This window comes from Melozone crissalis, unplaced genomic scaffold (assembly GCF_028551555.1).
Source record: "Melozone crissalis strain CALT ecotype California unplaced genomic scaffold, PUWL_Pcris_2 ptg000081l_1, whole genome shotgun sequence".
NCBI lineage: Eukaryota > Metazoa > Chordata > Aves > Passeriformes > Passerellidae > Melozone > Melozone crissalis.
In genome coordinates this window covers 10,557,028-10,628,552 of record NW_026535858.1, presented here as the reverse complement: position 1 = coordinate 10,628,552, position 71,525 = coordinate 10,557,028, and the positions used below count along the sequence as shown (strand labels likewise).

At 45.0% G+C, this 71,525-nt stretch overlaps 1 protein-coding gene across 1 annotated transcript; it reads left to right on the top strand.

Annotated features, from left to right (window-relative positions):
* Positions 1–14,467: 14,467 nt before the first annotated feature.
* On the top strand, positions 14,468–67,586 carry SYNDIG1 (synapse differentiation inducing 1). The gene is made up of 4 exons (XM_054290304.1): positions 14,468–14,558; positions 24,287–24,840; positions 32,516–32,653; positions 65,809–67,586. The coding sequence occupies exons 2-4, from the start codon at positions 24,361–24,363 to the stop codon at positions 65,965–65,967; spliced, it is 777 nt and encodes a 258-aa protein (XP_054146279.1). The 5' UTR covers positions 14,468–14,558; positions 24,287–24,360; the 3' UTR covers positions 65,968–67,586.
* Positions 67,587–71,525: the final 3,939 nt, after the last annotated feature.

Genomic DNA, 71,525 nt, shown 5'->3' with positions numbered 1-71,525 from the left:
ATCATTGTTCTATTTGCCCTTGGTTTCCTATGGTTTAAATAATTTTTCTGCTGACCTATCTCATGGCTGCTGCTTTAGCTCTACTCACAGTTCTGCTGTATCTGAAGCCTGCCTTTTGCAGCTTTCCCCAAAACCCTCTGATTTTCCCTCTAATTTGTGGATTCCCACGTGTCTGGCCAGGGCACTTCTCCTGGCAGAATTCTGGGAAGAGCAAGCAGCTGTACCCCAAGGAGTGATTGACAAACTCTCTCATCCACTGCAGCTGAGATGCTGGCCCATGCTGCTGGCTGTAATGGTTGGTCCTTCACCTTTTGAATGGACTGTGAAAAAGGGCAATAAAAAATACAAAAAAAAAAAAAAAAAAAAAAAAAAAAACCCACACAAAAAACCCCAAAAAACCACAAAAAACCAAACAAACAACAAAGAAACAAAAAAAAAACACACCCAAAAAACCCCAACAATTTTTTAAAAATGCAACAAAAATAAGAAAAAGTGCAAGAAGAAGTGCAACAAAAAAATTGGTTTTTTGAATAAGATAAGGTCCTTCACCTTTTGAATGGACTGTGAAAAAGGGCAATAAAAAATACAAAAAAAAAAAAAAAACCACACAAAAAACCCCAAAAAACCCCAAAAAACCAAACAAACAACAAAGAAACAAAAAAAAACACCCAAAAAACCCCAACAATTTTTTAAAAATGCAACAAAAATAAGAAAAAGTGCAAGAAGAAGTGCAACAAAAAAATTGGTTTTTTGAATAAGATAAGGTCCTTCACCTTTTGAATGGACTGTGAAAAAGGGCAATAAAAATACAACAAAGAAAAAAACAACAAAAATTTTTAAAAGTGCAGCAAAAATAAGAAAAAGAGAAATAAAAAGTGCAACAAAAAATTGTTTTCCCCCACGAAAAAGAAGCTTTTCCCCATCTCACACCTCAAAGCTGCTGTTTTGCAACTTTGCCGTGTTTGCTGTGCCATCCTTTCTCTTTTCTGAGACTCCTCAGAGGCTCGTTCTGAAAATCTGTCAAGACAACAACTGATCTCACCAGGGCTGCACAGTTTGTCTCTCTCCTTCTGTGTTATTGTAGATAATTAGGCAAAACTAAAAACAATGAAGTTGCGTGGTATTGACAAGGGATCTTTGAAGGTTTTTTCCTCCACCTGGCCTTTCTTTTCTCCAACTGAACATCATTTTGAGTACAAACAGGCTTGAAACACTCCTCGGCACATGTGAAGGATTATTTTAAATATTCCTGCAACAGCAGGTCTCTGCAATCCCAAGAGGAATCCTGCAATGCTTTTCCTCACCCAGTCCTGGTGGAGTGGAGTGCAAGCAAGTGAGCAGAAGCTCCCTGGGGTGCGGAAACACCCAAGAAGAAATTGAGAGGCCACAAGCACAAGTATGGACACATGTATGGACACACAGATGTCCCTTGCTCCAGCCAGCCTTGGGGGAAGGAGGGCAGCTGAGCAGTTGAGACTTGGCCACTGTGTCACAATCCGTCCTAGTGAACGGATGTCGTGATGGTTCATAGGGGGGATTTCAGGGTGCAAAAAACCACCACGGTACAAGGGGGTTTGCAGTGATAATCAAAACAAATGCACCTTTATTGAATGTCCACAGTAAAATGCGATAGAGGGATTAAGGGAGAGAAAAAGATACAGAAAGAGAGAGAAAAGAGAGAGAGAGAGGGGGATATAGCTACCAAATGTAGAGATGAAGTCCTTTGGTCCAGTCCAGTTGAGGAGCCACCTGTTACGCTGGGGAGATCTCAAAATCTCTAGCTAACTCAGAGGTTTTTATTATGATAACTCTATTGAAAATTATGAGGGAGAGGGAACAGATACAATAGGGAATAGATGTAACAGGTAGTCCATGCTCTCAGCAGTAAACCAGAGCCATTGTTTTCTTGGTTCAGTGGTCACAACCTGCAGGCAAACATCTCACTTTGGCCAGCTTGTCTCCCCCACACACCTCCATGGGTTGGGGGTTTCAGTCCCAGTCCTTGGAAGGAGCAGAGGGGCCTTTTCACATGGGGGTTTCATGTCTCAGTCCTTGATGGAGAGGCTTCTTACATCTCAGTCTGTCTGTCTGTCACAGTGGTTGTAAAACAGGTGAGGGTCTGCTGTGGGAGACCACCCGAAACTCAGGAGAAGTCCAGCCAGGCCGAGAGGTGGGACAGCTTCCAGAGCTGCTATTGTTGCAAAAAGGGCACGGTGCCCCCTTAGCACACAGCAAACACACCTGTGAAAACAATAACTTAGCACTGTGCTTTCAGGTCTCAGGGCCTTTGGTGTGTGACTTTCTCCTTCAGAGCCAGAGATTCTAGATGGGGGGGTCTTCTCTTCAATGACAATCGTGAGGCAGATGAGGGAAAATTCGGACAGAGTCTCACACGCTGCTCACCACGGTGTCTCTGCTGGGGCAGTGACACTGCTGTCCCTCCATGGGCCCTGGGGGTGCAGGGCAGAGCTGGCAGTGTGAGCCAAGCAGGGCTGCAGCTCCAGTTCTGGATGCAGGCTCTTGAGGTGTTACCAGCACACGAGGGGTTTGCAGGCAGCAAACAAACATGTCCAGTCTTACATAACCAGTCCTGGGGGTGCTGCCAAGCAAGCACAGCTTAAAATCAATCAGGCAGCAGCATGAAATACTCCTTGGCTGAGTGCTTCCACTTTTCCCTGCTCAGCATCCATGCTGGGACAGACACGGGCCTGTGGGGTGGGTGAGGGAGACAGAGGAGCTGCTCTGGCACAGCCTCCCATGCTTGGCCAGGGCTGTCCCAACTCCAGGGACCCTCAGCTCATCTTTCAGCTCAACTTCACCCTGCACTGGGGACAAGTCTGCAGCTCTGACAAACTGCTGTGACTGTGGTAACAGTGCTGCTGCTTCTCTGAGGCCCTGCACCGCTTGCTGGGAGCTACAGCTCTCAGTGTCCCAGTGGAAACCATCTCCCTGTCTGGAGGGGTTGGTGCCAGCAATCTGCACTCTGCTCAGGGGCCAGATTAATTCCTGGAGTAATGCCTTTACCTCTGGTGTCCATGGGCAGCATCTCAGCTGAACCTGAGGCTCCTCTGAAGCCTTTCCATATCAAGCCTGTGCTGTCACTGAGGTGATTTTTATTCTCCCTTTGTAGGAAATACAAAGCTCTGAAGAAATCTGCCCTAAAAGAAAAGAGATTCTGATTAGGTATAAGGAAGAAATTTTTGATGGTGAAAGTGTTGAGCCACTGGAACAGGTTGCTCAGAGAGATGATAAATGCCCTATCCATGAAAACTTTTGAGGTCAGGTTGGATGGGGCTGTGAGCAACCTGGTGTGGTGGAAGATGTCTCTGCTTACTGCAGGAGGTTGGACTGGATGGCCTTTATGGGTCCCTTCAGAGACCAGCTATTCTGTGATTCTATGGTTCCTGGAAATTCCAACTTCAACCAAGAGCTGGAAATGCTGAAACATGCAGTTAAAAATTAACTCACTTCCCTTGGTGAAGTTTGCTTTGAGACTGAAATGCCAGAGAACCAGCTGGGATAGGCTGGAGATGAAACAAATGGTCTTCCCCAACAACTACATTTAGAGCAAAACTATGCTCGAGGTGGAGCAAAGTGCAGACCCCCAAGTCCAAGGGAATTAGAGAATTTCATGGTCCTTCAATGGGAGAATTATTGTGTCCTACCCGGGACAGGAGTATTAGGAGCGATTTTAGCAGAATACTCCAGGTTATGCTTGAGAAACTTGGGAAAATCTGTGTTTGAAAAAGCCAAGGCACAACATTGTCTAGCAGCAAAGCAGGGATGGGAGGAGAAAGGCCAAGGCACACACTCCATCAAAGCACCTCAGCAGTTTTAAATTTGCTTTGCAGTGAGCATTTTCCTTGAAGGTTCAGATTTCAGGGATGAAAGACAACAATCTCCTTGGGGTTTTTCCAAGATGCTCGAATACTTTCTCATCCCTGTTAAACACCTGTTTAACTGGCCCTAAAAATGAGACATTAGGGTTTCAGTGCATCCCAAAGAATTATTCCAGTGAAACTCCTTAACTTCATCCACAGATATACGAAGCAATGATATGAGAGAAGATGTGTTCAGTCAGAGAAGAAAGATAGACCAAACATAAACCCTTACTAAACCACCTGAAATCACAGCTTCTGCAGCCTGCACCCAAGTCTTCTGGCATATGAAAAACTGAGATTATAGGCACACTTCTGTTTCTGTTAAGTGTAGATCCAACTGTTCATGTTTTATACTTTTGAAAAAGTACAGTTAGGACAGTAAAACCCATAGGATCCTTAGGGTTTTACCTAACGAATTTCAGTCTAATCACATCAGCCATGCCAATTCACCCCAGCTGAAGCTGGTTTACACAAAATGCAAACATCTCCTTCCTTGCCTTCTCTGTAGGCATGTTGTAGCTGGAAATTCCAATGGTTGGAGGTGGCAAAGCTTTGACTGACTACCTCTGAGGCCGGTCCAGAACTGTGCTGGACATGGCAATTCAGGTCCAGTAGCTCTTCCTTGTCCACTATCTTGAGCAGCCTGGACTGATTTCTGCATTTTATATGCTCAGCATCATTTGCTGTAAGTTTTCGTCTTGGTGATCAGTAGACAATTCCCCAATGGGACCCTGCTCTCTATCTCCCTGGAGAAAATGAAATTTTTGGACTGAAAAAAGGAGGGAAAAGCCACTTTTTCAATATTATTATCCTTCATTAATTATGAAGCACGGTGGCTGTTGTAAATCCCAAGTCTTAGGATTCTCTCTGCCTCCCTTGTGAGTGTTACACAGAAATTTAAGAAAGAGGAGGGTTCCTGCCCCAGTGATTCCAGTAATTTGTAGAACAGGTAGATTGCAAGAGGTGGGTAAAGCTGGCAGACTAATTGCTTGCAGGTAAGAGGCATTTAAAATGGAGACAAGTTATTGTGAAAGAGAGAATCTGTACTAATCAAGCAAAGAAAAATTTCCAAAACACCCATAAAAACTGGTGTCACATAGTGATATTTTGTCAGTAGAAGAAGAAAAATATTGGCAATGATCTAGCACCAAAAATACAGATATTTGGACTTCAGAATTATTGGGTTATTCATTCAAAGTATCTTTAATTGGATAGCCTGCTGTGGAATGTGGAAAGAGCTGTGAAATATGGAGAGGTTCTTATTCAGAAGTTGTGATATTTCTTCCAAAAATATGCCCCCAAACAAAACACATCCTTAAACACTGCAATTCTCTATAAATGAAAAAATGAGGAGTTGCAACACCTAAACCCTGTGGAGAAAAGTTAAATTTTCATTTTGGAAGCCACCAAAGCTCCCAATGAGAATGAACACCTGCTGAAAAGAAAGAAAGGGAGAACAAAACCACAAAACCCCCCCCAAACCTCAAAAAATTTCTGCTGAAAAGCAATTTTAATGGAAAAATTCAGGGCCATATGGTGGTGCCTGTAAAACTCAGCCTTGACTAAAGAAGAGCGTAAAAAGGAAAGGGAAGGGAAGGGAAGGGAAGGGAAGGGAAGGGAAGGGAAGGGAAGGGAAGGGAAGGGAAGGGAAGGGAAGGGAAGGGAAGGGAAAAAGAAGCCCCCCAAAATGCCAAAGAAGTTCATCTGGAAGAGGTGGCTGTTGAACATGTACACATTTTGGATAACCCTACAATAAGATGATGAATGTCTGCTACCTCTGGCATTTTGGGATGCCACAGGAGCTTAAGAATTTGGGTCACACTGAAGGATTGTCTCCAAATGTGGCCAGGAAGGCAGGCAGAAAGCTAGAGGGCTTGAAAGGGGAGGACAGGGGGAACGCTAAATCGGTTTTTTCCTGCCCACATAATACAGCATTTCTGCCATAACAGATCTGTCAGTATTTCTGGTAGGTTTGGGTATAAAAGGAATGGGATACAGGGTGTGCCAATTTGGAAGAAACCACCAGCATGTTATTAAATATTTAACCTTCCAAATTTAATTCATTAAATCCGCTGGGAGCTGTTTCCAGATTGTGCTCTGGGAGAGGTTCCAGGTGAGCAGTGACTTCAGCCCTGCTTGCTTACCCTCCCTCTGGGGTAGAAGGGACAACATAGAGTGATGAAGGGTTTGAGCTCTTTTCCAGCTCTCCCTTTTTAGGATGAATGGCTCTGTTTCCCAACTGGTTGTAAAACCAAGTCCCTGCAGTGTGGCTGCTCTGATTTACACTAGCTGAAGGCCTGGCCTCCAGTTCAGAGGAAATGGGCTGCCAGTTTAATTATTTCATCCCTGCTATGGTATTCATAATCTGGGAGTAAATTTTATGATGCTAAGTAGCAGCAGCACTGAAGATTTTGTCACATGCATGACAATTAATGTATGGTGCATGGTATTCCTGCTCCCCCTGCACTCCCTTTTAAATGATGCCCCCTGTGATTTGAATTTCAAAGAGTATTTCTCCCAGTATTTCTCGTTATTGATGGTGACTGCTCTCAGGAGCGGCTCAGTGCTGCTTTGTTGGCTCATCAGTTTTGATTCCATGCCCAGATGCTAAGGACAGAAGCATGCAATTAATTTGGAAGCACAACCCTTGACTGATTTCAACTGGGAGATTTTTCTTGAACACCAGAGCTTTGACATGTCCCTAAGCACCTTTAGTATTGTCTCTACATGGAAAATGTCTTCTTTTTCCACTACAGATCTCTTTCCTGAGAAGGCACCTCTAAATTCTGCTATATATGCAAATATATATTGTAATATACAAAGAGACTAGCAGAGAATCACAGGCTGTAGGTGATCCCTTCATTGTAGGAAAAAAAAAATCTGAATTTTTGGGACTGATGAGTAAGGTGAAAAGGAAAAGGAGTTTGGGATCCAGATCTCTTCTCATGAAGGACAAGAAACAAAAAGCTGCCCTTTTTTCAAGATCGTGCTTAAAAAAAAATAATAAATTATTTCCCTGGAATGATAAGGGTCTTTGAAACTCCAGACTTGCTGAGGAACTTCCCTGTACTCATCCCAACCCATGCCCTGGTGCTCTGAGCCTGGAAGTTCTGGCTAGGTTAGGACAAGAGGAGCATGCCTGCCTCAAGACATCTCCATAGTCAGAGCAGGATTCCACCTTGGCAGCTAAGGCACTAGGAAGACAAGCTCCTAGGCTTTCTGCATCACACAGGACATGCAGAGAACCTCCAGAGTACCTCCAGGGTATTTGCTAGGACATTTGCTTTGGGAAAATCCTGTCCTCTCTCTTAAGAAGTTGCTCCATGTGAACAAAACCCCACTCATCATATATAAAAGACAGGTAAGCACAGGGAAATTAATAAGAGAAATAAATTTATGTTCCTCTCTGCAATTCAATCAGTTAATTCAATGAGCATTCCTGGCAGCCAGGTATTTTTCAGCCAGATGGATTCATTCTTTTAGTGGATCTAGTGAAATGTTTTGGGGCCACTGAAGAGTGTTCAAGCCTTTTCTCCTTGGCTACACTCCTTACAAGCCATGATGTCCTATTCTTCTGGCCTGTCTCCTCTCCTTTGCCCTTCCACATGTTTTCGTATCAGGATCTTTCCCCTCCCCACCTGGGAAATCTGACTGGTTCTCATGGAGCTGTCTGGAACTTTCCTCAGCTTCTCACTCTTGTTCTCTCTCAGGTTCAGGACCCTCCCTTGCTGTGCCCAGTGGTTTTCCATGGTCTGTCCAGGTAGACAATGCTGAGGCCAGGCCCTAAAACTGCCTCCATGCCCTAACAAGTCTGCAGGCTCTTGTCAGGCATCCTGAGGAGCAGTGGGAATGTGTCCTTACCCGGGGAGATGCAGCAGGAGACTGGAAGTGGAAATCTGATTTCCCCAAAATTTCTGTCCTCCCAACCCTTCCCTCCTGGGATCCCTGGTCCCATCCCCAAACACAAATCCCAAATCCCAATCCCGCTCCTGGATCCCAATTCCTGATCCCAATTTCAGTACCGGATTCGATCTTGTGGAGGATGGTGTGGGGGCACTTCAGGAATGCCAACATTCCCCAAATTCCTCATTCCCAGGGATCCAACCCCTCCCTCCTTGGATCCCTGATCCCAATTCCCAATTCCCAAATCCCAGATCCCAAATCCCAACCCCATTGGTACCAAACTCGATCTCATTGAGGATAGTGTGGGGGCACTTCAGGAATGCCAAAATTCCCCAAATTCCTTATTCCCAGGGATCAAACCCCTCCCTCCCTGGATCCCTGATCCTATTCCCGACCCCTGATCCCAAATCCCAAATCCCTTTGCCCAGCCCTATGGCTACCAGATTCGATCCCATTGAGGATGGTGTGGGGGCACTTCAGGAATGGCAAAATTCCTGATTTCCCCAAAATCCCTGTTCTCCCAACCCCTCCCTCCATGGATCCCTGATCCCAAATCCCAAATCCCTTGCGTACCAGACTCCTCTTTATTTTCACAGCCTGTTAGTGCAGAAAGAAAAAAGGAATTTTCTTTTGGTTTTGCCAACACCAAAGCATTTTTCTAATGTTACAGGACAGGCGCTGTCTAGTTTGAATCTGAAGGGTGATGGAGAATTTGGAGCCCATCATGTCCTTTGTACACAGCTGCTGTTGAGGCTTCTGAGCTGTGGGGCTTCACCCACACTGTGTAGGCTGCAGGCAGCCAGAAAATAGCTGGCATTCTCCTGAAATCATAGTTGCCAAGGCGGGAATCACACGCAGAAGACTCAGCTCAGCATCCTCCTGCTTCCAGCTGCTGCCCCAGGGTGTTGCATCTCCCACAGACGCCTTGTGCTGAGTCCCTTGGCACTGCCTGGATCATCCAGGCCTTCTCCACATGCCAAGTAATCTTTCTTTAAGGGGGTGAACCAACTCACTGTGATGATCTGAAGTCCATTTAATTTAACTTTACCCATCAGCAATGAATTTAACCCATCAGCATGCCCAGATATAAATCCCGGTCTGAGATCCCCTACAGGACAGGATGCCTCCAACTCCTGCTTTTACTGTCCTGGCTACAGAAAGCATCAGATTTTTGGGGAAAGTACTGTCTCTTCCCGTGTTTATACACAGGTTCCTACACACTGGGCACCTGAACAATCCATAATGGGTCAAATTTCATGGCACTCAGCTCCAAAGAAGTGTCTGATTTCAACAAAGCAGTTTCACCATGGATGAAAAGGCACTAAAGGTGAGATGCTAAATAACTAAGGAGATCCTTAATTGTGGCACTCACATTCTCTGAACATGATTCCTTCACCCAGGATTCTTCTCCTGGGAAGCTGAAAGGCAGCGAGAGGCCTCAGAAAAAAGAAAAACAATTCTTGTCTCATTTGCTTCTCCTGTGTTTTGCTGCTTTGGAATGTGTTTGGAGATTGTTTACCCACAGGTGATTGTTTCATTGATTCTGGTGTGAATTGTGTTCACTCATTGGCCAACTGGGGCCAAGCTGTGTCAGGATTCTGGAAAGAGTCACGAGTTTTCATTATTATCTTTTTAGCATTCTGTAAGTATCTTGTCTGTATTCTTTAGTATAGTATTCTATAGTATAGTATAGTATAGTATAGTATAATATAACATAATATAATATAATATAACATAACATTATAATATAATATAATATAATATAATATAATATAATAATAAATTAGCCTTCTGATAAGATGGAGTCCTCCTCTTCATTCTCTCCCCTTGTCGGGGTTGCCTGAATTTACAACACTTAATCACATCCAAGAGGAACTTTATCATCTCAGATATTTGGTTGATATTTGACTCAGTTCGATGTCTGCAGCACCTAAATATCTCACCAGTGGCTGGTTCCTTCCTTTATAAAAAAGTCACAAGGTGGCCTTGGCATGTTTTCTGTCTGACAGATGGCCACATCTCAATTAGCACTAAGCTGTGCCTTTCCTCTCTACCTCCAAAGGCCAGTGCAAGGCAGCACAGAAATGACACAGCTCCCTCTCCCTTGGAGGTGCCCATTCTGGTCAAAGAGCCACCTTTTGGACAGGAAAGCATTGCTGCCAGAACTTGCTGTAAGTCTTCCTGGAAGAGTCCCAAAAAGTTCAAACACGAGGGCTGTATGCAGAGAGGCAAGGCACAGATGGCAAAAGAAAGGCAGTGCAGGATTTTTTTCTGAGCCTCTGAGTCCCCCAGCTCCTGGACAAACGAGAAACTGGGCTGCTTTGGCTGAATTCAAGCAACTTGTCTAAGGCAGAAGACATTCAGACAACCCTTCCTAGAGACTGGAATACATAAAAGGTTAGTGCTGTCCCACTTTTCCTAACAGGTCCCTCCAAATTAATTTAGCACCAGATGCAAAGTCCTCCTTCATCCCCCTGGCAGATGATATCTAGCAGCCACTTCTGGTTTAATTAGTCAGACAGTGATTGTGTTGAGATTTTTTCCTCTGTTGCAAGTAAGTATGCATATCCAGTTTATAAAGAAGAGTTCAAAGCAATGAAATATTTGATCTTGAGCTAAGCTACATCATTCACTCAGCCAAAAAATTGTATCTTTTGCTTGTCGATTTGCTGTGAATACAGAATAAGAAAAAAACGTGCTCAGCTTGGCTTAATCCAAACTCTCATTTTTATTCTGGTTTCAGAACTACCAGCAAACAAATCAACATGAACCTCAGCACCCACACAGCCCAGCCACTCCAGCTAACCAATTTTTCTTTCTCAGAAAGTTAAAAGCACTCCTGGCTACGCCTTTGGGATTGGTTCCAATTACATGGATTGGATTCTTTTTGCCTTTGGCAAGAAGAAATTACAGATTTTGGGCTACTTCCTGATTGCTCTGTTCCTTCACTCTGAATTATAATCAAGCTACATATGGTTGAGACCATACCAATAATTCTGGTGCCAGGATTTTTGACTGACAGAATGAGACAAAAGCCCTGCACATCTTGGAGCACAGGGTCCACAGTGGTGCCCTCTGAGTGATGAGCAATTCTTTGGGTATTGTGGACCTAAAGGTCATTATTTTTATTCTGTAAATTCCAGCTCTCAGCCCTTCTCCAAAACCTTCACCTTTCCATCCCCTCCATCTCCTTCTGCTAGCTGTGTCCCACAGGAAGATTCAGCAGGAGTGCAGTGAAAGATTTAAGCCGGGTTCTTCTGCTAGAGAAAGGAAGTTTCTCTGTGGTGATCCTGAAAATCTGGGCTCCAGTCTCGTACTGAGGACAGGCAGGAGGAGCAGCACCTGGTGTGTCCTCTCTCCTTCCCTCTGCGGTGATAGGTGGTGCTGCTGCTCTTCCTACCGACCACCAACACACTTGCAAGGCTCTCCCTTTCCTCTTTCTCACTCCTGGTGTCCCGGGCATGCATCCTATCATCCCAGATTCTGCCTTTGGGCAGCTGAGGATCACAGTGAAACATGACTCTCCCATTTTGGCACATCAGTGGGTGCAGCAGTTAATGGTTCTCTGAAATCCTGGAATGCTGGCCTCCACAGAGCTGTTCCTGCAGCACTGGGTGTGTGGCTCCCAGACCAGGGCTCTCTGCTGCTCTCACTCTGGACTGGTTCCACAGGGTTTGGCCCTGGGGCTTTCAGAGCAGCTCTGTCTCCAAGGACTCTCCCAGAATGTGGTGCAGGGCACCCAGGGCACCAAAGATCAGGACTGTGTGCTGTTCCTTAGGGTGCTGCCACTGCAGGCAGTGGCCAATTGTTGGGTCAGCACTCATCCTGTCACAGCCCTGCTCAGAGTGACTCGTGGTGACATGATTTCCCTGAAGCTATAGTGATATATGCCTGCAAAGTCTCATCCCTTCTTTGCCTCCTACAAACCTCCATTTCGTAAGAAAAGCTGTTTTTACATCTCTGGTCATTTCTGCTTCCAGGTGGCATTTCCTTATTGCCATCCTGCCTTGGTGGCTCTTAAATCCCTAGCTCCTCACAGGCAGAAACTGAAGGACCATGGAGGCTCACAAGCCATCATGGGCTGTCCTGCTCCAACACCCATCAGACCCAGGGAGGTGAATTTTCTTCCTCCCCACCTTTGCCTCTTTCAAATATCTCTTTGTGTTCCTCTTTGTGCTTCTGTCTGCACAGCAGCTTTCCTGCATCTCCATCAGCTGTGGAGGAAAGCACCTTTAGAAACAAAAAGAAAGGGTTAGTTACCACTGCTAGACACATGAACCCCCCAAGTTCTTGCCATGAGAAGCTGTGAAATGTGCTGGCACAATGCATTGAGGATGCATTGCTCAACCTGGTATTGAGGAGCACTCTCAGTGATGCTGCTACACCTGAAGAGAAACCACCAAAACCACAAACCAGCCTGCTGCAGCTCACCTGCCCCACCACAAGTCACTTTCTGTTGCTATTCGAAGAACTTTTTCCAAAAATCAGCAGGGCACCAGTAAGCTGCAAATATCAAAATCAAATCAGGCACAGTCATCAGCTTTCCAGCAAAAGGAGCAGGAATATTTATGGCAAATGTAGTGCCATAGGAAAGGGGCATCATTAACACTAGTTAATTATGAGTTAATTAGTGTATTGGTAAATTCTTTGATGGTTTTGGGCAAGAGAAGAGACTGACTAAAAAAAAGGGGAGAATTATGCTCTGGTCTGTAGCAATGGTTGCAACTCCTGTCATTGTTGGATTGTTATTTTGCTCCTCTACATAGATTTTCTTGGTTCTGCTGAAAAATTCAAGTAAACCAAATGACACCAGGTTTCCTCATGGACACAAAGTCCCATGGTCTTCCCAGACTGAAGGAAAAATATGCTTAGTTTGGTTTAGGGAGAATTGCAAACATAGAGGAGCAGTGTTAGAGGAAATTATTACTTCCCTGATGTCACTGAATCTCACTTTGATAACATTATGGGAAAAACCCCCCATATTTTGGAGTTTTGGTCAGAAGGAAACAAACTGCCTGGAAGCAAGAAAATTTGATTTGATGATCCAGAAATCCCTTCTCCAGTCCATTCTGCATAAATGAAATTTTTTTATTTAAAAAAAAATACCAACAAATCTTTTTGGATTTCCCCCTATTTCACAAATACATTTGGTCACTGAAAAATGAATTTCAGCAGGAATTCACCATCCATCCAAAGCAGCTGGTACCTCCAATCAGTAGCAGTGATGACTGATGAATTTGCACTGTAGGAGCTGAAATACCTTTGGCTGCAAGCCAACCCCCCTTAAAGTTGTGTCCCTGCACAAATAGGATGGAAAGGCCTAAAAGTGTTACTTGGTAAAGGCATAATGGTAGTGATTTAGAGACTTCTATTCACAAGAAATTAAAGGTGAAAAACACTCTGGAGAATCAGGGTGATCATAATTTGAGGCTATTTCTTTCTGCTGATTATGTATGAATTGTCTCCCAGTGCCTATTACATTAAGGAAGAAACTGTTTTCTCTAAGATACAAAACCCCCCTGAACTCCAGATCAACTCAGGAATGAACAAGGGATCAGATATTTAGAAGGTGAGAAAAATCTTCTGTGAATACCACTAAGATATGCTAAACACAAAGTGAGTTTGGAACACCAATAAAATTTTGTTGAAGAGCAGAAAGCAGGGCTGGAGAAAAACCCTAAGATGGGACCAAGTGAGTTAACTTGTGTTTTGAATCTTGAACATTCTCCTTCAGCAAAGATTTGGCATGCCTGCTTTGGGGGACTATGAATAACACATGATAAATAAGCAGTGAGAAGCAGAAGCCGTATCCCTGAGAGGTGGAGGCACCAAAAATGCGCCAGGGCTTTTCCATCTCTCCCTGTGGAGGCAAAGGGAAGCAGTGATCTAAACGGAGCATGTGATTTCCCAGCAGCGTTTTGAGCCGCGGATGTTGAAGTATCTAGAAAGAAGCGGTGACAGAGAAGCTTTTAGGCAAATGACTCGGCTAGCAGGCCTGCTGGGGATGGAAAGAGGAGTGGATGAGGGATGAGCATGGCTTACCCCTGTAGCGCAGGATTATTAGGAGAGCGGGGAACACCCCTCGATGCCGTGGGATGCAGCCCAGTGCGCTCGGCATTACGCTGTAAAAATAAACCACAAACATTTAAAGTTCTCCAGAGCTGCTGGAGCTTCCCCACGGTCCTGGGAAGCTGTGCCGGGGTGCTGGCAGTGCCGTGGTGGCTGGGGGAGCAGTGCCGGAGTCCCTGGGCTGCCGGGCAAGGCGTGGGGCAGCCGGGCTGGAGCTGGGGCGAGGGGAGCGCTGCCCGCCAGGGCTCGCTGAGCCCGGGTGTGCGGGGAACAGAGGAGAATGGAAGGGAAAAAGGCCTGGAGAGGAGGAGGAGAGGGAGCACAGGGGGGTCGGAGAGGGGAGGGCTTTGCCGTACTCACCCGGGGCGGGGGTTACACACCGAGGGACGGGAGGCTGTTCCTGCTGCGCTGCAGAAGGAAAGTTGGCCGCGCTGCCGCGCAGGGCTCCTTCTCCTCCTGCCTCTCTCCCTCCGCCTGCCTCTCTCTCCCTCTCCCTCCCTCCCTCCTCCTTTTCCTCCTCCTCCTGCCGAGCGCACAGTGCCGCCGAGGCGGTGCAGGCGGCGCAGCCCCTTCTCGGCGGGCGCTGTGCATCCCCCGGGCCCGGTGCCCGCCGCCGCCCCCGCCGCGGGGATGCTGCCGGGCGGAGCGCCGGGGCGCTGAGCCGCCCCTCCGGGAGCACCGCGCCGCGGGTCACCTTGCAGCGAGGTGAGTGACCCCCAGCCCAGCCCACCCTGTCCCATCCCATCCCATCCCCTCCGGGCAGCGATGCGCCAAACGCCCGCTCCGCCGCATCCCCCGGAGCATCCATCCCCGGAGCATCCATCCTCCGGAGCGCGGAGCGGAGGCGGGGGCACCGCGGCTCCCGCAGCCTCCGGGGCAGCGCAGGGAAGCGCGGGGGCTGAGCGGGGCCGCCCGCAGAGTGCTTCCCCAGTGCCCTGCGGAAAGCCCAAAATACCGTACCCGGTATTGCCCGGAGGGGTCTAGGGGGAGAAGACGCTTTTCCACTGCGCGGCGAGATTGGGAACATTGGAAGGGAAAGTGCGCGCGGGTTTCTCCTTTTCCCTTCCCTCCTCTTCCCCGAGAGGAATCCCATCTAGCGCACTGTGGCAGCTTTTCCTGCCAGCTGCCGTCCGCCCTGGCAGCCCAGGGAAGGGGGAGAGGGGTTGTGCAGGGGTCTGCGGGGGCAGGCAGAGCTCCGGGGATGCTGAGCTCCTGGCAGCCGCAGCTGCCCTCTCCCCTCGCTATCCTGCTCCGGAGAGGCGCCGGACTGAATTTGTTTCCCTTCCCATGGTCTAGTTAGAGAGCAGTGAGAGCTAAGTTGGGGAAAGGGATGGTTGAGGCATGGAGGCAGCAGTGGTCCCTGCTATCTGTGGCAGTGGGGTGACATTGAGAGAGTCCCCTGTACCTGCCCTGTCCTTCTGGATGGGGTACCCGGGTACCACTGAAGCATCCCACAGCGGGGTCAGTTCTGTAGGAAGAGGCTGGCAGTGCACTGAGACCTTTCTGGAACTGACATTCCAGGAGTACAATCCTTCCTGGAGCAGGATGGGCAGCTCTCCCCAGCCAGGAGTGTGCTGCAGGGGGAGAGGTGCAAGGGTCTGTATGGGACTGGCCGTGGTGGTGGGGTATAACCAACCCCCCCCCGACAGAACAGGGAGCAGGAGTGGCAGGAGTTGCTCCAGAGAGCAATCTGTTGAACTGTGCCTTTAAAATCACTGGAGGGAAGCTGTAGCCTCTGATAGAATAATAAAAAAAAAATCTAAACTTTCCAGATAGATTAAATATTCAAATTGCAGTTAATTAGATATTAATCTGGTGTAAACAGAGCATTAGCAACAATTAAAAGATGCTTTGATGGTCTTAAACTCAAGATGATGCATTAACTGGCAGATGGAGGGGGATATTTGTGTATTCTAAAAAGCAGTCAGGACAGAGAGTACACTTTCCTACATTCATGTATTTAAATGACTTAGTTTTAATTATAGTTAATTAACTGTCATCTTTAAAGTAGCTGCAAGTTGATGGTCTGTATTAATTTTAAATTACCTCGCTCCTAAGACAATGACTGATTTTACTGGACAAGGTGACATTTTATTGGCAGTTTTGGTAACTACAGATCATGCCAGGGTGTGTGTAGGATAAACTCATTTGTAGGAATTAAATGAAGTCTCCTCTCATTAGCTGGGCAGGCAGATGTCTCACACCACTGGTGCCACACACTATGAAATAAATCTCACACACAGAGGAGGGCTCTTCCTTATACAAATGCAGATGTAATGCAGCACTGGTGTACACAGGCACCACCACAACACATTTCACTTGAGGAAAGGATGCTCTCAGGCTTTAAAACGCTTTTTCTTCTGAGAACAGTATTAGAGAAAATGTGCAATGTGTTTGGATAAGGCTTTTTTTTTGTCTTTTTTTCTCTCTACAGCAAATTCATATCTGCAGACAGCTGTAAAATGCTTCCAGTAGAGTTATTTAATACTGTCCATGTGGCTGTTAAGATTGCAGATTACATATGTGGTTATTAAGAGCCCAAATTTTGTTGTCTTCGCTTTAGAGACTCGAATTTTTACAGGTTATGGTTTGTACTGTGAAATTGGAAAAAAAAAAAGGAAAATAACTGCAGAGGTGCGCACAGGAGAAAAATACTCCGCGTGTTTGTTGGCTTTGCTTTGACAAACATGAAGAGTGGCTGTGTGTGTCTGAATACACATCCTCCAGATATCATGTCAGTTGTTTCTGAGTGCCCTTTCTCTGGTAAAAAAAGCTGGAAACTACTTTGAGTAATAGGGTCACAGCAAAATGTTTCTCTTCAGATGTAGATGCCTGTGACCCTGAGGATTCATATGGAGCTGCTCTAACCTGTAGCACCTGAGAATCAAAATATTGGGTGATTTCAATTTTGGTGCTGTAAAATCAAATAATGATAAACTGGTTGTTTTCACTGCACAAACAAAGACTGCATTTTGAAGCAGTGGTGCAGTGCATGAGTGCTGTGAGTCCATGCATGCCTTTAGCAGTGCCAGTTTTATACCTGGCATCCCTATGGATGTGTACTTGTATGTGTGTCCCTATAAAACCTGATTGTGCAAAGCTCCCTCATTTATCAATAACTGCATTTCTGTCCTTACACTTTGAGGCTGCACAGAGGCACGAGAAGAATGAACTGGCTGTTCACACCAAGCTGGCATAATTCTGGCTGAATTTTTATGGGGTTTGTGTGCTTTGATTGACTGCTCAGATACCTTAAAAATCCCCAGGCAAAACAAAGAACTCTAAAATGGTATTTGCTAAAGGACAGAATCATTGAATGGTTTGGGTTGCAAGGAATATTAAGGTTATGTAGTTCCAAAACACCTGCCATGGACAGGGATGCAATTCCACTAGCTCAGGCTGCTCAGGGCCCATCCAACCAGAAAACTTCCAGGGATGGGGCAAAATCAAACAGTTCAGCTTCTAGAGAAGGGACCTGGGAAAGACACCCAGCCTGGTGTCAGATGCTGCAGGACAGCTGTGCTCAGTGTGCTGTTCAGGACATCTCCCACAGCAGCTGCCCCCTACATGCAGTGATTTATCCAGTCCTCTCCCAGTGGGTGATGTCCCCATGTCACCCACCCACCTTCCAGCTCCTGTCCTTGTCCTCTGTGCAACAGAACAATCTCCCCTCTTCCAGCTGCACGTGGCTCACAGGATCGTGGAGGCAAGGTTGTGGTGTGGATATGCTGCCAGCCCAAACCTGTGCCTCCCAAACACAAGTCCCTGAGGTCCTATATCCCTTCTCCTCCCAGAGAACAAAGAGGACAGGACTTTGTGTTCAGACAATGCCCTGACTCTAATAGGCACCAGCATTACTCATTTCCATTTTTGTTTCTGCAGGGAGGGGTGAGTGTAGGGTTAATAAAGGTCTGTAAAGGTCAAACTATGCCCCACTAATGCTGCTGCTTCATTTTCCCCTGCCTGCCCTCTCTGCCTGCAGCTACCACTCTCACCATGGCTAAATCACTTACTCTGTAAGGCTTTTGTCCCGTGGTACAGTCCTGGCTCTGCAATTTTTCTGTCTTATGGAGCACAGCTGATTTTATGGCCCCAGAAGCATCTGTTTACTCTAATCATCCTTGCCCAGATGAACTGACTCCAGTAATTTTGCAGTGTTTTTCTAGCAAAGTGACTTACAGCCCTGGGGTGCTTTGCTTGGGGCAGAAGGGACAGAAACTTCCATTTTGCACCAAGTCTGCACCAGCACACTGTCTTCCTGTTGTGTCAGCTCTTTATTTCCCATCTGTGCTTCAGGAATTCCTCATGCCCAGCCTGGAGCACAGCACTGGGGATTTACATGCAGAGAGAGTGTGGGGCAGTGCCTTGCCCTGCTTTGCTCCCTGCCTGCAGGGTGGGAAAGCAAGCAGAGGCAGATGAGCAGAGTGTGTGCAAGAACTGGGCTCTGGGGGCTTGGGTGCCCATCAGGAATGAGGCTGGAAAGAGTTGGCAGGGCCAGTCCTGCATCCACATTTGGGCGCTCCTGTCTGTGTCACAAGTTAAACAGGGATTTTAGGTCCAAGGGGAGGCACAGGATTCAGCCAGCAGGCAGACCAAGAGGGCCAGGGGATGCTGTGATGTTGGTATTCATGGGAGAGACTCCCAACTTCTCTTTTGGAAGCTCTTAAGAATTGCTCCTCATGGCTCAATCTCTCCAGTTTGAAATAGGGAGTTGGAACAGGATGCTCCTGCTCTGCAGTACTGGGGAACCACTTGAAAACACAGCAGGAAAAACACAGCCAGACTTTCTGACTACTTTCACTCTGCAGAGTAGTTGCCAGAATGGTGCAGGTGTCAAGGTGTTTTTACACCAGTGCCCTCCACAACAGCCAGGGTTATTTACACCAGAGCAAGATGCTCTTAGTCGGGCCAGTTATTTATTACCTGGAAAGTGCAGTGAATGACAAAAGTTGGGATTTCAAACTGAACCCCACTAAGAATGAAGACTGAAAAATTGGAGTCGTGAAGAATTGCTAGAAAAGTCTGAATGTATCTTCTTTTTAAATTTTTTTTTAATTGGAGGCAACTTGAGGCATAATGAATTAAAAGCCAGCTTGTTCAATTAAAAATAAATAAATGAAACACTGCATTTCATTTTAGCTAGGGCAAAATACTTCCATCTGCTCAAAAGGAAACACTTTGTTGCAGGAATAACATTATTATATATTAGGTCAACGCAAAGTAATTCCTCCTTTCTTCCCCACTCCATTCTTTAGTTCAGATACTGAATTAAGCAATCAATTATTCAGGCAGATATGCAGATGGTAATTGTTTTAACATATATCTCTGCACAGGCAATCAAGAGACCTGGATTTTATTTCCAGCTCTGTCTTGACATGACCTTGGGCATTTCACCATTCTCCAGGTTCCTGGTTTTTAGGAGGACAGATCACATCTCACAGCAGATTTGCTGCATATTGGTAATACTAAAATAGCATGGAGGTCTTTTTAATTCCACTGTTAGCAATGAAACATTTAGCTATCACTAATGCATGCATTCCTAATTTTCCCAGTGTGAGTAAGTTGCACTGCCTTACAAAACTCCCTGTAGTTTACTTAATAGAGTAAAAGGAATTCCAGCTGCTGAAATACAGCATTCCCTTGAAACAAAACCTACTTTAATAAGCCCAGCTAAATCAAAGAAGGAAAATACAAGTGGGAAAGGGATTTTTTCCCTTCATTTTGTTAAATATTTCACTTTGTAATCAGCAGTCCAGATCCATACATTGCCTGTGATTTCTCTCATGCATAAGGTCTGTATTTGTTGTTGCAGTTTCTAAATGTCTGGGATGCCTCAAACCATGCTGACGCTTATTTCACTGTGCTTTAGAAACTCCCTCTTACCTGAGAGCTCATGCCAGGGAATCTGCAACTTATGTGGGGCTTGACAGCTCTTCAAGAGAACTTTCTCCCCTCTCCTTCCTCTGCACTGGCAGAGGGGAAGCCAGCTTCAAACCCAGGGGCATTTTGTTGAATCTGATCATCCTGGGGCTGAATCACCTTCTGCTGGTGGCACAGAGGGTCACTGTTGCCTCTTCTTGCCATTCTGGTGATTGAGCATCACCGAGGGATTTGGGACCAGTACTTCTGGGGAGCATGGGAGACAGGTGGGAATCTGTAAGGATCAGAGGGATTCAAATCATGGGATGATGAAGTTGAAGGGATCTCAGGAGGCCTGCAGCTCTATTTCCTGCTCAGAGAGGTCAGCTCTGGGATCACACCACATTCCTCAGAGCTTCATTCAGTTGGGTCTTCAAAACCTTCAAGGATGGAGACTGAAAATCCTCATTGGGCAGCTTTTTCCCAATGTGCTTGGCTGTCTTCATGGGAAAAAGGTCTCTGCTGATATCCAGCAGCCCCATGCAGGAGCACACGAGTTTTTGATGCTTTTTTTCCAGCTGATGACCTGCCAGATCTGCAGGGAATGGCAGAGGGTACAGCCTCAGGCTTTGACAGCAGATGGGGACTCTGCCTTCAGCCTCACTTGCCTTCATCTTCCAGTTTTCTTGCCAACAAACCAGTCTGCAGGGCTGGTGGTGCTTGGTCTGTGAGGATGAATGTCCTTCTGGTCTGCCCTGAGGAGGTGCCTGGGGCTGCTCAGCCACAGCCCAATGTTCCAACTCTATGGCTTGCTCAGAATTCAGGGGTTTGCACTGAGAGTTTCCCAACTGCTTGTTCACACAGGACTTTAGGTGCCTGGCAAGGGTCTCCAGGAGGCTGAAGAGCCCTTAAGCTGTGCAAAGTCCCATGGAGAGAGGAGGAAAACAGCATCCTGCCAGGTGCCAAGAGAGCAAAGGAGATTTGGGATGGTGGGCAGTAACAGAGCTGGCTTCTGCTCAAACCTGGGGCACAGCATTTAGCTGTTCTCTCCCTGCCCTCCTTACAGCTGGCATTTCTCAGTCTCACACCCTGTGCTTAATTAGTTTGTCAGGCACTGTCATCATAGCAGGAGGCTGCAGAACACCCAGCAGAGCGTGGCTCTCAGTGCAGCTCCTCATTGTAGCTGGGCTCTGCTGTAACACCACTGATAGCTTAATAAACCACAGCATTGCAGGCTAGAGATCTTGGCACTGCTCGCAGCTTCTTATTAAAATAAGAAAGGACGAGGGGGGGAATCCAAGAAATTGGAAAGAGTGAAGGTTAAAGTAATTAATGGACTCACTTTTTATAGTAGACTGGGGTAAAAATGTCTAACCCCAAGGTAAACATTAGATTGAAGGCTGATGTATTGATTATGTATCTATCTGTTAATAACTTGAACTTGGCTTTCCCTTCTGGTTCCAGTCTCAAGTATGAAAATGCAGAATTATTTCTGGTTGGCCTCAGTGCCAGTGAGGGATTTGTGGGACAATTAAAACCATGCAAAGACAGAAGAAACCTGAATCCAACCAATTAAAATTAACTCTGCATCTTGGAGCAGACCAAAAAACTTTCTTATTTCAAGAGCTCTGATGAATTTCATTTTCCTGTCAACATCATTCTGAAACCTCACCGTGGTTGTAGGTGATGAGAGCTTTTTCCTGCTTTGAATGTTGGCTTCCTGCAGAGAAGGCACCCTCCAGTTTCCTCAGGTGGTCTGTCAGAGGTTACCTGCTCTGGCACTGCCATCCAAGGATTCTGAGTTGCAGGGGGCCTGGAAACTGGGGCAATCTTAATTTTGGACAGGCATGTGAGCCTGGCCCAGGCCATGTCCATGAGAGCCCCTGGTGAATGTGGAGTGGCTCGATCCATGCCCAAGGGGTCCCTGTAGGCAGGACAAAGATTCTGAGCCACTGCAGAGGCACAGGTGCCTTTTTCCCCTAAGCATCACCCTAAGTGACCATGTGCCACTCTCTGTCACACCTCCATCTCAACCTGGGGGATCCCACTACAGGAGAAATACTAATATAATTATTTATTTCTCCTTTTTCCCCGCCTTTAATGTATTGTCCTGAAAAGGCCCCAGTCTCATCTGCCTCTTCCCATTAAGCAATACTCTTGCAGGGCCAAGAACGTTGGGTCAGGCTCTGGTAGGGCAGGCAGCCAGCTACAGATTAAAAAGCACCTGGGGTTAAAGCATTTACCCTGATTGCATGCTGCCATCCACATCTCCCTGCAGACCTTCCCTGAGGCACGCTGCCTGTCCTGCTATGTGGGACTCCAGGGAGCATGTCCTGAGCAATGGACTATCCCTGTTATCAGAGGAGCTCTGTGAAGGAAAGATGCTCCCTGTCTTGTCCTTGCCTCATTTTGGTTTTTTTTCCCCACTTTTTGCCCATTACCAAAGGAAAGTGTCACTCAGAATCTGCAATATTGGTTTACAAGACTGGTTGAAATGCACAGAAGGTAAGGACCTGCCATATTGATGTTTAGATCCATGGTAGGGCTGAGAAACAAAGCAGCTCCAAGGCATGCAATAAAACTGCCCTGAAATGGCATTTTCCTGAGTGCTATTTAAGCCAGACTTTGCTTTAATTATGTGACCACAGGCAGTTCCAAGGCCTGACCCAAGTTTTCCAGCCATTGATGCAGTGACAAAGTGTTGATCTCTTCATACATCTGTCTAGGAGATGATTTGTCTGATTTGTGAGTCTTCCTCCAATTTCTGCTACATCTGTGGTGTATTCCTCCTGACCACTTCACTTTGCTTCTCAGGTGGCAGGGATAAAAATGTTTGCAAGAGGGTTTGCAGGTTTTGGGTGAAGTCCCTCTGCTTCAGTGGGATTGATGGTACGTCATGGGGGCCTCTTACATTTTCCAAGCCAACCTGGGAGAAACTGAGCAAAGTCTGAGAATTTATTCTTTAGTTGATGAGTGTTTCTTACCTTCTGCCCATGGGGATGTACTTTCATACAGTTTCTTTGGGAGGAGGAAGTGGAAGGTTTGTGGTCAAGCAGCTGGAGGCCCAGCAGGATGATCCTGCTACCTGCATTGCACATGGAACTTCCATGGGATCCCACCATGGTGGATTTTCTCTTCTGTAGCTTTCCTGCTGGTTCAATTAAAAGAAGCATTGAACTACTTGACAACACAATAAAAATGGGGCTTCTGCATGTTAAACCAAGTGCTGTGAATATAAACATGTCAGCACTCTGGGTCAGGCTCTTGTGCGTGTTAAACAAGTTTCTTGCTTAATTGGTGGTGTTAGAACAGCTCTTAGCAGCGGTTTAAATACCTCTTGCATCCAAAAGAGAGACTGAAAGTGTTTGGAGTCTGGAGTTAAGAGGAAATAATACTGGGCTTTTGCTGGACATTGCTCTGTTAGAGGTTGTCTGACATTAAAGGGAAATAGAGAGAAAGCATTGAGTAAAAAAATTAGATATGTTTGTGTGTTTGTGTATTTCATTCTTGGTTTCCTCCAGGCAGCACAAAGGGGACAGGTAATCCTGCATTAATAACTTGGTCTTAGAGGATCTAATATGAAGAACTTTGAAGCCAGTAGGATGTCTGTAATTTTTCTGCTCATGCCCAGAAACAACCCCCTGAATTTACATTTCCTGTGGCCAATACATAAGTATTTCAAAAGGCATTTGCCTTTGGCAACACCTGAGAAAAATGAGCAGCCTGGTGAGAAAGTGTTTGGGCTGGAAAAAATGAGTTTTCAAAGGATGGTAAAGCACTTGCCAAGGGCAAAGGGTGGCTGCAGATACTGACAGCTGAACAGAGCACCTGCCCATCTTTTGCAGTTGCAGATTTCTGAGAACTGAAAATGGTTCTTTTAGGAGATTTTTGTTGTTGTTGTTTTGATCTTTTTTGGTTTTTTTCCCATCTCTTATATAAATTGTTTAGAGGAAAGGGATGTTGATCCCAGGACAACAGCTGTGTATCTGAGGGAGGCTGGACCAGGCATGAAAATCATTCTTTGATGGGGTCTATCACTACCAAGACATTTCACCTCATCTGCTTCCCTGCATCCTGTGGATGTGGGGCAGGTGTTCTTTGCTTCCCAGAGTGGGGCTATATTTGGAGAACTAAATCAGAGTGTTCACGTATATGAGGCTCTGTTTCCTCTTGAGACTGTATGGAAGACAAGCTGACTTGAATCCTTCAATTCATTACCTTTGAACCTCTCTTGTCATCTTATTGCAGGGGTTCCATACTGCTGTCTCCTTATCACAAAAGTTTCGTATCTTCTTGGTGTTTCTTGTGAGCAGCTCCTCAGAGCTCTGACTCTTTCTTACAAAGTATCCAACTGACTCCAGTTCCCTTCTCAACCAGCCACCCCACTTTTTTTATAGCCCTTTTTTCCTCATTGGTTACACTGTGGCCTGTTAAAGTCAGGCCTGCTCCTAATCTTTGATAATTGGCCCAGCTGCAACTCCCTTAGGGGTAAGATTACTTTCTACACTATTTTTATTTTCTTATATTCTATCCCCCTACACCTCACCTTTGTTTTTGTTCCCTTTCTTCATCAGGAAAATGGGAGCCACTCACCCGGCGTGAGCTCTAAGTCACGGCAAAAGAAAGGCCTCAGGCGACACCTCCCAGTATGGATGGCTTGGTTGAGCAGAACAGCGTGCTGATGCACAGTAAGATCACTGAGGCTGGGAAAAGGAATGGTTTAATCAACACAAGGAACTTGGTGGCCGAGAGCCGGGATGGCCTGGTCTCTGTGTACCCCACCCCCCAGTACCAGAGCCACCGGGCGGGCGGCCTGTCCTCTCCCAGGCGCCCCGAGAACGGCAGGAGCGACCCCGTGCAGCAGCTGCTGGACCCCAGCATGCTGCAGCAGACAGTGGAGTCCCACTACAGGCCCAACATCATCCTCTACTCCGAGAATGTGCTGCGCTCGTGGGGCGAGGGCCTGGGCTCGGAGTGCTGCGAGACCACCTTCATCGAGGAGCGCTCGCCCGCCAAGGACAGCCTGGAGTACCCCGACAGCAAATTCATCGACCTCTCCGCCGACGACATCAAGATCCACACCCTCTCCTATGAGGTGGAGGAAGAAGAGGATTTCCAGGAATTAGAGGTCAGATGTCACTTGGGATACGTGGGGAAGGCTGGGAGGAGGAGGAGGGAATGCTTGAAATTAGGTGTACAACCCCCTAGAGCTGGACAGCAGGGGATCAGCTGCTTTTTGGGTCAGCTGTATCAGTTTCTCCTCCAACTAGGACAATGAATTTGCTCATCTTTATTTGTTGGGTAAGGTCCCAGATCTGTGGATACAGATGGCAAAATTCCCACTGGCCCTAATGGAGATCAGCATTTCCCTGTTGCCTCTGAAGGGGCTGGTCAGAAACAGAGGAAGACCCATGTGCTTAAATGCTGTGTAAGGCTGGGGCTGGGAGCATCTGTCTATCTGCATGAGCCCATCTTACTCAGCAGGCCAACATCATCTCTTGCCTTCACCTGACTTGAGTAGAATGTTTTAAATTATTGGCTCAGACACAACACATTTCTGTCTCGGAATGAATGCAGAAAGAGAAGTCTTTGGGTTTCAAGCTGCAGTGGATTCATATCTCTGAAATAAATGATATTTTTCTGATGGAGCAAAACACTTTTAGACCCAAATACAATGTTTTCTTCAGGAGTCCCATGCCTCATTGATTTCTCACTGTAAAGTAACAGGGAAGACTGTGGAAATAACTTTGTTCTTTCTTAAATGATGCATTTTTTTTTTATTTTAACCAGAGGCCCAAGTGTGACAGGGATTTGTGTTTGCCAGTGTTTGTGGGAATGGAGAGTGAACATAATGCTGGTGATCTGAAAACTTCCTCCACCACTGGTCAGAGACTCCTAGCCTAGCAAAGACCCTCTGACTGTCTAGAGCAAAGCTATGCCTTCAAACATGAATGTCACAGCTGAGACAGGGACACTGGTCATGTTTCTCTGTTGCTGTGATTTTTGGTTAGGACTGAGATCTAACAAGCCCTAAAATTTCTATTTTTGCCTCCTGTAATACCAGTGTCTCACCCTGTGATCAGCACAGGGGAAATCCAGCAAGAGCCTGACTTCCCTTTTATTCTCTTTTCTCCCTGTATTGATAAGGTGGGAAGAGGGAAGTGTTTTTCGCAGTGCGTGCCATTAATGCAGTATTCAATGCCTCCACAGGGAGACAGAAAGCTTCTCTCTGAAGCCTGTGAGAATATTAGCTCAAATCACACCCTTCCACAGAATTTCAGAATTGACTGTGGGAAGTATAATTTCCTTAATCAAAACAAAATTCCTGGTTACTGTCTTTTTGCCCCAATTTCTCTCATGCAGTAGTGACACAAGTGACTGCAGCACACATGGTGTTATTGACACATCTGGTCTGATATTCAGGGAGCAAAAAAAAAATCTCACTCTCATCAATTCAAGTCAAGAAGACATTCTTGAGTCAACTTTTGGAGAATGAGATAAAAAAAGGCTGGGAAAATGAGCAGCATAAGGAAGAAAACCTCTTCAAAGTGGTACTAGAGGAACTTGATCAGCTTTTCACAGAGAGCTTTGTGTCTTAGAAACCAGCTGTAGCTGTAGAACTTCATCCTCCCCTGATCTTAAGGGGAGAAATGAGACAGTAAATTTTGGTAACATGCTCTGACAGTGTGTGCATCCTTTTCCCTGGCTCCTTCTTCTTTCTGACCTGTTTCTCTGGAAACAGACCTCCTGAGATGAAATGTGGCAGTTCTTGAATGAGAATAGAGCATCTGGAATCACAGATTCCCTGTCTCATTTGACCCTTTGGGGTGACACTGTGATAACAAACACAGGTGTGTTCACAACCATCTTGACCTATGTGTACAAAATGCTCAGAGTAAGATGTTCACAAAGCACACACCACCCCATGGGTTGTCCTCTCCATCAAAAATTCTCCTTCACTAGAAATAGGAGAGGAGAAATCCAGGCATGGTTTGGGTAAGGACCTGGTTAGCTGGAAACACTTGCTTTGCTAGAAGCCTCTGCTTTGATGCCAGGGTCTGTCTCCATTGCTGTGCTCCCCGACCAACCCTGTGCTGCACTGAGATTTTCACACTCTTACATGAACTTTTCCCTGATCCCAAAGGACCAACCTGTTGAGCAGCTATTTGCAGCAGAAGTTGCTCAGCATGGCAAGTAGCTTCCATTCTAGGAAGGTCCAAATTCTGCAGATGCAGCTGGTCATGCAGGAGAGGAGAGAGGAATTTGACAGCACCAGACCAGAAAAAAAGGTGTCTTCTGTGTTGTGCTCTTCTGGTTCACAGGGGCTGTGTCTGTGTGGCCATATGCATGAGATCCTCCTGGGCTTGGCCAGAGCACAGCTTCGTTAGAGACCTAAATTCATGCGTGGAGACACTGGGAATGGAAGAGCACTACTTAAGGACAAACAGTCACTGAGTAAGGTGGTGAACCATGCCAGATGGTTAGCTACACAAAACCAGCACCCGAATCACACAGCACAAGTGTGTCAGTATAGAAAGAATTTTTTTCCTGCCAGTCACTGACAAGAAGCAAACGCTTTTTTAGGGTACTAATAGATGCAACGGGAGAGAGTGAGCCGCAGGACTGGGAGCAGAAGTTAGGAGGAAGAGTGTGACATAACAGAGATGCAAATTTTGCTTCTCCACTGTGAGTCCTAAAGGGTTTGAGTCTGCACTGAAAGTGGCACAGGATATTGTTGTGTATCTTGTCATGTTGATTGTCAAGCCACAGCTCATCAAGGCATGGAAGCTGAAGAGCGTCACAGCAGACCAGGGTTCATGTCTGCTTTGGCACTTCTTTCTGGGAGAAAACTCTATAAACTAGCCCCTTTTTGGAAACATTGGCAAAGAGGGCAGCTTTGTGCAGAAGAGCTCTTTTCTCTTGAAAACTGAGGGCTACCTCCTGTTCTCCACCTGTCAGGGGAGTCCCAGCTTGAGCATCTCTGTAAAATGCCTTCTGGAAGACACACCAGCCATAGGATTGTGAGTCCTTGCTCTTCCTCCATGTCTCTCTGGCACTGCCTGCCTTATACCAGAAGGCCTGCCTAGAGTTTTTGAGGATGGATATTTAAATTCATAGAAATCCCAAAAAATCAATCTCCTCCCTTTCTAGTGTCCCTCCCCCACCTCAATGCAAGACTCTCAAGAGAGACACATGCAGAAAATAATTTTGTTGTAGGTCAGACTGCTTCTAACATGATTGCCTATTTGAAAAGAGTTGGGGTCTTGATAACCAGAAAGGTTGCTCTTCTCTGGCAGAAAACTTTGCAGTAGAGAAAGGTTCTGGACAAAAAGCACAGCCATTTTGGTAAATTTGGTTTTGGTTTGAAGAATTGACCAAGCCAAGATGCAGAGTTTGCTTCTCTGTTAGCTGTCAGCCTTCTCAGGATGGGTCCATCCAGCTCAACATGTCTTGCTGGGAAGGAGACCCCTTCTTGCCTTCCCAAGCCCAGGGACTCTGAAGAACATGGGACGTGAGACAGAGGAGCAGGAGACATCCTGATCATGAGTTATACCTTGCAGCAACATTTCACAATTTATTTGTAGGGATTCTTTACTAGCAGTGCTTCTCAGGTCCTGATGGAGTGTTGTTCAGTCTGCCTAAGAAAATCGTAATTGTCTGTAGGGAAAAACATCTCAGAAACAGCTCTCATTAGCATATAGAGCCCCGCTCTGCTCCAGCAATTTCCAGGCATGAAAACAGAAGGCTGCACATTCTGTCAGGGATTTAAACTTCTCTCTTCCATGCCCATCCCTGAAATCAAATGATTCCCTATTTAGGTATCTCTGTAAAATTTATAAATATCTTATGAGTTCTTTATGCCGCAACTAATAGACAGACAACTTGTCAAATGTGGCGGCAGTGAAATATGAAATGAGTTACAAGATGAAATACCCTCCTGTTAGAGTTCATGTGTCATCTTTTATCCCAAAATAGCATTTGTCATATTATACTCCTGCTAGTTTCCCTCCTAGCCACTAGGTAGATTGCTTATTTAGAGAAACCCAAGCTATTCATGGCAGCAAATTAAATTATTCATCTACGTCGCATCAAAGAATACCTTGGAGCTGTCTCTTAAAAACCTCTTACTTTTTCCCAGCAATGTCTGAAACAATCTCTAAAAGCAAATTAAATAGAATGTTCTGGGAGTGAAAGAAGAAAAGAAATGCAGTGCTTTCAAGGTATAGATTTCTTCTTTTTTTCCCACTAGAAGTTGCTGGATTCTGTGGTGAAAACTCATCCTGAGCATGAAATTGTAGAGATAGAATTTGGATCCTGTTCCATCCAACCACTCTTCTTACCATTCCCAAGCACTTCCTGAGACATTTTTTTGCAACATGAAGAGATGATCCTGAGGAAATTGATGCCCATCAAGCCCCATGAAATCACACATGCTTTCTGTCAATGCTTCCGGCCTGTGTTCCTGCACTGGACTGTGTCCTCAGCCTCCCCTGGCTGTAGATATCCAGAAAGCATGTTTGAACACTTCTTGGGGGCTGTGCATGGCAGAGTTCCCTTTCCAGAGAGCTCTGCAACCCAAAGACAGGCTCTTGCAGCCTGGTTTTACTGATGAGTTCACTGGCTGTCACAGCTCTCCTCTGAACTGGGTGTACAGCATTTTTCCTGTTCTGCACCTGGGCAATGGAGGAAAACAGTGCCATAAAAACCTTGCCCAAGCTCATCTAGGGCTGTGTTGAGAATATGGGAATGTAATTTTCGGTGGTTTTGTCCCATGGCATATGCTCAGAAGAGCACAGGTGTGCTGTCAGAGGTGTGGTGCCCAGGCATGAGCTCCTAAGAGTAGTGGCACTCAGGCATGCAGTCACAGCATTGACTCATCCTACCCACAGGACACCCTTTATATCTCTGAGCTCCTTCAAAGGCCCATTGTTAACAGGTTACAAGAGTGATTACACTTTGCATTTGACTTATTTTTCTCCTTTGAAGGAGAAGCCACTCAAGTCTGGAGATACTGAGCCCTGCCAAGGGATATTAACCTCTATTAACCAGCTCCAGATGAGGGGAGCACGGCTGGGAAGTCACCTTCAGCAGTGTCCAAGTGCCCTCCTATGAATCTTGTTAATGGTGGCAATTCCCTTTCCCATCATCACTTCCCTGAGTTTCCAGGCTGAAGCTCTGCAGAGATGTCTCTGGGAGGCAGCCTGTGAGTGGCAGGAGCCCTGGATGAGCTGCTTGCTGACATTTGTAGAGGGTGGATATTTGGCACACGTCTTTGAGGACTGCTGTGTCAGCTGAGAAGCAAAACGGGGACAATCATGAAGGGTTACAGCACTTGCCCCAGCTTGTTTTAGTGCAGGTTGTTCATTGCTGTCTGCAGTGATCCCCTTCCAGTGGCAATGTGCTGGATGCCAGGTCCTGAGGAGCAGCCTGGCTGTGGGGGTGCAGAAAACACCACAAGGGAGGTGATCAAAGTGATCAAGGAGGAAGAATAGGCCTGGGCAACTACAGCCAGGGGGTATTGCCCGTTGAGTTTTGGTGTTGCCAAGTTACATGGGAAAATTTTCCAAGCAAGGAGAGACCTCTGTGAGCCCATTCTGCAAGGCTGGCTGCCTGACTGACAGGGCAATTTTTACACTGGGAGATGGGGAAACAAGAGGAGCTGCAGCAGGTCAGGGTTAGGGGATTGTGGCTCCTTTAAATGCCTTTAAAACTGAAAGGCAATCAACTGCAAAACTCAAAGTTGTATAGAGAAATAAATAGGCATAATTAAATAAATAGCAGACTTTAGAGACATCACCTCTTAAGAAGTTATCAGCAAGATAATTGCTATAGTAAATAATAAATAAAGATAATAAATAATCATCCCCCTGCTGCTCAGGGATGAGTGAGTGTGTGGAGGCAGAGCATGATAAACTACAGCCTTTGACAGAAGAGCCTCCATCCAGCTGCTGCCTTCAGCATCTGCTGCATGGAGGAGAGCTCAGAACGCTTGCAGGAGAGCAGAAGGATGCAGAGTGCTGGTCAGAACAGGCCATCCTGCTTAACTACATTACTGGAGCAGGCATTGTGTGGAGGGAAACAGAGCACATATTAACTTGGAGCAGTGTTGTGTTGGTCTTTGTCAAACCAGACCTCTGGACCATCTGGATTTGAAGGCAGATCCCACAGGGCCACACAGGGAATCAGTTTTGTATGCAGTGTGTGCATGTTGCTGAATTGGTTGCTTTGAAGGAAAAGAGTAAAAGGGCTGCTTCCTGAATATCCATCAGAGGTTGCTGGCAGCTCTAGTTCAGAGCAGATCCTGTTGTCTGACATCTCCAGTGTGCTTGGCAGGCTGTCTGCAGAGCAATTGTAATGTCTCAGTTGAGGTAAAGCTCATAGCTTTTAGGGGTAACCAGCCTTGATTTAAGAAAAGGTTTTTTTTTTTTTTTTAATAGAAAATCCATTACAACTGCAGAAAAGGGTTCATCATCATCTCTGTTAAAAAAATCTGCACCTTGTGTCTGCTTTCCTCTGTTCTTCTTTCAGTCACTTCAGCTTTTCTACAGAATGAAAGAGCTGCCTCTGATCAGAAATTATCTGCTCAGGCACTTACAGGCTGTGATGAAACTGCATCTTAAATGCACCTTACAAATGGAGTTGGCTTCCCTTCTTTCTTCCTTCCTGTGTAGATGCTTTTTGTGGCATTCTGCCTCCCAATGCCTGATTTCTCCAACAAACTTGGGAAATGGTGCCAGGGAAGGGAAGGGAAGGGAAGGGAAGGGAAGGGAAGGGAAGGGAAGGGAAGGGAAGGGAAGGGAAGGGAAGGGAAGGGAAGGGAAGGGAAGTCTAACTGACGAATATAATATCTAACTGACGAATATAATTCTGACTTCTCAACAAGACTAATATCCAGCTTCTTCAGTGTCGGATGCAGCTCTTGCAGATTAGGGAATAAGTGAAGACAGAGAGCTAGGTAGCCAAATTATCAATAATCCTAATGTCAGGGGGGGTCCTGAATGGAGAAGATTTCTTGGTAAGCTCAGGATGAGGTGTCCTGTTGTAAGAGAGAATGTTGGGAAGGAAGGTTTGCTTGGGAAAACCTTCCTGGGTGTTTAACTGGAAGGGTTGAGGTACCTTTTGCTGTTGGATTTCTTTCTGGGATTTTTAAACTTTTTTTTCACCCTTCTGGTTCACAGTTGGTCTGCATGGTCAGGACTTTATGATTAGAATTATTACCTCACCCTTGGTAACTCATTGTTGGGTCAATTTGGCCTTTGGGAAGCAGCATAGCTGGTTTCATGATTCAGAACAGGGACAAAGTTGCCTGAGAAATCTTTTCCCCATTTCATCTTTATGTGAAAGAAAAGGCAATTTGAAATTTCAGAAAGGTAGTCTCCACAGATACTATGCCAGCACACAAAAAACGTGAAAATCAAAAACCTGAAAAATCAAAAGCATTTTTTGATTTTGTATCTCACCTGTTCAGGTGAGTGCACAATTTCAAGGGATGGTTTCAGCAATACTGTGGATTTTCTCCCTCTCCCTCTCCTCCTTCATTTTTGAAAGGAAATATTCACCCTGGTTCATCTGACTAGAGAGCCACTTCCTTTAATGGGCTTCCTTTTCAGCTGCCTGCAGTGATATCTTTACATTTGTCTGTTTTTGCTTTCAAGCTCATGCAACAGTGATGGGATCTGTGACACAGTGGGTGAGGAAGAGGAGGAGAAATGGTCAAATGATGAGGGAATTGGCTGATGGCAGAGGAAGAGCAATAATGTCATTAACCAGCCCATCTGTGTTTCTCTCTTTTGCCGCTGCAGAGCGATTACTCGAGTGACACTGAGAGCGAAGACAACTTCCTGATGATGCCACCAAGGGATCATCTTGGCCTCACTGTGTTCTCCATGCTCTGCTGCTTCTGGCCACTGGGAATTGCTGCCTTTTACCTGTCCCATGAGGTAAAGTTAAAACATCTCCTGCCAGACATTCTCCAGGGCAGTGGAAGGCAGTTCAAGCAGTGGCATCTTCCTCACCTGGACGTGTCTCTGTGGTAGTGGTGGCTGCCTTTTGAGAAACTTTGCTGAGGGAGGTGTCTACAAATTATTTTAGTTTTTAGTTGGTCAGGTCCATGCCAGGTTACATGCCCAGCCAAGCATTCTCTGTGGACTTGGCTTTTGAACAGAAAACACCTTTGATAGCTCAAACACTTGGCTTTCCTGTTGGGAAAACAGATCTACTTGTCCTAGGCTGATAAGCTAGAATATCCTTCCAGGGGTATAAAAATAATTTCTGTTTTGCAGATGTGAATTTGCTTTCCAGAAACCATTTCCTTTCCCATGGAAAAAAAATTGCTCAGTCAGTTCTTCCTTTCAAATTTTAGTATGCAAATATCTTTTTTTTTACCAAAGAAGTGACTGTGTTTTGGTTTATTTTCTTCACGAGGCAGTCTTAACATTTCTTAACTGGCAATCACCTCGTGCCCATCATTTGTTTCGACAAGTATGTCTCCATGAGTGTCTGCAGTGTAATTACTGAGTTTCCCAGCAGGGCAGATAATGTGAGGTGACAGGGAAGGAGTCACACTGGCAGCCTCATCAGCGACTGCGAGGAAACATTTGATTATATTTCTCTCTAGTGCCTGTTGCAAACTACAGTCTCTGCTCCACAGCACCCTTCACATTCACCCTCTCAGCTGTCTTTCTAATCTGCCTGCACTAAACATCTACCAGCCCTGCTGATTTGTCAAACCAGAGAAGGCTCTTCAGATCTGAAGAATCCTACTCTTCAAAATCAAAACAAAAAACCTCAAAAAGAGATAGAGAACTGGTTTTTTTTTTTTTTTTTTTTTTTTTTTACTTCAAATGAACAGTCTGTCTTTGCTCTGGGAAGCCTATGAGACAATTAGTGTTTATCCTGTGGAGGAAAATGACAAGATTTGATTGTTTGAGTTTTGATTGTTTGTGAGATAGTTTTATCTGAGCAAAGAAAGCACAGCATGATCCAATAAATACAATCCCCTACAATGCAATCAATACTAAAAAGCAATATGGCTGAGGAGCTAAATGTGCTGAGAACCAGTGTGCAAAGACCAGGGCATCCAGATGTGAATGGATCCCAGGAGCCAGCATGAGTCCATAGGAACCTCTGTCTTCCATGGGAGAATACAGAAGGTGGAAAAAGCATGAATACAGGAAAAAATGTTGGTACTATGCTGAAGGATTTGGCATTTGAAAACTAAAACTTGTGTGTTTTTTGGTTTAGTGTAATGATGAAGAATAGCTGAATGTGGCTGCCTAACTCAGTTTTCAAATCTCTTGAAGAAAAATGATCCAGCTTGTTCCAGTCAAGCAAAATCACATCTCTCTGTCCTTTCCCCAAGGAGAGAAAGGAGCACTCCCAGGGTGCTCCTTTCTCTCCCTGCCTTCCCATTCAGCAGGTCCATCACAGCCCTGAGAAAACACCTGGAAAAAATGATTCTTTTGCAAAACCCCACATCCAACAAACTGGCATTTTCTGGGGGAAAACTGAAAGCAACATTAAGCACAAACCTCCTGTGGCTGAGAGCTTGCTGAGATAGTTGGTACAAATCACCAAAACCCTGCACCTTGCTAAGCTGATATTGACAGTGATATCAACTCATACTTGGACACACAAACCATATATGTGATTTCTGTTTATATAGCTCATTCAACTTAAACTCCTTCATAACATTTGATATAACTTATTAATTCAAAAGAAGAGTCCAGCTTTCCCCCTTCTTTGTCAAAAGCCAGAGATATAGCTAAAGATCAACTCTTGCTACTCATGATCAAACCTCTTTTTCTGCAGTTGCTTGAGCTCCTGAAAATTTTGTGTTTCCCAAAGTTTCCTGAGCAGTTGTAGCAAAAAGGCCATCTGGGAATAAATCATAGCACGTAGGAAACTCAGAGATGGGGGATGGCTTTTTTGATGCAGTATACAGCACTGGCAGTGAATTTTGTTTTAAAAATCTGGTCATTTGGAGATGAAGCCTCTGTTTGCAGCAGGTGCATCTGCAGTACAGCTCATTCCACAGGCATAGGTGCTCTGTTTATTCCTGCATCACCTGCCAGCACATTTATGATGTTTACACCTGTGTCACACTGCGAAACAATGACACAAGGTTGGACGCTCTAAGACAGCAGAGGTGCTCCTCACCAACAGAATGATTGAATTTTGGGGGTATTTGTGCTCCATGAGAGCCAGGTTGCTCCTGCAGGTGATGTTTCTGCTCTCTGTGTGGGACTTGCTGTCTCCACCAAGGCTCTTGCCAGTGTGCTGCTGACCTGGGGCTTCTTGCACAGCCTCTGAATTGAGGGGTACAGCCGTGCAGGGTCTGCCTCTGTGGTGGCAATGAAGATGTGCATCCACAGGTGAGCCAGCAGGGAGGAGCCGTGGATTCAGAAATGCAAGTTATGAAAGCTCAACATGTTTTTCTTTTCCCGTTGGGATATCCAGTTTTCCAAGCAGGATGTCACCTGGTGATCTGATCCCAAGCAAAGCTGAGACTTGCTGCTTTTCATCTTCCCTCAGAAACACACAGAGCTTTGAGGCCATCACTGTGCTGCCCACTTATTCAGTTATTTCCTTCTGGTTTTATTTGTGTTTTCCTTCCCACAAGAGTCTTGCCCCACCTCCTGTAGCTGCCCAGTCCTGTGCTCCTCTCAGCTCCACTCTCAGGCAGGTGTCCTGTCTTCTCTCACATCTGTTTCTCCACAATGAGGGTTGTGAGCGTTTAGGCTTGCCATTGTTTGGATTGTCTCATTAGTCAACAGTTGAAGAGCTCAATCAAAGGAGTTTTTCTGTATTTTGCAAGGAAACCTTTGGAAAGAGGAAAGTAAATTATGTCTTTCACCAGAACTTCTTCCCCACAAGCAGTGTGTGATCAAAAACCCACCTCATTATGTTTATTTTTTCATAAATCACCAACCTCTGGAGTCTTGAGGGTTCCTCAGTTTTTATTTCCAAAGATATTTTTAGCTTTGTAGATTGTAGGCAAGTGTGAAGCCTCATAAATCAAAGAAAGAACTTTAAAAATATATCTTTTTTGTCATGTCAAGTTTACCATTGAACTTGTCAGATGATTTCTCAGGGGCTGTCAGGCTTTCTGCTTGGGCTGGGGGGTGGTGGTAACAATCTTGAAAGGTCTTTTTTGCATGAATCCTCTTTTTCTCCCTGCTTTTATTTTTAGGAACGAGAGCAATACCATGTCACACATTTCCCTCCCTACTGTAAACAGAGATTCATTATGAGAGAGCTGAGCCTTTGATGCTGTGAATGAGCTTCACTTTGTGCCTGCTCCCTTGCAGGCAGAAACAAGAGCGTGCACAACACCTCCACCCAACTCTGATCTGGACACACACCTGGATAAAACCCCTCTGCACACTTTTCCACGTATTTAGGTTCTCAAATATCCTCCACACCCTCCCTCCCTCCTCCCTGGCAGCAGAGTGCCCTGGGAGCACAGGGGAGCAATCCCTGCCTGTCTGCTGCTCTGGTTCCCTGCTGTAATTACCTCCCTGGCAGGGGCATGCAGGGATGCAAAGCTTTGTAATTATTTGCTCTCCTTGTCTCACTGGGTAAAGGATTTTCTACAGTTTTCACACAGAAACAAAGCCTATGTGAGCAGAAAAAAAAAAGTAGCTTGTCTTTCTTCGTGATAACTTCTGAAATATTTGGTTACTTTTCATCCACTCTTCAGAGACAGGGGCTTTAGGAATATATCTGTATTTTGACATATTTCAGTAGTCACTGGGGAGAAGGAAAGAATGTTCATGTTTCCACCGGAAGGTAGAAAATAATATGAATTCTGGCTTTTTCCAGAGTTTCAGTGCTCAGCACACATGGATTTCATGGTCTTTGCTTTCCTGGCATAAGGTTTTGACATCCAACTTCAAAAGAAGAAGACAGAGAAATAACAGCCAGGTGCTATCTGCTGTTTGTTCCTTAGAAAGGTGGCTCATAGTCCCTGTATCAACAGGGAAAACAATGAGACAGAACAGCAAAATGATGTGCCACACTCCACCAGCCTAGCTGGTGATGCCCTGCTCTTATCCATCCACCCTGCTTTGTTTCTTATCTGTCCCACTTTACTCCATAAAAAAAATGAATATGGTCTATTATAAAGAGCTTGTCACACAGCCAGGAGTGTGTGTTTGTACAGGGGATGCAGCAACCTCTTATATCAAAGAAGAAAAGGCAAAAGAAGAACAAAAAATGTGGTATTTTTGTTTCCTTGGCAGTGACAGGCCAAGATCTATACTTGCAGGATATGCTGGTCAGCATTGCTGAGGCAATGCTAGCAAAGCAGGCAGGAGGCTTTTGCATTTTCAAGAGATTTTTCCACACTGCATTATTTCTTGGTCCAAGTAATGCTTGAACAAAAGAGCTGTCTGAAGATGATGAACTTTAATGGAAATAAAAGGCCTTTGATTTGCTGTCCTGGACCAGATACCAAGTCTCACAATTCTTTTGCTTAAGCAGGGCTGTTGCTTTGAGTCTCAGAGATTGGGTAAAGGGCACTGGGTGTACTCTGGGGCTGCCCAGCCCAGTCTCTGCTGAGTGCCACACAAAGGTTTGAGCTCTCTTTGCTGCTCACTCAGAAAGCAAAGAGTTCTTTCTCCAGCTCTCTGCATGTGAGTACAGGCACACCCAGGTGCCCTCTTACCCTTCTGAACTGTTGCAGTTTTTCTGCTGCAAAAGGTGATGTGTAAAACAATTAAATCCATTTGTGCTAGGAATGAGTGAAAATAGTTTAAAATTAGTTCCTCCTCACAGGGAGCTGCAAAGGAACTCCTCTAGTTATCCTAGAGGAGCTCAGTGCTGCTGTCTTGCTGAGATGGCACAGTGCTGATGGTGTGGCCACTGCACTCACATGAGAGCCCTGGCCCTGGGAGGCCACCAGGCCATGGGCTTCTTGCAGAAGGTCACAGCTGGCTGCTGTGACACTCCTCCCCTTACTCCTATCACAAATCTGTGACAGATCTGCCAGGCAGAGGGGAATAAAATAGCAAGGCTTCTCTTCCCAGCCACAACACAGAGAGAAGCTGCCTGCTGAAGGAGCCAGGTACACATCACCATCAGAGAGTGCTGGCTTTCCTGTGCTTGGAAAAGCAGCTCAGAAATAGATGACCCTGGCCCCTGGTGACATGGGGCATTTGGGTGACATCCTTTGCCTCTGCAAAAAGCTTGTGGTGTGGTTTAGTGCATTCAAAAATTTTGCAACTTCTGGTCCTTTGGGAGAAGAGAGGAAAGCTTCACCCTGGATTGGGTAGAAGAGGATCTCTTTCCCTCTTCCTTCCCCCAGGCAGTTCTGCAGACAAAGAGAGCTGCTCTGAAGTGGGGCTGATGAATTCCCAGCATCTCCAGTTCTCATCTGTCCAAGTGGGAGCTGGCTGCCAGCCAGTGCTTTGTGTGTGCAGGGACATTGCTCCTGCCAACTTTTCCCTTTGGGAAGATGTCTCCAGAGAAGTGTTTGTCTGTGCAAGAAAATGGCCATTTAGAGTGTGTTGTGCACCAGCAGAGACTGTGCATCCTGGCTGAGGTCATGGGCCAGGGAACTTTGTAAGTGTCTTGTATAATTTCCTCTTCATTCCTCTTTGTCCTTTTGATCTTGTAGTTTCATTTCCAAGTCACGGAGTACGGCTACAAAAAGGAATTAAATTAATGAGTGACCTGATTGCTTTAGCCCTTAAGCTAATTTTAAATAATTGAAAAAGTAGCTGGCAAATAACATTCCCTGGAGAGTTTAATTCATTATGCAGGTGTTTAATTACAAGGAAGTTTTGAGATAGGAGAGAGACCAACTTGAAGCATTCGAGGAGATGAGGGATCTTTTTTTTTATTTTCAAGAGCATCCTGCAAGATAGCAAGTATTGTACATGAATTTTTCTTTGCCAGTTATTTATGCCTCACACATTTTGCTAAGCCAGATACAGCCCCAGAGACTTGTCAATATAGTCATACTGCAAGGGTATAAAATATCCTGATGCCAACAGGGCACCCTCTTCATCCTGCTGTTACTTTTTGTTGCCTTGCAATTGACTTGTTATGTCACAGTTTTATGAGAATGTGAGGATTGTTCCAGTCCACAGCTGCCACTAAGCTGGAAGTGCCTGTAGTATTCACAAATTCACTCAGAGGTCTCACTGGTGGAGTCATCAGAACAGTAGGGCAATAAATATCCCACAGGAGCTGATCAGGGGTTCAGTCTCCCTGACTTTTAGTCAATTCTGACTAAGTTTAAGGAACTTTTTAGTCTTAGGCAGTGGGGTTTTAGTGTTTTGCATTTTTTTTTTTTAATTTAGAGAGCAGGGATGCTGTTAGCAAGATTATGGAAATGGACTTGGGGCTTTTCTTAGTAATCCTCACTTATCTCAGCTAAATACTTCCATTTTTTTTCTGTCTGCAAAGGTAGATTTTCCAGGAAGAATTATATTTCAGGAGAGGAAACAGAAGGAGCATGTTCACAGTCTGAGGGCAGAAACAGGGCACATAATTTTGCACCTCCCATTGTCTGCCCTGCTGAAAGAGGCTTGAGAAAAAAAAAAGAAGAGACCTTTTTGCAGGACTGGGAATGGAACATGGTCCTTTCCTTCTGGCCATCCCAATGCCTGTTTCCATTGTCAAGGAAGGCCAAAATGCTTTCTGATGTGCTGAAGGTCTTCACATGCAAGGTGGTGAATGATCTGCTTTGAAGTTTACTGTGGCAAGGAGAGTAGCACCCTCATCTAGAGCAGTTCTTTGGGTGCTGTTTATAGAACAGCCCTTTCTTTCATCTCTTGCTGTGGCAGCACCCTTTAAAAAACAAGACCAGTGAAAGGAGGCCCCTTCTCACTTGAAGTTCAGTGTAGGCAGCAGTAAATGAATGAGGGTGTTTTTGAGGCTTGAGGTTAATATTTTATCAGTCTGCAACATACACAGAGTTTTTTAATATTCTTATCAAAGATTAACATCATGTACCAGAGACTCAGGGCTATATTCTAATCTTGAATATACAGCTTGCTATCTGTGAGCATCTCTTTTGGTGAGGGCTTCTGAATTACTACTTTGTTTGAATGCACAGCAGAGGAAATTGATCACTTCTGATTTCAATCTACACATCTTTTTCAGACAGGCTGCAGAGTATCTCTCTGCAGATTTGAATCTAGTGAGCTAGGCACCCAAAGATGCCTCCCAGACAATGGTGATTCTTCATTGAATTGACTGACTTCCCAGCAGTAAGAAAGAGATCAAGTTTTTTATATATTTATTTTGGGACGAGCTACAAGAACCAGCTAAAAAGAAATGGAATAGGATCGACTTGCATCTGTGCAGTTTGCATCTAAAGCATTCAAATATACCTATCAAGACATTTTTGTCACATTGGCAATAAAATTGTTACTCTTGGTAATAAAACCAGTTTGCAATTTTATCTGCTTGGGGTAAAAATAAATCAGCTTTTTCATGTTGGGAAAACCTTCCCCCATGCCAATTTGGTATTAAATACACTCATTATGTGTTGTGACGAACAAGAAGTTATCAATAACATTTCCACATGTGGCATTGTTGCCATTTCTTGCATTATTTCTGAGTGGTGTGGAAGAGTCAGGGTGATCCTGCCAGCCCACACGTGTTTGCAGGAGGACTCAGCTTCCTCCAAGACGATGGGCAAGACCAGGGGCAAAAGAAGAGGTCTTACAGCATCCTCTGGGAAAGATGGACTTGGCAGTCTCTGCTTGACGCCATTCTTCATCCTGCTACCATCATGAAATCCAGGAGGAAGAGTGCAATTCCAACCAGACATCACCTGGAATTCCCATTGCCAATGGTGGGCAGTGGGTGTTTCTGTCTGTCCCAGAATTATGAGGTGTATCACCATGAGGGATCGTTACTTACAACTCCTGTCTCCACCAGGAGGGGTAGAAATGTGGTGTTGGGAGCAAGAAAGGCAATTTTTCTTCCCAGTTCTGTTCAGAGAGTCTTGTCTGGCTTGCATTTGGACTTTTTGTGGCTCATTCATCTGATGAGCAATCTGCAGAAGGAATTGTGGAGAATTCATTTCCCACAGATCCAGACCAAGTAGCTTCTCCCAGCATTTCCCTTTGCTCTGACAAGGACGTGCTGCAGAAGCTGGCAGTGGTCCTTGGGCTGATAATGGCAGAGAGCACATTCCAATCCTCCCAGGTGTGAGAACCCTGGAAGTGGGATTTGCTCCAGAGACACGTGGGACTTTGTACTAATTTAAATAGTAACTGTCCCAGCCTGACATTTCTGAATTTAATTCAAGACACCACACTCAGTCATTGTTCCAAAAGTGTCCTCATTCCTTGACCTTGTTGCACAGATGGCTTTGTTCTGAGCAGGTTTCTACAGGCTGCAACTAATTAAGCAATTAATTAGAAGCCCTGTTTTGCACAGAAGCCATTGAAAAGCAGGAACTTCTGTGACCTCTTGGGATCTTGTCAAAGTGCTGGTCACAAGACTGTCCAAATTATCTGTGCTAAAGATTCAGGTGTTCACCCAGCCTCAGTTTGAGTGACCTGAGCATCACCTGGGCCTTTCCTGATGTGTCCTCAGGATGCCACACATATTTGAAAGATTCACTTTGTTAAATGTGGTGCAGACCATGTTGTTCTGTGACATTTAGTGGCTCTTTTTAGTGTGCTCTCTAGTTGAGAGCACAAATTTCTTGTTTCCCAGCACATTCAGTACCCCCCTCAGTCAAAATCCATATTTAAATCTCAAGGGCATTGTCTCTTATTTTTACCATATCTGACTTTGTTCTGTTGAAACTTGAGCAGTTTTTCCTCAATCAACCTTGTTCCAAAGCTTCAAATATTGTGATCCTAGTTGTGTCAAGTAAGATTGTTCTTCCTAGCAAGTTGCAGCCTGAGGATCAATGGTAAAATATAGAAATACCACCACTTGTAAATTCTGGCAAGGTGGCTTTCTATTTATTCTTTTCACCACATGCATAGCAGCATCATGTAGTCTCTTTTAGGAGAAAAGAGAGGAGAAAAATCAAAAGTGGAAAAAGGAGAGACCTGCAGGGAGGGGGCTTGAACCTTGTCTGTGTAACCCTCCCAAACCATAGGGAGTCCTTTAATCAGCTCAAGGCCCCTTTGGTGAATCCTGCAAAACTGTGTCACTGTGAGTTAGGATGTCTCAAGGAAAATCCTGACTTTAAAACTTTAAAACCAGCCAGACACAGCAATGCTCTGAAAGGCATAAACAGCTGTGCCCAGGGAATCTCACTGGGGCATTTCTGCCAGCCCAGATGGAAAGGATGCTCGGTTAAGCAGCCAGAACAAAAACTGCTGCTAAAGGCTGCAGTTAAGTATTTTAGTTGGTGTTTGGATGTAGCTGTGGTGGAGCTGTTGGTGATTTGTTTTTCATGATGGAAGTTCTATAAGTGGTTCAAGGAGCACATTGTTTTTCTTTGCATATGCAGGAGAAAGCCTCTCACTTTTCTCTGGTGAATTGATTTAAGAGAGAGGGGGCATGAATTTATTGGAAAGCACATTAAAGGGGTTTTTTGTTAATGATAAATGGCTGAGGTTAATTTAATTTACTACTAATTCTAAAGAGAGCAAAGAGAGCCATGATGTCATGTCTTTCTAGCCCCATTCAAATGTTTCATTACCTCTTTTTCTGACTGAAATTACTCATGAAATCATAGACACTGCACATGGCAAGGACTTTTAAGTTCATCTTGTCCATCTGTCTGTCACCACTGTGTTCTTATTCAGAATGGTACATGGGGAAACTGTGTTATAGACAGACACAGTGTTCTCTTGAAGAGTGGGGAATACTGAAAGATTCTTTACTCATTTTTGTACATCACCTGGTGTGAAAGCAGAGCCCATGAAGTGGATGTGAATTAATTCAATGCCACGTAGCACCAAGTAAAGGCTTACATCACTTCTCACAACTGCTTTGTCATGTGCTGTTTTGCTGATTTCCTTTTACATTTACTGGGCTACTTTTCAAAGCTAATGGCTTTCATGAGTCACTGTGAACAATAAAGCCTAGAGCATCCCTGATGGGTGACATCTGTGTCTGGGGACATCAGGTTGGAGGGTAACAAATACAGCTGCTGGAAACAGAGGTGATCTGCTGGAAATTCAGAGCATGAAAGGCAGGCCTTAGAACAAAAGCTGGTGGAAGAGAAAGGGTCTGTTATCACATGCTTTTACAGAACCTGCCATCCTCTGACCCTGAAACCGCTAGGAAAAGGCTGAGGGACACACACCAGTGACTGCTCAGGAGCTGCAGTCACACACAAGCCAGCCTGCCTCTCTGCCTCCTTGCACATTCATTACTGCTGTTGTGATGTCTCTGCTGACTGGAAACCCTGTGGGTTCTGTCAGAGCTGGCAGTGCAGCTCTGCATGAGCAAACACCATCACCTATACTGCTGGACAGCTCCTTTTTCATCTTGTTTTATGGCACCTGTGTTCTCTAACATGGTGAGAACCCACAGGAAATCGTTATCCTCAGGGCAGCACGTGGAAACCCAATCCATCTCCCGTGGCATCTGCCTGCTCAGCTCCCAGGAATGCTCTCACTGGGGCCTCAGCAGCTCAGGGCATGGGCTAACCCTTCCCTCTGGAGCAGAAGGGACTTGGACAGCTGCTCCCCCTCCACATGGATTCCCTGATCTTGGGTTGCTGTTGTTAATTGCTGCCCCAAGATGTGCAGGGTGTCTCTGCTTTGGCCTGAGCAACTGAAGAACGAGCCTGGACTCTTCACTTTTCAGTCTTGAAGTTGTTTATTAATTCTTATCTATAAAATTTTCTTTCTGCCCAGCTGAGATCTGCTCTGCAGGGCAGCCACAGGCACTCTGACCGCCCCCGAGGTGGTGTTGTCCTTTTATACTACAAACTACATATAACATATTTACTCTTAATTCCCAATATCTATCACCTATGTTAGACAGTGCACTTCTACTCTAAACCAATCCCAAAGTGCCAACATCACTGCAGAAAATGGAGAAGAAGAAGAAGAAGAAGAAGAAGAAGAAGAAGAAGAAGAAGAAGAAGAAGAAGAAGAAAGGCTAGACATGCCCAAGTTCCTCCATCTTGTCCCCATAACCGCCATATCAAAAATCCTAAAATCTACATTTTCACCCTGTGATCATTTTGTTATTACACTATTCAAACCTGTGTGACTTTCACATCCTCATACAAAGCTGGCAACTTGCTCCAAGGGTGAAAATCAAATCCCCAGGTGCTCTGGGCTGTGTGCCAGGGTCTCTGAGCCCCCCAGCGGGGTTCTCAGCAACTCTGGACACCCAGAGGGATGCGCTGAGTTCCGACACCCTGACTTCCCTGATGAGCTGTCTGTGGCAGGGATCTCTGGGAGAGCTGGCTGCCTCTGAGCCCCAGCAAGGAGGGATCAGTAGCCTGCAGCCTGTCTGCCTGTGGAAGATATCTCCATACCTACCAGCAAAGGATAACCACATCAGCACCCAGTTGGACTCCATTAATAGGGCTGTCGGGAGGCAAATGTCTCTTGACATGAAATTATGTGCCACTGATCATTTCAGCTGCCAGGGCTGCTCATTAGCTCACAAAACAGGGGTTTTTTTTCTTTTTTTTTTTTCCCTAGAGGAACATCTTCAAACAGCATGTTTCACAGCCATTGCATCTGCTTCCTTGAGTGTCAGGATGTATGTGGAAGGGGCATTTTGGCACAGTTAGGAGCAGGAATCTCATTTCTGGTGCAAAATCCCAGCTAGGAGTAAAGGTCTTGAGGTCTTAAACCCATTTTGTCATGACCTCATTAAATTTCTTGAGTAAATCTCCTTATATTTGGGATATATTGGTCTTGTATCGGGAATCCCCAGTACCCTTGGCCCCTTCCACTATCTGTGCCCCCTCTTCATTCTTCTCTTATCTCTGCAAACAGAGACATGCTACCAACATCAATAATGGGCCCCCTGGCTTTGGCAGGGCTGAGGGTGCTGGATCACCATGAGGGAATATCAGATGGCTTTATATTTCTGATTTATACAGACTGCACTGGATGGGTTTACAGCCTATCTGTGCACTCGCTGCTCTGCTGGGAGCTGTAAAGAAGAAAATCATATAATAAAAACCCTTCTGGTCCTGATGTAAAATTCAGCACAATGCATCTCTGCCTGTGCCAACTCTTACCTCTTTCTTTTGCCTGCACTTCTATTGTGTGGCACAGTTACCAGGATCATTAAATTCAATGTCTGAAGGGCAGCTAAGGCTCCTCAATGCTGCAGAGCAGAGTAAGGAAAAAGGCTGGAGAAGACATGAACAGGGAGAAAAATCAGGAATTCTCTCCAAGCATGTGAAAGGCAGGAAATATTTATATTCTTCTCCACACACTCTTCAGGATGACTAAAACACTCTCAGTCCAGTGAGATGGGATTGATCTCAGAAAAAGCTTTCTGGAGGTAAAGAGGGTGAAATGCAGGATCATTTCACCTGGGCAGAGATGGGCAAAAGGTTTAGATGAACAGCCAGGAATGGCTTTGCAGCTTTTATAGACACAGATGAAGATCTCTACAAGCTTTTAATTACTTTTCCTTATGCCTGTTTGCTACGCACCAGAATTGATTTATTAACATGCCTCTCCTCTGTGACTAATTTCAGTGGGGAAAAAAAAGCATAGTAATTTTTAATTTCACACAGCAGCAATCAATCTCCTTCTTAAATTAGTTTATTTGATATCTGGTGCATTTGCAGTCTTTTCCCAATGATCTTATTTACAGACCTTGGGGTTGGTGAGTACTTCTTGTCTGTGTCTCCAAGCCAACTTCATCAGGAAAGGAAAATTCTTTCAAGGCATAGAGGCAGGTGAGTAGGCCTGACTTTGAGCTGCTTTGAAAGGTAGCCCATTTCTTGAAAGAGCAGAAAGGTGTTGGCAGCAAATACCTGGAGCCTCTTTTCTCCCACCATTCATTTCTCCTTCAACAGGAGAAAAAAATGACAAACAAACAATAAAACAACCAAAAACCCAACCAAAACAACAAAAAACCCAACAAAAAGACCCGCCCCAAAACTCAACAAAATAAAACAAAACAAACAAACAAAACCACAAAAAAATCCCCACTAATTTTTCAACCTAAGAGGTCTTTCCAGACTTCAAAAATCTTCCTCCGGATCAAATTCCAGTTCTGACATTTCTAGGCTTTTTATGAAGAAATGGGAGGGAGGTGGGACTGATGATTAGAAATCACTTTGCAGCTCTGGAAAACCTGCATCATGAGATAAGAGGTCTCCATTTCCCATAAATGGGTGCATTTGAGGCTCTAGGATTTAATTTTCTACTTAAGGCCTATACTTTGTTTCTGAGTAATGGGACAGATCAGGACTCCAGGCTGTTTCCTTCTGAATTATTCTTTATATCCATGAAACATAGTATACTTCCTTTGCTTTCAGGTATAATGTCCATTTTGTATGATTTCTCACTTTTTCATGCAACTTTTGTGTCCTCCAGTTGGTGAAGTCACATGAGATCTCTTTCACAGCAATTTGTCTTGTGTTTGTGTTCACTTGGTCTGATGTCATGTCTATAATATTTTGATGAGTTTCCTAGATGGTGACCCCACTGCTTTTTAGGATTGCAGAGATCAAGTCTGCATATTTTTAGACTAAAATTGAGTTATTTTCTGCTTTATTTTGTTAACTCCCCTACGCTCTGAAAATAGTCTGTAGTCTCCTCCAGCAGGAAGACTTTCAGGGGTTTTTTAATACTCAGTAAACCTGAAGTGAATAGCTAAGAATAGTTACATGTTTTTATAGTTACATTTATCTAAGAATAGTTACAAATTCAGTCTAAGAGGCTGTGCTGATACATTTCTGGCCATCAAAAGGGGGTTGACAGCTGGTCCAAAAGCAGAATGTTTCCTTTTATTTCCCCTCCCTGCTAGAAAAAAGAACTTAAACCCAACACACAGAATTGCTACCCTGGTTTTTATTTGTGTTCTTTAGTGGTGGTAGGAGTCCCTGCAGGAACATCCTGGAGCTTCATGGGCATGGAGCATCCTGGTGGAGCTGGAACCAAAATATTTCCCTTTTCTCAGAACAGTTTTACATTTCCCCAAGAAAATTTTCACAGGGACTGTCCCATTCTGTCAAACGTCATAGTACAGGCAAACAAACATAAAACACGTGGAAAAAAAATTCCCAGCTGGTTGTTTCTGTAAATCTCAGGTTCTGCCTTGGGAAGGGCTGTGAAAAATTCCCCCTGGGTTCAGTATTCCTGGGATGCTGGGGCTCAATGCCTGTGTCAGCTGACAGCTATTTCCTCCATTGAAACTTATCCACTTAGAGCAGGAGCACTTTTAGTCCATGCTCTGCCAGCAGTCACAGCTATTTTAATCAGCCTCTTTTGCCAATTCTGGATCCTGCACATCGTTCTGACATCCTCTTCACCCAGACCATGCAAGCAAGCAGCTGCTCTCAGAGCACCCCTCTCTGGAAGGCTGCTCCAAGCTGCAGAAGGCAGATCTGTTTGTGAATATTTAAGATCTGTCACTGGCTGTGTCAGCCAGCCTGCTGGTTCTGCTGGGATCTTCGCTGCACAAAGGAATGAACAAAGTAGCAAAGCAAACAAAAGGGATCTGAGATCTCTAAGTGGTTCTTTTTCCATGGCAACCTCCCTTGAAGACTAGAAGGCTGTTTAGGGGAGATAGCTGAGTGTACTTTCCCAGCCTTTTTACACTTCCCAGGGTATGTTTCCCACTGATGAAAGCTTACTGTCCCTTCCCGTGTCCATTCTTTGATGTTACGCAAGGTCAGCTGCATTTGTGCAGCCTCAGACTTGCTGAGGAACAGCAGTCCTGCTAATGGGGCAAGAAGTGATCTCCAGCCCTTTTGGATCCCAAAGAGTGGTCTCTCCTCCAAGCCTGGCAGCATTAGAGATGAGATTTCCAAGGATTCATAGCAAGACATCTGTCATGAGAATACTCTAGTCAGTCCTTCAGTACCAACAAAGTAGCATGAGAACTGGATTTTGTTTCATGAAGCAGAACCACAGAAGCAAACTTGTCTGAAGGTGTCCTGTCCTTGGACCACCTCAGGTCTCTCCCACCAAGGTCTGGAACATCTGCTACCAATGCAAAGTCTGCCTTCCCATCCTCTTCCTCAAACTTCTTGCTATTTTTTTGTTATCCCACAAGGATATCTCACTTCTGCTGTCTCTCAGAAGGGTCTGCAATGAGTAATTCTGTGGGTTTTTTGAGCCACAATTATCCAAGGAGTTGGTGCACATTGGTCCTGTCTGTCCCTTTGTCTGCTGTGGGAGGATGTCCTCACCTCTGTGTTCATGGGAGGAACTTGAGAACCTCTCTCCATGCCACTGCACACTAAGGACATGGACAAAGCCCAGTGCAGGTTAGGCTGGTGCTTTCCCACATCTGTATCCTCTCCCAGCTGCAGTTGCGCCTCATCACCAAGTGTCCTTGCTCTGAAGAGTTTAATTTCCACCCATTTATGGTGGAATACCAACCACAGGAAGAGCAGGTCACCCAGGCTCGACTCTTGGCCCTGCTGTGTGACCTGAGATCTTGCTTTGCCCCTGAGATGATGGATGCCAAGGGCTGATTGTGTCCTTTGAAGCAAGACCCCTGACAAGGCATGGAAGTGTTCTTGCAGTTGTGGAGGGGAAGGTGTGGAGGAGAGGTGGTGCAGGCACTGAGAGGTGCCTCAGATCCAGCTGCTGTTGCTACCTGTGTGTCTTCCTAGCAGGAAAATGTTGCTAAGTTCCCCGTGCAGCCCTGGGAGCGTGTCATTCTCTGCGTGGGAGGGTGTAAAAAAGCTGTTGCAGAAAGTTTCAAAAGCAGCTCAGCGGTGAGAAGAGCTGCAGCTCAGGCCCATTTGCAAAACACGAACGCCACCTCCGCTCCGCACGGGGATCAGCTGACACTGGAGGAACAGTGCCACTTCTTCTACTGCTCTTGCAATTTGTTCAGTTCTTCACAGAAATTATTTGGTTCAAAACATAGGTAAATTAATCAGTATCAAGGCAAGGGCAGGATAACACACTTACCACTGGCCCCTGGCGCTGCAGAGAAAGGCTCAGTGCTGGCATTCTCATGGGTTTGGCAAGGTTGCTGTAGAACAGGGTACAAGTCAGGTCGGACCAAGTTTTCAATGTTTCTCTGTATCAAAGCACCCTTGCCAGCCCACTCTGTGCTGTGAAGACCTTCACATTGTGTTGAATTTGCCAAGAGGAGATTTTTGAATAAAACATACAAATGACAATAAATTTCAAATTGCACGGAAGTTAAAGGCCACTAAAGATTGCTGCTTGAGTCCTCCAGCTATTTATTCTTGACTCTTACCTTTCTCCTTACCACCCCTTTCCCCTTCCCAGTGCTCTTTGGCATGTTGCCTAACACTGAGCTGGAGAAGGAAGTTTCACTCCTTCCCAAGAGGGGAGATGGCACAGAGGAGAGATGAAGCACCACCTTCCACCCACTCTGGAGTCCCACACAGAAATTCAGTGCCCACCATTCCAACCTGCCCTGCTGCCCAGGGCTGCCAAAATCACCAGCAGCTGTGGCTGTTCCACACCACCTCCCAAGGGATGTCAGGAGGCCTTCTGGCTTCAAAACTTCCCATTTCCTGGAACTCCCCTCCTTTCCCACCACCTCAGATGTCTCTGGACATTTGAAGGCCCTCTTACTGGCTGGTGATTGTCTGTGGGACATATTTGCTGACATTCCCTGAAAGGGTATCGTCAAATGGACACTTTTATTCAGCCCCCAGCACGCAGACACCACAGAGCACATCTTAAATCTGTCTCAGCAGCAGGTTGGAAATGTCACTGAGACATTTGCTGAGGGGGTCAGGGACAGAGTCCTGCAGCACCGCTGCCATCAGGAGTGGCAGAGCTGTGCCCTGGGACAGTGATTTCCTGTCTTTGCACATTGTACTTGTGATGCTGCTGTTGGCACAATAAACCAAGGAATCACTCTAAAAGAACAGGAATAACTACTTTTGTAACAAGGAAATATCTCCTCCAGCAGCAGACAGCTTTTCTGTAGAGGGAGATAGAAATGTAATTACAAGTGCAATATCTCTTTACCTTTGATGCTTTTGGCGTTGGGATCCTTGCCACTGTGAGAACCTCCTCTCTGAACTGAAGGGCCTCAAAGGGCCACACTGTAATAACATTTGTGTCCTGTTCCAAGAAGTGTTGGGGCCTTCTGCTGTTTCCCAATGGAAGAGAGAAGTGTGGACAGTTGTCTTCATGTCACTAAGATGTTCTTGATTACATCTGTGTCTCTTTTACTGCCACCAGCACTTGTCCAGGAAAAGGGTCCCTATTTTCCTAGGAGTTCTACAAATCAAAGACCTTGGAAATATTAAGAAAAATGCTTCAGCCCATCCCTGAGGACTTACAGTTTAAAAAAAGTAAGACACAGAGAGGGAGAAGAAGGCAACAATGGGAAAGTGCTGGTCACCACGGCAGACAGCTGTTTTAGGCCTCTGGCAGAGTAGCTGCCATGAAGTCATTAAGCACTGAGCAAATAATTAAAACTGTTGTTCATTAATATTTCAGTGGAATATTTTCAGAGAGGATGTATTTCAGTCATGAAACATGTATTAGCCCAGTGAGGTGGAGACATGACAGAGAAAGGGAGAGGGAAGGGGAAGGAGAAGCAAGCAAGCAAACTCTGAAATAATTAATCATCAAATCCTTTTCCACTTGCATGAATTCCTGCTAAAATCCTCTAATGGACAAATGCAACAGTTACATCAGACCAGGACAGGTTTTGGGCCTCACTGAGTAGCTCTCCTTCTGTAGCTCCACATCTGCACTGTGGAAGGTCAAGCATCCACACTGTTGATATCTTTGCATCCAGCTTGACTTGCTGCCACCTGTGGATGGGGCCTGCCATATTCCACAGCCTTTTGTGTAAAACTGCAGCTGAGTGAATCAGACAGGTCTGTTTATCTCCACAAGGGGTAAGAATTACTCTGAACAACTTCTGTTCACAGAGGCAGAGCAGATCTTCCTTCAGTACTCTGCTCTTACTTAGGAGCCCACACAGGAGGTGGATTTTAAAAGCAGCTTGGCTCTGAGTGCCCCTTCCATCTGTTCCCAGCTGGCTGAGGTCTTGGGAAAACCCTGGCACAAGCAAATCCAAGATATGGATCCTGTGAGCTGTCAGATCCTAAGGCACAGTGGTCCCTAGCCTTCCCCAGGCTGAGGTGAAGCCCATGTCTCAGCCGACAGATGGACATTTTTGCTGTGGCAGTGTGGCATGTGATCCCTGCCAGGAAAAGAGACATTCAGTATTTAACAAGGAAGGAGAGGCTTCAGCTGGGTATTGCAGGAAAAGCAAACTTGAAGCACTCCTCTTCCTGCCTGACATGATGGAGTGATCCTGGACATGAGACAATCCAAATAAAGGGACTTCCATGTGGAAGGATATTTCCTTCCTGGATGATGCCATCCTGCCAGATGCCCAGGGTAGTTCACCCTGCTTCCCACACCTTAAAAGAAAGGGATAGGATAGCAAGAAGCAAAATCCTTTCACCATGAGGACAGGGCCTGCACTGATTGCTGAGCTTTGCATTTGCCAGGCTGAGTCCTCTGCTCAGCCAGGGTGTCCTGCAGAGGCTTTTATCCCTCCTCACACAGCGCACCATATGGATAGGCTGCTCCTGCAGGGAATGTGTTTGTGCATCCCTGCCTCTCCCCAGCCATCCCCTCCATGCAGGGACTCAGACAAACAGCCCTGCACACAGGGAGCTGCAGCAGCTGCTGCTCAGGCTTGATCCACCTGCTGCTAGACAAGCCAAACAGGCTGGAGAGCAGAGCTCTCTATTCCTGCTACTCATTCCTTTTGGCATAAACAGCCAGGCCAATTAAATCACAGATGAGGAGACACTTCCTATATGTATGCAAAAGAATGAGAGGGAAAGAGAAAATAAGCAGACTTCATGGTTTTGTTTGTATACACTGGAATAATTTTATACTAAAAAACTTGAACAGGTTGTTGATGACTACTGAGAAGCACAAAGAAAGATCCTTGTTAGCAATCTCTGCCCTCCCTGTTGGGCAATGAGGACTTATGTTTGTGTGCCAATGGGTTTCCACTGAGGAAAAACCCTGCTACTGTGGAGCAGTTTGTTAGAGGGAGAAGAGACCCCCGGGGTGGACCCTTTCTTCCACCAGCAATGATCAAAGCAGCAAATATTCTGACTTGGGGCCCTGGAAAACAAAAATGAAGTGTTCCCAGAGTGCCAGCATAGGAAATGCTGCAGCACTGTTTCATCCTACTGCTTTCTCTAAGTACAGCAACAGGAGATTCAGGGAGCAAGGCTGCATGGAGAAAACAATACCGTGAGGTGGTCACAACAGGCATTGCTGAGATGCTGGACAAAAAGAGCATCAGAGTCAGAGAATCCCTGGAGATCCATGCCTCAAGGCAGTTTGCTTTCTTCCTGAGGTCAAGAATAGAAGCTGACTCAGGCACGATGGAGGCAGAGGAAGAGTAAGCCTAGATTAAGGTCATTAGAAAGATGTTCCTGAAATCATGGAACTTAAACCAGCAGCTCTGTGCTACAAGACCTGCAAGGTTCCCCCATTTACTCTTTTTCTTATTGCCCTGCAGTTGAGTGGGGGTCTCTCTGCTCTCCCTGTGATGCAGGCAGATGAACTGCTGGGAGAAGCTGCTTTTTGTGCTCGGGTAGGTGACTCACTCTTCAGCAGCCTCATTTCTGGAGCATTGCCCTGATTTATCACCAGCTTCCTGCCCTGCTCGCTGTGCAGTGGAAAGATGAGCAAAGCCTCCCTGGCTGCCTCTTGGTGCTACTCCTTGCAGCTGCTCACCTGACTGTCTTCTGCACACCTACAGCTCAGCTCTTCTGTGGGGGAAGAGAGAAATCTCCTTGAATGACATCCACACCCGTGCAACCCCTGCCCATTGAGACCCAGCAGAGCCCCTGAGTGCTGCAGTTGTAGGAGGGAGGGCTTTTGTTTACAAGAGATGAGGGGCTGGTGTCTGCTGGCATGACAGCTCTGGGATGTGCTTCTGCTGGGGAACGTGGAGTTCTTGTCTTGCAGTTGCTGAGTCATAGAAAAGGCAGAGCAGTAATTTCAGGGTGCTGGCAGCTTCACACAAGGTTAGACCTCCCATTCCCATGCCAACAGCGGTGGTGACGCACAGCAGGGAATTGCTCCAGGTCAGCTGGTGAAGTTTTCCCATTGTGAGAAAGGGGATCTTGTTGAGCACAGAGTTGAACCCAGATTCCAGAACACGTGCTCCAGTTTCTGCAGCCCATGCTGCTGGCACTGGGAGGTGCTTCTCGGGATTTCTCGCAGGTCAGAGTGACCCCAAGATACATTAGAAAGTCTCTTTTCCCTGCCCAGTGGTTGAAGAAGGAGCCAGAGCTCTTCATTTCTCAGTCTCAAGGTTGTTTATTGTATCTTATCTATAAAATACTTTCTCCTGACCTGCTGAGGTCCATTCAGCAAGACAGACAGAGGCACTCTGCCTGTCCCAGGGACAGTGTTATCATTTTATACTAAAAACTACATGTACATTATTTACAATTATTTCCCAATACCTATCACCTAGGTTAGACAGTGAGCTTCTACCTTAAACCAATCCAAAAATGACAACATCACAGCAGAAGATGAAGGCCAAGATGAAGAAGGAGAAAAGCTGGACATGCCCAGATTCCTCCATCTTACCCTCTGAACCCCCATTCTAAAAACCCCAAAAAATCTATTTTTCACCCTGTGATAAATTCACTATCACTCTACTTAGAGTTTTGTGGCTTGTAATTCTTCATATAAGGTTGGTAATTGTTTTTTCCAAGGGCCAAATCAAAGGCACAGGGGTCTTGGGCTCTGTGCCAAGGTCTCCAAGTCCCCTGGACAGGGTCTGGAGCCCTCCAGGGCAGCCAGAGGAATTTCCTGGGTTCTGACAGGTGCTGATGGGTGTTTTGGTACGGTGCCTCTCTTACAGAACATTTTTTTCTCCTAATTCTTTCTTTCCTCATCCAAGGATGCTTTTGCAAGGAAGGATGCCAGATATTATCTTTGTGCTGCAGTGATCACACTAAGTAATGCAATTACCAGGTCTCCCCCACAGAATGAGCATCCTGGACAGGAGTAATTTCCTTAGTGTCTCCTTCTCAGCTCTGTGTTTTCCAAAGTACACCCTCAAGTCTGCAGTCAGCAGCAGAGACAAAATATCCCCTAGGTCCAGAACATCTCTTCCCAGGAGTTTATTCACTTAAATCTCCCAGCCTCAACAAGAGGAGTTGATTCCTCAGTAGGATCACATTAATGCAAAAGAAAAATGTGTTGACTACTGAAAAGCAATTAAAAACGGAATGCTTAAACAGCCAAATAGGAATTTATGCACCAACTTCTTGTTGATTTGTTAAGACTTTGTGTGCATAAATATATATATTTATAAATATAAATACAGCATTTCAGAAAAGAGTTTCTTTGAGAAATTTATTGTATCAGAAGGTGTCCTAAAATATTTTGTAAATATTTTATCATATCCTATCAATACATTTTCAAGCAGAACAAAAAGAATGCTTTTTTTCAATTGGAAAGAAACTTGTCATCTGCAAGGTTTAGTCAATGTATATATATACAAACACACAGAAAAGCTCAGTAGCAGCAAGAAATAGTTCAAAATTATGTATAGAAACTCCTAAAATTAATTTCCATAATTAAAAAAGAATTCTGATGGCATACATTTGTGTTCAACATATTTTTTTACAGGGTTCCCTGCTCTTGGTCAGAAAGAAATGAAAATTTTCATCACAGCTCCTTACCTTTATCTCTGATTAATCTTCAATAGAGTTAGACTTTAAAAAAAATATTCAAAGATGTCCCTCTTCTTCTCCTCTTGAACTTTTAAAACTTTCCTTCTGGGTTTTTAATCTTATGGAATGTCACAGTTGTATTTTTAATGCACTTAAATTAATTGACAAAATCCAGACATTTTGTTTTATATGGGAAGGAAACGTTAATCATTTTAATCAGAAGAGAAAGATAACACATTAAATGTTTGAAATAAAAAAACCCCAACCAGCTGTGTGTCTGCAAGGAAGAGACAGATTTGTCCAGGGTCGTTTCTGTCGCTGCTCAGGAGGAATCCCAGAGCTCGGAGACACCTGAAACGTGGATTTCCAGACACTCAGCTGTGTTTGCTGTTATTGTCTGGCTGGGAGCCAAAGCCAGGAGGCAGGGAAATTCTGACTCTGGGAGCAGGCAGAGTGCTGCTCCTGGTAGGGAATGGCTGTGGATATGCACAGAAGGAACTGAAGCTCCTGGGTGTAGGATTGACGGGGGGTAGCACGGTCAGGACAGACGGAGACGAGAGATCTTTGAAGCCAGGGCTTGGAACTTGGGGTTCATTGCAAAGGGCCTGGGTGCAGGGCCCTGCTGGGATTTGGGGTTTATTGCAAAGGGCCTGGGTGCAGGGCCCTGCTGGGATCTGGAGTTCATTGCAAAGGGCCTGGGTGCAGGGCCCTGCTGGGATCTGGAGTTCATTGCAAAGGGCCTGGGTGCAGGGCCCTGTTGGGATTTGGGGTTTATTGCAAAGGGCCTGGGCGCAGGGCCCTGCTGGGATTTGGGGTTCATTGCAAAGGGCCTGGGTGCAGGGCCCTGCTGGGATCTGGGGTTCATTGCAAAGGGCCTGGGTGCAGGGCCCTGTTGGGATTTGGGGTTTATTGCAAAGGGCCTGGGTGCAGGGCCCTGCTGGGATTTGGGGTTTATTGCAAAGGGCCTGGGTGCAGGGCCCTGCTGGGATTTGGGGTTTATTGCAAAGGGCCTGGGTGCAGGGCCCTGCTGGGATCTGGAGTTCATTGCAAAGGGCCTGGGTGCAGGGCCCTGCTGGGATTTGGGGTTTATTGCAAAGGGCCTGGGTGCAGGGCCCTGCTGGGATCTGGGGTTCATTGCAAAGGGCCTGGGTGCAGGGCCCTGCTGGGATCTGGGGTTCATTGCAAAGGGCCTGGGTGCAGGGCCCTGCTGGGATTTGGGGTTTATTGCAAAGGGCCTGGGTGCAGGGCCCTGTTGGGAGCTGCCAGCCACAGCTCAGAGCAGGCCTGAGAGAAGAGAGGGGCAGAGAGGATGAGAGGGTAAGAGCGTAAAAGCATAAGAGAGTTAAAGGGGTAAGAGCATAGAAAAGTAAGAGCTAAGAGACAAGAAGTAAGAGTGCCAAGTTCCCATTACAATACAATAAATCATCTTCTGTGTTGAATATTCTAATTCTCACTAACCAATCTCGTACAAGATACAAATCCTATAACATTTCCATACAGCCTATGAGAATCATTACATTACCATACTGTGCTACATTTTAAACCCTAAAAACTACTCTTTGGGCCCCTTCTGCCAAGCTAGCAAAATCTGCTCACACCTTTAGACCTGCCTGCAAGCAGAGAGTATTGTTTCATCAAAAAGAGATTACCTTCAGCCAGCCACACCGTTGTTTTCCCGTTGTTCAGTAACTAAAGAATCTCAAAGCTTGCTTTCATTTCCATCTCGCTTATAGTTATAGTTTCCGTATTCTCAAAATCCTTTGCCAAGCAATCATATTTATAAGGCTTTCCTGTTTCATTTTTCCCAACACCTAGGATCCTACTTTTTTTGTGGACTGGGCTTTGTGGTGCCAAGCTTGGCACTTACTACTTGCCCTGGGCACTTCAGACCACCAGGAGTTTTCTGAAGTTGAATTTAGGGCTTCCTGCTGTTTATCTGTCTCCCCTCTATCATCATCTATTTTCAGTGTTTCCTGCTATGTCAAATGCATCCTTCCAACACCAGATCCAGATTAACTGAGTCACTTTCTTCTTGACACACATTAGTAAAGCTCCTTGTATCTTTTCAAAACCAAAGCCTTCCTCTGCAAGGAAAAAGAGCCTTGTTCATACCCTGCAAAGTGATGTATTGCAGAGCTGGCTGATACAAAGAGCTCAGTGCAAACTGATTTGCATCTTAAAGCAATACAATTAAACCAGCACATATTCTGTGTAGACACTTTCTGTATCCTAGTGACCCTGTGATTTAGTTAGATTTCTCTCTAATTGGTGTTAAAATAGAAGTTTGGTGGAATCCACATACATTGCAGAAGCCTGAGTTTGCTGAAGCCTCCACCTTTCCTTGCAGGATTTTTCCAGGCAGAACTGTGGAAAAGATCTATCTCTAGAGAGTCTTGCAAGCTCAGAAACAATGTGATTTTAAGCCCCATTTTGTAACCACTTTGAAAAAAACCATTAATTCTTCCATTTTATCAAAAAAAGATTTTAGTCTCAGACCTTTGGAGAAAGTTTCCAGCTTTTCCAAGTGTTGTGATCCACTGGGTGAGAGATGCCCCTGCTGAGTTAATGTGCAGATAATACCACATGCCAAAGTCAATAAAACAGATTTTAATTAATAGTAAATGTGAGGTAGAGAGATAGAAAAAAATGGAAAATATGAGGGGGTGAGAGAGATCAAGCAAAAGGTAATCACCACCTGTGGATTCAGAAACATCCTCTTGGTCCTTCTTCATCCTTCCTTGGCAGTGGGGGAGGCCCAGAGAGTTGTTTTCCTGGAGATTTGTACAGTCCAAGTTCTGTATATCCATGGAGCACAGATGCCATTCCCACCCTTTAAGGTGATGTGTGCACCAACAGTTGCTTCCTTGCTGACATCATGCCACAAGGGGAAGTTTTGTCCTAATCAAACACACCCTCAGGCCTGGAATTAGCACCTTTCTGTGACAAATTTCTGCTACCTGTGCTTATTTCAAATTGCCACTGTGGTGACTTGACTTATGGCAAGTTCCTTTTGTGGCCTTGAGAGTTTTGGGAGACAGGGAATTGTGATGGTGTTCACAGGGGTCTCAGGTTGAGGGAAGGGATGAGGATCTGACTCCATGTTTCTGAAGGCTGATTTATTATTTTATGATATATATTACATTAAAACTATATGAAAAGAATAGAAGAAAGTGTTGCATCAGAAGGCTAGCTAAGAATAGAATAGGAAAGAATGATAACAAATGTTTGTGGCTCAGCTCTCTGTCTGAGCCAGCTGGCTGTGATTGGCCATTAATTACAAACATCCAACATGGGCCAATCACAGATGCACCTGTTGCATTCCACAGCAGCAGGTAATCAATGTGTACATTTTGTTCCTGAGGTCTCTCAGCTTCTCAGGAGGAAAAATCCTAAGGAAAGGATTTTCCATAAAAGATGTCTGCAACTGGGAATTGCGTTCTGTCCTTACACCTGGCCACAGGGAGAATGGAGGCAGCCTGCTAATGTCAATTCAGACAGGAGTCTAAATGGGATGTATCCCTGCCGAAGTTTTTTGCCTGGCAAGAGTGCTGCAGGATCATCAGGCTCTTAATTAGCTGGTGCTCTCTCCAGTTATAAAGCAAATTGACTAAACATTCTGGCCTAGTGAAGAGATGGTTAAAACACTCACAGCCTGTGGCTCTCCTTGCCCTTAGAATTTTTTCTGATGGATTAACAGTGCTGGGAACCCAAGAACAACTTTTTCCTCAATATTTCATTGTCAGGCATTTTTTCTCATATCCCACTCCACACAATCCATGGAGTATGGTTATTGTTCCCTGTTAATCACCCCTCTGGTCATGAAGCTCCTTGTGCCTGCCTGCTAAAGCCAGTTGCATCACTTGTGCTGTGTCTCCAGGAGAGAGGGAGAAAAGAGGATTAAGTTTTAAAGAAAACAAAAATGTAATGCAAGAAAAAGAAAAGATTCAGGTTTTTTTCCTCATTGTTGGGGTTTGTTGTGGACTTTGAGAAAGTAGAGGAATGGAAAGGGGAAAAAAAGCTTTCCTATGAAAGAGATAATCTTCATTATTCAATCTTTGATGACTCTTTTGAAAAGCTGAGTTCACACAAGGCAAACAGAAGGGAAGATGAATAAGTTACCTCACATTCACTGTCAGGTGCTGCAGAGTCCACAGTGCCTGGTAACTTCTTACCCTTTTAGTTAACATATTGAATTACAAAATGTTTCCCAGGAAATAGCTCGGGATGGATCTCCTTGCTAGAAAAATGAAACCACATTGGTGAGGATCACAGGAACTGCAGATTTTGCAGGCTGCTCTGGCAGGAGCTCCCAGGAACAGCCCTCTGTCGGGATCTCCAGCTGGTCAGAATGACCCTGAGAAAAGTTCCAAAGTCTCTTTTCCCAGCCCGGCACTTGAAGAGGGAGTCAGAGCTCTTAATTTCTCAGTCTCAAGGTTGTTTATTGTATCTTATCTATTACAAATTTTCTCCTGGCCTGCCGAGGTCAGCTCAGCAGGACAGGCCAGGCACTCTGCCTGCCTCCAGGGTGGTGTTATATCTTTATACTAAAAACTACATATACAATGTTTACAACTACTTTCCAATACCTATCACCTATGTTACCCAGTGAGCTTCTACTCCAAACCAATCTGTAAGTGCCAACATCACAGAAGAAGATGGAGGCCAAGAAGAGGAAGAAGGAGAAAGGCTGGACACACCCAGTTCCCTCCATCTTGCCTCCTGAACCCCCATTCCAAAAACCCCAAAATCTACTTTTCCACCCTGTGGTAACTTCACTATTATTCTACCTAAACTGTTGTGGCTTGCTGATTTTCATATAAGGTTGGTAACTTGCTCCACGGGTCATAATCAAAACCTCAGGGGCATTTTGGGCTCTGTGCCAGGGTCTCTGAGACCCCGGCAGGGTCTTGGCTGCTCAGGACAGCCAGAGGGATGTCTGGGTTCTGACAGCCCTCCAGGGACAATTCCATATAACTGGTGTGCTACTCACCACCTGTGCTGGCAAAAAACAAACTCTCCTAAGGAAACCAGACTCTGCCAATAACAGTTCAGAAAGTGCTGCTCTGAAAGCCCTCAACACGTGAAATTGGGAGTAGATAAACAATGTGACACTGAATACACACAGGGAAACCATGGGTTGCTGTAGTACCAAAAAAGTAGCTGGGAAAGGTACTGTGATCAACAAATGAGTGAACCTTACCTCCAGAGTTCTTAGTCTTATCTCAAAAAACGTTAATATGCTAGGGGACTTTATAATTCCCAGAGATTTAGTTTCAGCTCTGGAGGGACACCTGTGGGTGAGGAAATTGATAAACTAATTCTCTGATCAAATCTCTTCCTGTCAGGAGCAGAAAGCAGCCCAGAGACAGTTTTAAAACTGTGCCTGATGTCTTTCCTTTGCTCTCCCCAAAATGTGGCTCAGGGTGCCCAAGGCTGAAACTCCCATCATCCTTGCCTGTTCCAAGGGTGGGAGGTGAGGACTGAGGACTGAGATGTTCTCTGGCAGCACTGAGCAGCATCCTCCACCCCTTCCCATGCTGTGTGACTCATGCTGGAGGGAAGAGACATTGTTATGAATGTAAAGCACACACTGGCATCACAAAGGAGGAAGAGGACCAGAGACAGATAGAAGGAACCACAGGAAAAAGAAAAAGAAATAAAAAGAAGAAGAAAAAACCATAACCAAAAAACCCCCCAAACAACAACAACAACAACAACAACAACAAAAACAAAACCAAAACAAAACCAAAAAAACCACCAAAAAACCCAAAAACTAAAACAAACAAACAAAACCCCAAAAAACAACCAAACAAGCAAAAAGCCCCACAGGGCTGGTTCCCTCACCTTTGGTACTGTGGACATAACTGCAGGGAGGAGCAGCAGGTTTGGATCAGGAAAAAGAGAATCTACTCTCTTCACCAACCTTACATAACAAGTTAGAAGTACAAAGAAATGAATGCAGCTTTCCCCTGAACCTCCCTCTAGCCGGGCCCTCAGCAGAGTCCTAAAAAAATCATCACAGGGTTCTAAAAGCTCTGATTTTCCTTGTGAAATGGAGAGGAGACTTTCTCCAGGCGTATTTGTGTATAAGCACTTTGTGAATAACACCTTGCAAAACTTTGTACAACAGCAAGGACTTGTAAGTCTCTGAATTTTTATGTGTAAACTGGGCTTCCCACCTGTCATCTTTTGCAAATTTTCTTCTCTTTCATCACAAAACATCTGCTTGAGGGCTAGAAGAAAAGTGGAAAGGCAAAATCATCTTCTTTACCATAAACATCTAAATTCCTGTATATGCCAGGAAAAAGAGAACTGTCTTTGTGTCTCAGGCTGAGATCTCATTCTCTCCAGTGCAATCAAATGAACAGCTGTTGCTGTGGAGCTTGTCTAAAAACATCTCTCTGCATTCTGCTCACTCAGGTCTTTTCTTCCTGCTGTTCCCAACATTTGTAGTTTTATCTCTACTCAGAGACACAATCAAATGCCACAGGCAACACCAGCCAGGGGCTGAATCATGTCTTTGCCTATGCCATATTTTCAAATTCCAGCAGAATTCTCTGATACCAAAATGGTGCAATGGCTGAAACACAGATTTTATGAAAGTTGAACATGAAAAAGAGACAGACTCATGCTGGTCTTCATTTTCACCCTCATCCTCTCATTCACACTCTATTCTCTTGAACCTTTTATGGATTTCCAGAGATAAATATTGCTCCCAGTGTGTCTCCTTCTACCAACTCAGCATCATTTAATTTGGTGGCAGTAGCAGTACCATTTCTCAGGCCACTGCTTTTCACCTGCCACATCACTGCTCAGGAGCTTGGCAGGAAAATGTAAAGGCTGGAAGTTAACATGGTATTGCAGGGAAAAGAGGGAGGTGCTCACAATGCAGGAAATGCCACTTGAAAGGTTGAATGAACAAAGGTCAAATTAAACTACAGAGGGACTGAAACTGTTTGGATCTATTTGGAAGTACCTGCATTTCAGGTGACACCTGCTCCCCATTGTTTTGTCAGTAATTTCCAGAAGGAGAAGGTCTGTGACGGTGTTCACAGGGGTCTCAGGTTAATAGAAGAGATGAGGATCTGACTCCATGTTTCAGAAGGCTTGATTTATTATTTTATGATATATATTACATTAAAACTATACTAAAAAAAAATAGAAGAACGGATTTCATCAGAAGGCTAGCTAAGAATGGAATAAGAAAGAATGATAACAAAAGTTTGTGGCTCAGGCTCAGCTCTCTGTCCGAGCCAGCTGACTGTGATTGGCCATTAATTACAAACATCCAACATGGGCCAATCCCAGATGCACCTGTTGCATTCCACAGCAGCAGATAATCAATGTTTACATTTTGTTCCTGAGGCTTCTCAGCTTCTCAGGAGGAAAAATCCTAAGGAAACGATTTTCCATAAAAGATGTCTGCGACAAACATCTGTTTGAGCCTCATGTCCATTCCCTGGGCCATCCTTACAGCTGAAATCACAGAAACTTCTGGAAGAGCTCTTTGCCACCACAGGCTGAACTTTTCATTATACCGTGGGCATAATGGAATTTCCAAATACCTCGCAGAGCAAAGAACAATTTGTCCTTTATTTAGTTCATAATTTCTGCCTGTGGAGCTGTTTGGACTGCATAGACCCTCTGATGCTCTCCTCAGGACTGAAACCCATCCTGCCATGTAAGTGTCTGTCAGCCCCATGATTTCCCCAGCTGACTGGCACCTCCCTGCTGGCATTGTCAAGGTCCAGAGCCAGATCCTGACTTCACTCTTTACCCATCCATGTCTTTAGCAAAGACACTGGAGTCTTTTTCTCGCCATCAGTGGAAATAACTGGTGTAAACTTGAAGGTGGGATTACTGCCCAAAAATTGGAGATTAACAAAAGTACAAGGCAAGTTAAAAAAAAGAGACAGAGTGTTTGACTAGAAGAAAGATAGAGGATACAGGAGCATCATCTCTATGAACTACTCCTCATTCTGTGCAATTTTTTTTTTTGCATGTCACTTGAAGAAGTAAAACTCAGAATCTGGCCAGTGGCTGCATGGAGCCTGTGCATCCCTGGCCTTTCTGGCTCTTTGTTCCCATGAAGTGAAAAGAAATCCTTTCCCCATCTGACCAAAGGGGTCAGGATAATCTCTTCTCCTCCTGCATGGAACCAATCCTGCTCTCCAGCCCCGGGGGGAAGAGGCAGGATTAATGATTGTGATCAGTGTGTTTCTTGTTTGCAGATACTGCGCACCAGGAGGTATTTTGAGAGTATGATATATGAGTCACTGTGGGATGCAGCACAATGTTTTAGCCTTGCAGCTTGGAGGTACATTATTCATCTTGTCTGGGCCTGTAAAGCCTGCAGCCCAGAGACACCCTGAATGTGGTCTGCAGAAGCTCAACTTGAACCTCCAGGGAAGTTCCTTGAAAGTGTTTCTTAAAAAGACATTCATTATTTTAGTTTTTAAAAAAAGAAGATAATACCTCCAGATCTCCTTACCCTTTCTTCCCCCACCCCTCCTCACTTTTCTGGCTTACTTTCAAAGCCTCTAAAGAGAAGGTTGATTGGTGGCTGGTATTTGCAAAAATCCCTTTTTTCAACCTTGTAGCACCCAACCTTTATCACAGCTTGTGCCCCCTGCTCCTATCCAAAAGCTGCTTTAAATTGTTATATCCATCATCTGTCTGCCAGCCACAGCCTTGCCAGGGAAGGGAAGAAGTGAGTGGACAGAAGCACTGTAAAACTCCACAGATAACACAATTTTGTTCAGGAAGAACACTAAATTTGCAGCAAATTTCAAGTGCATTAGAAAAGGTTGAGACACCTGGAGTAACTTGGTGAGTCTGTAGTGAATTAAACTCTTGTTGGTAGAGCATTTGGGTCTTCATCCTTGCACCAGTCCTGGCTACATTGTTCTCTGAAACAGATGTTGCTGAAAAAGCTATGGAAAAGCTGGTGAGTCTGGGCATGATTTGGCTCTCTGATCTACACAAGACATTTCTTGACCTCATGGATTTTGCCAAAGCACAGACATCTCTCATGGAAAACTCAGCAGGATGTAATTTCTTTGTGTCAGGTATGAAAAGGGATGGTTGGATTTGTCCCAAAACCAAGGGACTTTCTCAAAGTGATCAAAACCACCAAAGAAGAGATCTCTGTTAAAAAAAAAAAAAAGAAAAAAAGAAAAGAAAATAAAGGAAAACTGTTCATTATTTGCTAGACACTAAACTATTATTTTTGGCCTTAGTTGCATTTTGTTTGGTAAGTATTTTCAGATCCTTTTAGCTTAAACCTGCAGAAATTCTGCCATTTTCATATAATGACGTTTAGTAGTAATGTGAGGGTTTTGCTATTTAGGAAATAGCATCAAAGAATTTTCTTACTACTAAGCAAATTCCTTCAGATTACTCTCTCACAGACAAAAGCTGGTTTCTGTGTGGTTGGTTTCTCCATCTCAATGTAAATTTTACCAGAATAAAGGAGAACTATAAGATTTGTCCTTCCCATAGGCCCTTACCAATGCAGTCTACAGTTAAAATTCCATACAGGAGGGATTTAATTCTCCTAAATTACAAAATATGCCTTCAGTTAAGAGGAAAAAATGCACTCAGATTAGGTAATTTGTTGGAAACTAGAAATTCTGTGAAGGCACGGGTGTGTTCCCCAAGAAAAATCACTTTTTATTATCATGTCTGGAGCTGCATAATTCAAAAAATTCATGGCAGCACATGACAAATACAACATATCTGGTTTTGGCTGGGTGAAAATTTTAACAAGAAACTGGTTTTTCACCATAGATCCAATCCTTTCACAAAGGTCAGGGCTGTCCTCAAAGAGTTCATCAAGGGGAAAAGCCCTGTTCTTTTTGAGCAAGGTTGTTGCTACACTGAAGATCTTATCAGGAAAAAGGCTACTACTATTTGAAAAATCAGCCTTCTGAATCCTTTTTGGTCTCTCAACTCATTATTTTTGGTAAATCCAACCTCTTCTATTGAAGCAATCAAGATATACTGTCAAGTTTTCTGATTATTTGACATTTTGACTAATGGTTTCTTTTCCCTTTGACTTCCCACCTATTTTTAGGTAAAGAAATGCTGGTTTAAAACTTTACAAAGTTTCATTTAAAAGAGGTCAACCCAAATGTTGCAGATTTTTCAGTTATATAAAGTGACATTTCAGAAATGCCAATTTCAAAATGTTTTGTCATTTTTAAAATTTCCCTTCATTCTGGGGGGTCCAACCTCAGTTTATCCAGAAGTTCTGTTATGTTTATTGCTGGGCATTTACCTCAGTACAACTTCAGTAAACAGGAACCTTCCAGACTGGTCTGTGGTGGGCAGCAAGTGCATGAGGAAAGTCTCTGAGGGGAGCTGAAGGACCAGCTCTTTCAAAAGCTTTCTCTGCTTTCCTTGCCCACACTTTTAAGAGTTGATGATGACTAACATGATCCCAAAACACCCCGGCATTGTTTTAAAAAGGAATCTTCTTTTGAGTCTTTGGTGGCTCCAGACAAGAAGATCATGAAATCTTTGTTTACCCTGCTGAGAGGCTTTGTGGAGTGAGTAGGATGCCTTGCCCACCTAAACCAAAGGGCACAACAGCAGGTGTGGAAACCTGTGTTATTTCTGTCTTGCTGCTTTGAAACAGCTCCCTCCAGCCCGCAGCCTCGCCTGTATTGTTTGATATTGCTTCTGCCTGAAATATTCATAAAGCATTATGCTTAAAAAATTAGGTTGATGAATGAGAAGAGACAGTTCTCCTAATAAAGTCATTGACAGAAGGGCTGAAGAGGTTTTTTGGGGGCTTTTTTAATGTGTGGAAGCTTGTCACCTGCAGATTGGTCTGAGGAACAGAAACATAAAATGAAAAAACCCAAACAAACAAACAAAAAACCAAACAAAAACCAAATTAAAATATCAAACAAACAACAAAGACCAAAATAGAGTAGTAGATGGCTCTGAAGAAGAAAGTGTCCCAGCACATCGATCATTTGTGGAGACACAATTAAAACATTGAGGATTCCTCACTCGTTGTAATGAGGAAACAAAGAATGTCTCAGAACTTAAGGAGCTCATTTGCTTATGCAGGACCTCTCTTGTAGCTGACAGATCTCTTACTGGAGTCCCTGCTTGATACCACGCCATGGTCTGTAAAAAATGATGGTTCCATCACCGTCTCAATTGTACAAACAACCTCATTTGACTAAAAAATGTCTGATTGCCCACCAGTTTAACCCGTCAGCTCCCAGGATTCCATTTCAGCCAAGAAATTAGAGTCTCGCCTTTATTTCACCAGGTAAAACAAATAAATCTATGGCATTGTTGTTGTTGTATCTCTTTCAGACAAACAAAGCAGTGGCCAAGGGGGATTTCCACCACGCGAGCTCCAGCTCCCGGCGAGCTCTCTTCCTGGCTGTCCTGTCCATCACAATTGGAACTGGCATCTACGTCGGGGTAGCTGTGGCTCTTATTGCCTACCTGTCAAAAAACAACCATTTATGAGCCTCAGGAAAGGGGGAAGAACCAGCCAAGCCAGCTCCTGCACTGCAGGAGTCCCCAGCACATCGGACTGAGCGGTTTTCCAAAAACAGACAGACACTTTTGGGGGCAGGTACAGGATGAGATGGGCTTGTGCATTGTTGTAGGGTGGGAAGCTGGAGGGGCTGGGGGGAGTTTCACCATTTGTGATGCACAAGTCTTGCTTATCTTCATTAACCCCTGTACAAAAAAGGGAAAGAAAGAGCTAAAGACAGACAAAGAATGAAAAGAAGAAAAAAAAATAAAAGGAAGGAAAACGGGGGAAGTGTGGAGAAGGGTGTTTTGCCTTTGCCTTCTTTTCAATATGGTGTTTACAAGCATCTGGCAAACTGAGCTGTTCTCTTATTACCTTCTTGGTCACCTGAACTTTGCAGCCAGCATGAGCTTGTGCTTAATTTGCTTGTTAAGCACGGCACTGAGGTCTGGGAAAGCACGGACAGCGACTGGTTCTCTGAAAGAGCAATATAAAAACAAGAGGAAGGACATGGCTTGTTTTGTCTTTTGAGGGACTCGTTTGCCTAAGAGGGAATCAGACACCTCAGTGTAGAGTGGTATTGCTTACTCTTTTTGTTGGGGGTAGGTTTCCATGGAAGGAGAAAAGGGAATTAAAAACATTTTTACTTCCTTTCCTTGTTTTTGGATCAAGGTGTGCCCCACAGGCCCACTCAGTGAGGAACAGCTGAGGTTACCACTGCATGACTCGGCTCTGCAGACTGAGTATAATTTCGAAGTAACGTGAGACCTGTTGTAAAATTAATTCCTCCATCCAGTCACATTGTGATAACAGCACTTTACTGTGGCATTATTGCTCATCTGGGCTGCTCCACCTTGCTGTGGAGACCTGCACAGCAGTCAGTGCAAGAAACCTGGGAAAAAACGCAAACTGAAATACTAATAAGTTTTTAATTAAGAAAAAAAAAACCACGGTGTAGCATGGGAATTAACCAGAGAAAGGAATGCTTCATACATTTCTGGGGTCCTGCTCATACACAGACCAGTGAATACCACTCAGATCAGAAGCTCACAGCTCAGCTGTGCATCAGGGACACGGCATAGCCATGGAGAGACAAGTCTCTTCCCCAAAAAGCAGAGCAGTGGTGAATTGTAGGGGAATTGAACCTTGTATTTCCTCCACTGACTGAAATGATACATTTATTTTCTTCTTTACTTGCTCCCCACACTCAACTGTTTTTTTGTCTTACAGATTTCCCTCCACTCAACTAATTTTTTTGTCTAACCATTTTGTCCCACCCCAGGGTGTAACAGCATAGACATATATATGTAGCTACATATATATACACACAGAGAGGGGAAAACCAATCAAATCAGTGACCATTTTATTATTCAACTGCCTCGTGTTTTACAAACGGTTTCTTTAAACAAGGATGTCATCAAAGATATTTTCCTCCAACTGTATTGTGTGTCATCTTTGCTCTGGGACAGTTTTTTTTCCTCTTGTTTTAGGTTTCCATTATTTTGGTTTGAATTTGACTTCTTTTGGTTTTGGGGAGGGGAGAACAAACACATGCAATCCTATTTTTCTGGTAGCTATACGGTTTATTAAAACACATGGTATACATCTACTGGTGCTTTGTGTCACACTTTTTTCTGGAGTGGATGTGAAGCTTTAGACTGGGTGAAACATGGCCCAGGACACCCAGTCCAGCTACCTAGAGAGGTGCTTGTATGGACCCTCTCATGCTGCCCCTGGGCCCAAAAACCTCTTGGAGTCACTGGCAGGTTTTTTGGCATTGAATTCACAGAACCATAGAATGATTTCAGTGGGATGGGAGCTTAAAAATCATTTAGATCTAACCCCCCTGCCATGGATAGGGATGCCGTTCACATTCGATAGCAAATTGTTGGGCTACAAGCTAAGCGTGGAGACTGGCAATGTACTCCCTGTCCCTTCTGCATATGTATTATGCATGATTTGTGGGAAATCAGTCAGTTTTTCTCATAAAGCCTGAGCTTTGGAGTACGTGGTATTGAATAAAAAAACACTGATTATTCCCTTAAAGGGAAAGGAACTGTGTTTCCTAGCCTTGATTTGAAGTATATCTGGAGCTCCAAAAAATTGGAAAGCAAATACAGGTACTGTAAGGTCATTAAACAAGCCTAACAACAACAACAACAACGACGACGATGACGACGATGATGACGATGACGATGATGTCATTTTAAAACCAGTCTTATGGTTGACGACTCTGCCTTATGCTCTTTGGTGATTGTGCTGGCTGAATATTAACCTGAGAAGCAAAAGCCAGCTCTGGAGCTAGGAAAAACATTCCCACAAGGGCAGCCGTAAAATTACCACAGGGGCCCTTGCACCCAGCTTTAAAAACAGCATTCCAAACACAGGGAGTTCAGCTTTCCATGTCCCCAGTGCCCCACCAGTGAACAGCAAACAGGAACAGCAGCACTGTGTGAAAGACCTGCATAGCAGGAGCACTCCTGGGAACATCACCTGGCTGGAAGGTGATGTTATTGTGCTCCACATCCTGAAGCAACCCACGGTGTGACATGGAGCTGGCACTTGGAATGGCAGTCCAGGGTGAAGAGCAAGGGAGGTAAAGGGGGTTTGCATGCTGGGGAGGTGGACCTGGGCCTCACTGCAGATGGGAGTGGGGATAAAGCTCCCAGTGATTGCTTTTGTGCCTTAGTAGGGTCCAGTTTGCTGATTGAGCTGTGGGTCACTGAGGAGCTGAACAGGCACCTGTGTCTTCCTAAGAAAAGTGATGTTGTCATGGCCTGCTGCAACATCTATGGTTGGCAGAGCAGATACAATCATCTCAACATCTAAAATCCTCTAAGTCTACGGCATGAAGACCAGAAAGTCCACCAACACCACTTTACCCCATGTGGTTGTTCTCTCCTCATCCTTGGGGAAGAGTAGGAATGGTCCATGTGCAGTGAGCTCCTTTGTTTGGATATAGGGACATCTTTAGTTTACAATAGATCTCTTCCATCCCAGAGAGGGAGGAGAGAAGCCTTTCTGAACTGAGACCTTTTTGGTCTCAATGAGGAGATGTTAAAGAAATGGCACAGGTGTCTTTAACCAGATGATAAAGATCAGCTGCAAGGAAAAATCCCAAACTGTTAACTCCAGGGTCAGAAAGCTCCAACTTAATTGTATAATGTAGGATGTCATTGTGGATTAACCTCAAAAGATACATGAGGAGTGCTGGAGATCCACCGAGAGGGAAGAAAAAAAATCCTCCTTTCTGAAAGTCTCACAGTTCAAGGGAACGGAAGCACTCAGCAAATAATTTGCTGGGTCAGAGACTAATATTGCATCTGTCATCTGACAGGATTTCATAATTCCCTGCTACCTCCATTGATTTTTTTTTTTTTTGCCTTCATTTGGGAATCTCCTAGCCTTGAGCATTTTTATAGCTCAGTCTGAAATTAATTCCTCCCATCATCCAGGCAATTCCCACCACAGAGCCAGCTTGCAAGAGCTCCCTGCTGAGGAAACAAGAGGGCAATGCTTGGGAACATCACTGTACACCAAGGGGAGAGCAGCAGAGGAAGTGACAGCCACCTTCTCTGGGCTGGCTGCCACGCATCTCTCACAATTTGGGAAATGCCACCTGCTGACTCGCAAAGGAAATTCAAAGGCAGCCAAAAATGTAATGCAGTTAAGTGCCTATGAACTTCACTGTAAGGAGGATATGAGAAAGGGCACAAAGAGGGAGTGGCCTGTGTTTTAGACATCAGAGAACGCTGCTGAAAGCCCCAGCCAGTGCTGGACCCTCAGTCAGAGGGCACAGTAAGCCAAGTCTGCAGAGAAAGTGGCTCCAATCTTAGAGATCATTACACTTGTCTGAGTAAGGCAAGACTACAGGAGGACAATCTGCAGAAGGGTTGCACCTGAGAGATTTCTTCAGGGCAAGATGCAATCTAAATATCTATCCTTGGCTTAGAGAGCTTCAAATCCAAGAAAGGAGACAGAGGTGGAGATGGGTGACAAGAACAATGTCAGTTTTCTCGATTAAACCAATCCAGCCTGTTTCAGCACCCTGCACCAGCATCTCTCTGTGCCAGCCAGCACAAAGGATGCTCTCTGCTGGCTTCATGCCTTTGCTCACAGATGCTGCTGTAGTGACACACTCAACAAAGCATGGTCAGGCAGCCAGGTCACCAGAGCACACAGTCCTGCTCCCCTTGTGAGCAAAAGAGCACTGGGCTTTGCTCCAGACATGGTGGCATGACTCAGTGCTGCAGACATCAGGATCCCAGAAGTGCCAAAGCAAGGGGAGCAGGAGCTGCCAGCACTGTTACAAGCTTAAGGCTGTGTGGTGAGCACAACATATGTCTGCTGTTCACTAATCCTGAGGCAGCTCTGGGGAACCTGCTCCAAGCAGCTCTCAGAAGGTGGGTGGTGCTCCCTTGTGCCACCAATTTCCCTCCTTGGACACGTCCAAGTGTCCTTATAACCACGTGAGCTACACTGCAGGATCTGCAGGAGGAAGCAAAGGGGGGAAAAAGGCTCTGAGAGTAAGATGCTGAGAGGTGGGAGGTAGGAGAGAATCTGTAATTTGCTACATCCAATTTCTGAATGCACACAGCCAGAGTGCCATGTGGCTGGGAGGAAAGCCACCCTCTCTTGGCTGATAGCTCAGTGTTGCTTTGGTCAAAACCCTCCTTCTGAAGAATTTCCTTGCAAGCAACTGGCTGAGCTTGAGCAGAGGAAAAGCATCTGAAGTGATGCACCAGATGGATGACAGCAGCCCTGCCTCCCCAAAACAAGGTCAGGTGTTTGCATACACATTCAATTTGTCCTTCCAGAGCACTCAGCGGTGTTTCAGACTCCTCTTTCAGACTCCTGCTTTCTTAGTGCTCTACAGGTGCAGATACACATCCATACATTTATATACATATATACAGGTTCCTCGACACATGCATAACCATACATCCAGGCATGTGAGAAACGCTGAAAGAGAAAGGGAAATCAATTTTGTTCTCAATCAAGGAGCAGGCTGCAACTTCAGCAATAAAAATAACAGCAATGCTGCTCAATAATCACCGGCAGAGGGGACAGCAGGCTGTCAGAGCTGGACATTCCCTGCTGTATTTTTGAGTCAGCTGTTTGCTGCTTCTTTTTTCCCTTCCACCTTTGCCCAGTGCATCTTTTGCTGCCACTAAGTGGGGTCAAACTGGTGGCTGTGAATGGGAGTGGTAGTAGCACATCCTCAGCATCATCCCCTCATTGTTTTGTGTGACCGTGTTCACAGGGGTTCTTGGATGAGGGAAGAGACGAGGATCTGACTCCATGTTTCAGAAGGCTGATTTATTGTTTTATTATATATATTACATTAAAACTATACTAAAAGAATAGAAGAAAGAATTTCATCAGAAGGCTAGCTAAGAATAGAATAGGAAGGAATGATAACAAAGGTTTGTGGCTCAGCTCTCTGTCCGAGCCAGCTGGGCTGTGATTGGCCATTAATTACAAACATCCAAATGGGCCAATCACAGATGCACCTGTTGCATTCCACAGCAGCAGATAATCAATATTT

Coding starts and splice junctions, on each gene's coding strand:
- SYNDIG1 (XM_054290304.1), top strand. CDS start 24,361: ATGGATGGCTTGGTTGAGCAGAACAGCGTGCTGATGCACAGTAAGATC. Junction 24,841..32,515: donor AGGATTTCCAGGAATTAGAG/GTCAGATGTCAC, acceptor TTGCCGCTGCAG/AGCGATTACTCGAGTGACAC. Junction 32,654..65,808: donor CCTTTTACCTGTCCCATGAG/GTAAAGTTAAAA, acceptor TATCTCTTTCAG/ACAAACAAAGCAGTGGCCAA.